Source organism: Gymnoscopelus microlampas (assembly GCF_963454915.1).
Source record: "Gymnoscopelus microlampas genome assembly, chromosome: 15".
NCBI classification, from domain to species: domain Eukaryota; kingdom Metazoa; phylum Chordata; class Actinopteri; order Myctophiformes; family Myctophidae; genus Gymnoscopelus; species Gymnoscopelus microlampas.
The window spans coordinates 36,943,146-37,015,234 of record NC_139952.1 but is presented as its reverse complement, the minus strand read 5'-3'; the positions used below and the strand labels follow the sequence as shown (position 1 = coordinate 37,015,234).

At 41.1% G+C, this 72,089-nt stretch overlaps 1 protein-coding gene across 1 annotated transcript; it reads left to right on the top strand.

The window, feature by feature from the left end:
- Positions 1-28,736: 28,736 nt before the first annotated feature.
- Positions 28,737-66,698, top strand: enpp2l (ectonucleotide pyrophosphatase/phosphodiesterase 2-like). Its single transcript, XM_084080860.1, has 25 exons — positions 28,737-28,998; positions 32,431-32,536; positions 33,474-33,623; positions 34,563-34,688; positions 36,414-36,474; positions 37,509-37,606; positions 38,184-38,263; positions 38,835-38,954; positions 39,754-39,809; positions 41,418-41,483; positions 42,452-42,524; positions 42,960-43,068; positions 43,775-43,900; positions 44,306-44,337; positions 44,817-44,944; positions 45,040-45,118; positions 45,294-45,381; positions 46,547-46,719; positions 47,009-47,069; positions 47,206-47,345; positions 48,711-48,852; positions 49,036-49,113; positions 52,376-52,508; positions 53,871-54,024; positions 63,407-66,698. The coding sequence occupies exons 1-25, from the start codon at positions 28,981-28,983 to the stop codon at positions 63,578-63,580; spliced, it is 2,571 nt and encodes an 856-aa protein (XP_083936986.1). The 5' UTR covers positions 28,737-28,980; the 3' UTR covers positions 63,581-66,698.
- The last annotated feature ends 5,391 nt before the right edge of the window (positions 66,699-72,089 follow it).

Sequence of the window (72,089 nt, the reverse complement as noted above, 5' to 3'; positions counted from 1 at the left end):
ATCCACGGGCTTTGTAGCCAGCATTGTAGAAATATTAGGCCTTACATGTAATTTAAAATTATATATATTTGGCCCCCATTTCTAAATACAAAAAACATTAAAAACTGGTTCCCAGGGTTCTCAGGTGCCAACTGTTTTGGTTACCCATCCATCCATAACTTATCCTAAACATGAGGTTTATAAATTGTGTTACCAGTTGCTGCCAGGAGAGGGCAGTATATGACAAGTGATCACTGGTTTCTCCATAATCCTCTCCATCTGGCTCATAATGAAACTTATTTTACTAAGCAAGTAGCCAGTATCCCCAGTTTGTATGTTTATTTCATCTTTAGGGCCCCTCTGATACCAAATTATATCGTGCAACCTATACGTCATTAATGTATTAAAGATACAATTAAATGCAAGACAACATTTAATATTATTTTTATTAGCCTATGTAGACATATATACCATGTAACATTTAAAACATTTTAAAATAAGAATGACAACAACGGTCTTTGCTAAAACATTGTAGCAGTTTGAAAGTTTGAAACATAAGATTTTGTGATGGTGGCAGCCCTTATACTACAACTTTTTTTTTTAAATAAAATGAACCTTATTTCAACTAAACCAAATGAGTGTTCATTATTATGGTCACCTGCTGTCTGACTGGTCTCTTGTTTGATACAGTATAGCTAGGGATCCACTTCTTTTGGATGCCTCCAATCTGTTTTCAGTTCCCTCCTCTGCATATTCACGGATTTCACATGCAGGAATTGGAATGTAGGGAAGAAAAGATGCAACAGCTATACTCAGCTCCTGCATCAATTATAAATAATGGGACTTCCACAAGTATTTATGTGTCAAGTTGTTGAGCTTCACCCCTTTAGACTGGGTAGGCCTACAAACTGGTTCTTTTCTTTTATATTGTGTTAATTTGACACACATTGCATAGCCCTGCACCAAAGCACATTTTTGGTAGCTTAGCTGGCCAGTTATGGCTATGAATAGACTATTAGCCTGTTAAAATCCTCTGGCGTCTGGCATTTTGTTTTATGGCGGGAGACCAGCGGACCACTCTGCCCTCCACTCCTCTGGACTCACACAAATCTCCTATATTACGTAAATCCCCTTATTAGGTAATAATGCAATTTTGGGTCATGGGTGGGATGGCCGGCCTGGAAGGAACCGTGGTGTCTCCTAACTGTTGGGTTCACTGTCGAAAGTTCACATACACACACACGCACGCACGCACGCATGCACAGAGGGACACCAAACAGTGTTTTGAGCATTATCGTTATCCTAACTAATTATTGTAATAAAATCCTTTATCAAGACATAAATAGGCTAAACCAATGGCGCTGGCCTAAAACGACTGTTCTGTTCCTATTTTGCTCTAGCAAATAAGCATGACTCGCCTGACCTGTTCAGTGGGGGTGGCTGGCGTCGAGTGAAAAACAATGACGTATCTAATATTACTGATTGTCTACTACATCAAATGTTAGGCTACTTAAGGAAAACTAAAAAATCCATACCCATATGTTGAAAATCACTGGTACCTCCTGTTAATCACTCACTGGTCTCAAGTTGCGTTCACACATGACAGGAGTCAGTCGGAGAAGATATTTTGAAAAGTGGCGCGAATCTGTCAGGGGCAGTGTTGCCAGATTTTGTGAGAGAAATAATCAACCACGTCTAGGAAAACAATCCCAAAAGAAGCGAGTAGGCCACATGAACACTTTAAACCTATATACCTATACCTATATATATATATCGGTTATTTGAAAATAGGCGATATGCAAGCTCACAGCATGTCGCAATGCGACGTGTTGTGAGCTTGTAGATCTGCTATTTTCAACATTCTGCTATTTTCAACATTCTAACAACACAAATCTGGTAGGGGGCTCCCTGGCACAAAACATTTTCAGATGGGGTTAGGGAAAAATTACATGAACATATTTGAGAACCTCTGGTTTAAATAATAATTTAAATTAAAAAAAAGCAAGCCCAAAAAAAGCCCCAAAAAACTAAACCCGCAACTACAGTAGCAATATTTACAAGCGACTTGACAGAAAAAGAAGCCCAAAGTCGCTTATAAGAAGCGGACATGGCAACGCTGGTCAGGGGGGTTCTCTGGCTTAAGACGTGACGTTGCGCCCCGCTAGAATAACTTCCGGGTCCAAGTGTTTTAATGTTAATAATAATAATGTTAAATCATAATAATAAATAAATACTTTGTACTTCTATGATATTAGCATTAAGACCCTTATTAACGCTCAATGGTTCATTTCTGAAAAAGGAGGTTATTGTAAAAAGATTTACGGGTTCCAACATGTTGTTTACAATGAAGAGTGGACGGCGCTGGTGCCTTTTGGACCCGGACGTGACATCGGACTACAAAATTACGTCAGACTTAAGAACCGAATTGTCTCTGTGTGATTCATATTTTAACCATAACTCTATGGTGTGATTACTCCGCCTCGCAATAATTATAGCGTCCAGTTCGAACCTCTAGACTCTCTCGGAGGAAGGAAGGAGGAAGTAGTTATTTTTGTTTACCACATGCAGTGTCTATTTTATTTGGAATTTGAATATGTCTGTAATAGACATAGTTATGTATTATTGTACTTTATGAAAAGTTGTTTCAACAATGCAGCAAAATTATAGATAACATCAGAATCAGTTTAACCACTCTAAACCTATATGCATCAGCACATTTTAAAATAGCCGATCTACAAGCTCACAGTGCTATTTTCGCCATGTCATTGTACAAAGAAGTAACCTATAATATAATATAGGGCTTAAGTGGTTGAGTAAAATAAGCTGATGTCATGATGCAAAGCAGAGATGGCCTACTAATGCACTGTTGCATAACTTCAGGCTGCATTTCCCTTTCAATCCCCCCTGTGTCAAATGTGTCTCTACAAGCTTAGAAAGAGCAATAGATTTGGGGGTGAGGGAGTTTACTCTGGAATGTTCCAGAATGCCAGGCAGAAATGCTTGTCACCAACACAAGGGTGAAGGCCCAATGGTGAGAGAGAAATAATTTGAAGAATGAATTCACCTGCATCAAAAAATATTTACCAGTTGAATCCCTTGGAGCATATTTTGAACTGGAGATGCCCTCCTCTCACCTCCATAACTCACTGCTCAGTGAGTTACGGACAGTGGACAGTTATGACAGACATCATGACAATGCCATAGGCTGTCATTAGCTTTCATAACTCATCTCTTATGAATATGTTTCGCTAAAGAATCTCTTTCAAGTGATCCTAATGTTTAAGTGAGCAGACTGCAGAGTCACACTGAATGGACACATTAGGTGATTGATAATAATAATATTTATGATAATTAAGCTCCCATAACCACTGCCCCAAGATGCTCACATTACTCAAACCTATACCCTGTGAACTTCTTTCAAATTATGTTAGGGATTAACAGGCTGCCATGGCATCAGGTAATGTTAATTTAATTCTATTAAACAGTGAAGACATCCAAAACAATGATTTAGAGTAAGACCTCAAAGCATACATACTGCCCTCTGCTGGTATAATTGCACATTGCCATCTCAGTATTAGGAACTTTCAATGGTAATTATCCCTAACCTGGCATTGGCGCTTGATGACAGATGTATCACCTTATTGCTAGTGATCAAGGTAATTGTTAACCTTAATTCCAGTTTAACATTTCTGTTACATTCCAGTGTTGTCCAAAACTTGTATTGATGCTTACATTAAGCAACAGGAACCTACTGCCTTTATTCTGATTCAGCTTTCAAAGCTGGCTTTCATCAAAGCGTGTTTGCTGGTGCTTTCAGCCGAGAAGGTGCATGTAAATCTTCTCTATAGAGGAGACAGTTTTGTGATGCAATAATTTACACAAAAATGTATTCTATATGCTGCCAGTAGGCCAAGGAAGTAAATCCATGAATATTTGTCAAATATTGTGAATGTTTTACTTTTTAGAAGTTTAATTTTATAATGGCACAATGGATGTCGGATTGGGTTGGATTGAATTGTCGATGTCGGATTTGGGTTGAAACTTTGCCCAAATATGAAATTACTCATGTACATCCACTGGGAAGACCCCATCTGGACTTACGAGGCGCACTGTTGGTCCAATCCACACCGAACTTTGCACAAACACTGGTCAGGGGTCTGCCATGAGAATCTCATACCAAGGGCCACATCAGGAGGACCACAGGCGCAGCATTGCTCCAATCCACACCAAACTTGGGACAAACAGTTATGGGGTCTGCCGTCAGAACAATTACACCAGGGGCCACGTGCAGGGGCCCCCGGGGGGCACAGGCACTATTGCTCCAAACTGCTCCAAACTCGGCACAAACCGTGTTCAAGGATTGCTATGAGAATAGGCTCACCAAAAAAAAAAAATGTATGTGTGTCCCTGGAGCTAATCTCAATTTATGGTTTACAACTTAGTACCTTCATGCATGTTTTTTTTTTACACTTTTGAATTTTTTAACTTTGATTTATAATGTCAATGGGGCTCTGATTTAGGTGAAACATATCTGCCCATATCTTGAGTCATATGGTATGTCGTACAGTAAAAGAAAAATATATATAAAAAAATATATATATATTCGTCATAGTCGACTGACTTCACAGGCTGGCCACAAGAAGTTCCACATGTGGATCCACGTGATTCTTCACAGACATTAATCCACAGAACGTCCTCATGTTTCCAACTCAGCGTAAGTGCTATAAAATGATGCCACACAAATGTTAAGCAATTGCTTTAATATGAAACAATCGCTAACAAAATCTCACATGAAGGGCCACAGATTTGTAGAACTTCTCTTTTACGTTAATGGGATTGAAAAAGTTAGAAGTTACAAGTTTCATTTCTCTCGGGAACACTCATGCAAAATTGATTTAAGTCATGGCAGTAAGGCAGTTAGGACATAAGACACTTTCCAAGTGACATTTGTCAACCTAACACAATCATTTCAGTCATTTCAATGAGTCATTTCAATGACTGTTCATAACATGGTATGGAACAAATATGGTCATATTAAAGAAACACAATAACACTATTGCTGGATTCAGTAACATTTACAAACACTTCCCTTCACTTGCATATTGAACCAAACATGCAGCATCATTTCCTTCGGTGTGTAAAATATTTTTTAAAACGTTGATAAAATCTCAAAAGATTTGATCCATATTCTGGGCTTCAATAAAATGGGAATCATAGACAAGGCAGTCACTAAATCATCCTGAACACAGCAGAACTCTACAGAGAACACACTGTAACTCCTTACCCCTGAGGTATACTTATTTGTGCACGGATGTCATGCACTGAAAATAGCCAATCTACAAGCTCACAATGCTTTGCGCTGTGACGTGTTGTGAGCTTGTAGACCGTCTGGACAGCAGCTCAACACAGAATGCAACCATGTATAAATCAGGCATTACTTCAACGTCACAGAGACAATAAGATGTTGTTGTTCCACTGTTCTCCAAACGGCTCCCTTTCTAGGAAACCGCAAATACACAGAGTGGACGGAAAAGCAAACAGGTCAGAGGAGGGGGTCTGCACGTGTAAGCGTGTGTGTGTGTGTGTGTGCGTACATAAGGTGCATGTGGATATACAGTATACTACACAGGCCTGGATTTATGTTCATGCGTGCATACGTGTTGGAAGAGGCAATGAGGTGGCACACAGGTCAAAAGTCCACACTGTAGTAGTCTGGGGGGGGGGGGGGGGGGCAGTACTTTTGAACCCCTGTCAACAACACAAGACACAGCTGACTGAGTCAGAAATTGGATGATGAGAGTGATAAGTTAATGTGGTGGGACTCAGGATGTTCCCCCCCGCCCCCAAAAAAAGGAAAAACAAAACAAAAAACACTTTGTCATTGTAACTTTATGTCCACATTAAATGTTGATGTTGAAAGGTGTCAGTTAAGAAGACAGGCTGGACCAGCAGTCCAGCGGAGAGGAGCAGCCATTTGCACACAGAATCTACATCCTACTGTGTGTACAACAGCTGCTTCTCAGGAAAAATATATAGCTGATGTTTCTGATCCCAAAAAAAAAACTCTGTCCCTTGTACACTCCAACCTCCTGAAACAGAAGTTGTGGCCGATATGGAACAGTAAGGCAATGGGTAGTTTCAGACAAAGACGTGATTGGTCATAGACCAACAACACCTTAGCCTGGAAACCAAACGAATCTGCCACAGCTTAAAAAAAAATAGCCCTGGGCAGATTGGTCTGGCACTCCTCGGTTTGAATTACCTTTCGCTCACCCCGGAGTTGTGGCTGACCAATCAGAGCCCACTATTCAAAGTGGGACATTTTTTTCCTGTGATGTTTGAATCTGTTTGTAACCGCCCCTTGGAAATGAATCTTCCACACCGAAGTTACAAACTAATATCTCCACAGTGATATTAGTCTGGCCATGCCAGGCTAACGAGTCACGACACCTTCCAGCAGCGCTGATAGTCAGTTTTGAATTGGAACTGCATCCAATAGAAAACTCATATAACGTTTGTGGTAACCAGGATGTTGCTGCCAGGATGTATTTACAGTCTGTATCTTCTTAGATTTGTAACCTTGCAATGGTTAACCACAGGATAAAAGAAGGGCTCCTGTATTCTTTCTGACAATGGATAACAAGAGCAATGGGGGTAGTATGAATCACAACGATATGGACGCTATCACTGTTACTACCATCCATTCATCCAGCCACGTATCCGTCCAACCCATGGCAGCCCCTCTTCAATCTTTCTTTTCCTCCATGACCTCCATTGAAATCTTTCTGGGACCATTCAGGATGAGCTGACTGACTGTTTTGTAGTCCATGTCCAGAACGTTCTGATTGTTGACGGACACCACAAACTGACACACCTGGGACAGAGAGAGTGAGGAACACAAATTATGTGAAATCTAATGGTTTGACCCACTTTTCATTACATTCTGAGAATGATACTCCAAAGTCATGATGCCTAATTGCCATTTAGCCTTTGCAGAAGTGCTGCTTTTTACATTTACTTGCTGCACTCTTTTTCCACCGAGAGAAATAACATGAAGTCCTACCATGCTAATGCAGCAACAAAGCAGGATGTTTCGGGATAATGGCAACCAAAAACTATAACATTAGAACATTCAACTTTCATTTGCCATGATTCCTACCTTCATCCCCGCAACAGCAGCAGGCCCGTGGGGCTCCACGGTCTGGATGTGACACGGTCTGTTTCCTCTTACCACGAACCCCCACCCTAACACGTCGCCATCGATCTGTGCAAAGACAAAACGTTTTTTTCCAGTGACAACAGTAGTAGCAGACAATGAGACGTGTGTGTGTTTGTGTGTGTGTTTGCATCTTTTGATCAGAGCTACTGTATGATGAATTGTAAGTTCATAGTTGTGAAATATTGTGGGTACGTACTGTGAAGGTTTTCTTGATGTATGGCCCCCCTGGTTGCTGTAGTTCCTCCTTACTCACTGTTTTCTTCAGGACTGCAAAATGAAACATGCATCATCATGACTGGCAATGTTATTTTGTTGTGATTTATCTCTTCCGCATGCTTGCAGTGATCAAGCTCACAGCACTATAGATTTGCATATAGAGCCTGACCAATATCTTGTCGGACCAAAATAGTTCATGTGTTTTTTTAATAAAAATGTTATTTGTTTAAACATTTTAAATGTTCTCAAATAGAAACTTGAATCAAAGCCAAGTTTTTCAAAGTGATTAGAACATTTTTCACTTTTTGACAAATCATCTGTGAAAACATTGGCAGTCATCATCATCTGTAGTCTAGACTCTAGGACTCTCCAATATCGGGATCGGCATCTGGCCCATAAATCTGTCTGGCTTTAATTGCAAAATTGAGGGAGATGGTTCGCACACTCAGATTCCATGCAGATTGAGTTATTTCCTTACCTGATCTGGGGTTGGACAGCACAGGAGGAGAGGTGGGGGTGGGGAGTACGGCGGGCCCTCTCCTGTTGTACAGTCTCCTAGGACTACTAGCGATCATCAGGTCTTTGGTGATGGGGAGCATATTGGAGGTGACGGTGGGGGATGGATCTCCTCTCCTGCTGTACAGGCTCATACTGTCACAGTTGTTCAGCAATCTGACTCCTTCTATCTGACCTCCTCCTCCTGTGAGTCCTGCTGCCTTCACCACCTCCTTTGATGATGGAGCAACTATAGGGGAAAGAGACACAAGAAAAGTTTGTGAGTGAGAGTGAAAGATCGAGAGAAAGACAGACAGACAAACAGAGGGTATGAAAGCAGTTTGTGAAACTAATTGAATAAGAGACAAAGGGAAGCATATAAATTCTCTCTACTGGGAGCTGAGATACAATGTGCGAACATCCCTTCCTTCTTCTCAAAACTAATTGAATAAAGCACAGGCAACTACAGCCTGGTGGTAGTGATGGGGAGCATACTAGGGCCTTTACTGTTCCTAATATATGTAAACGACATGACATCAGCTTGTGGCTGTAACTTGTCGCTGTTCGCGGATGACTCGGCTCTGCTGGTCTCGGACAGGGACAAGTTACAGGTTGCAAAGCCCTTAGCTCTGAACTCGATAGAATCTGCACCTGGCTCGCTGATAACAAACTGTCATTACACCTGGGAAAAACTGAATCCATTCTCTTTGGGTCTGAATTTAACCTCTGCAAGACTGCAAGGCTGACGGCTTCACAATCAAAGTGGGTGACAATGTTATCACATGGAAAGAGGAAATTACCTACCTAGGATCCATTTTAGAGGCAAATATTTAAAAACAAGGCTCCAGACATCCCAAAACAAACTGGTACGGCTACTTCTAAGCCTTACATCTACGACTCATCTAACCCCTGCTCACTTTGCTAGGTTCGGATGGCTCAGGGTTGAGGATAGAGTACAGCAACTTGCAATGGGCCTGGTCTACAAGAAACACAACACCGATAGGAGTACCTGTCAAAGTACTTTAAAAACGTAAACAAAGTCCACAATCATAACACCAGGTAGCTCCACTGATCACGTTCAACTCAGATTTGGCACTAACAAGGGTTTGAATATGTTCTCCTGCTATGCCATAAACATGTGGAATGTCCTACCAAAAGCTGTGAGTGTAAAACCCCACTCTCCTTCAAAACTGCTCTAAAATAGTACCTACATGTGGCCGCAATTCGAAACTGCCCCCTGTAAACATCAACGCCCCCTCGAACTGTTTACTGTACATATTTTAGTTTTTTCTGTTTTAAAACTGTTTTTATGATGTTTTACATAGTAGTGTATATCTGTCTGTCATTAAATGTCTCTATGAATTGAGTACAAAGGCCAATGGAAACAAGCCATAGGGTTTCTTTGTTTTTAAATCCTCTTAGCTGACAAGTGTAAGGGATGCAAATGCAGACCAACCAGTCTCACCAAACCTTCTATTGTGAAGCTAATGCTCAAGAAAGGAAGGTGAGGGAAATAATTACAATATCTGAGGATGGAGGAGGAGATGGATTGGTTGAAACCACCATCCTCTATCACTTGAGTTCTGAGACCTTGAATCTTTATGGCTAAATATATATAATATAATAGGTTTAGATACAAATAAAAAAATATATTTATAGCCTAAATGTACTCATCAAAAAGGAACTGAACATCCCAATTAACATCCGGCAAACTATTGACTTATGTAACCCATTCCTTGTGGTTTGGTCAAATTAAATGAACAAACACTTGTGTACATTTGTAAAATCTTGGGAGAAATAATCCATGGGTTTACTAGCTGGAACTCAGAATTGAATATGCAGTAGGCTATCTTCCACTGCAGTTAGGTCTTTAAGCGACGCACAACTGGGGGAAGTTAGTGTACGCCTGCCTGGACACATTGTTATTATGATTTCCTGAGACAATCGATTCGAGACACTCACATCGCTTATCCAGATCCACCGCCTGCATGATCGGCTCACAGAGTGACACAAACTCATTCACCTCAGTAAAACAGAAACTGCAATATTGGGGCCAACCGCCCCAATGATAGACTAAACAAATTTAGCCTAGAATTAACCAATTTCACCCTCCCTGCATGACGTTGAAAAATGTCTAAAAGTAAGTAGGACTTAAGTGGTTAAAGTAACTGCCGGTCTACTTGTGTTTACAGTTGTATTATTTAAAAAAAACATGACCTCGCGTCATCATGTTTCTATTTAGTTAGCAGTGCTCTGATCCGTTCTAGAGCCCGCCTACTGTACTGTATCCGGTAATTTGCACGCCCACATACATGTAGGCCTACACACCGTTTCCGAATCCGCTCTAGTAGACACAGACACAGGACAGTAGTACCAGCCAAAATAATTACTCCCAGTCTAAACCATCACAATAACACAGAATCCATTCCGGAACTATAATTAACACTAAGCCGAATGCATCACTTACATTCATAGCATTCAAAGGCCTCGGTCATGGATATCCACTTGGCTAGATTCATGTCCTGCTACTACAAGCCCTTCTCCTCCTGTTTTCAGCTGAGAAGTCCAAAGATTCAGATCCCAATGAGGTCGCCCAGGTAATTGATGAATGAAGGTGATAATTAGATCTCGCCACGAAATTAATACATTTGCTTTGGACCTTCTTCTCTAGCTCACTCCTCGTCGTTTAGCTACAGTATCTACAATGCCCATGATTGCTCTGTGGTTTTTATACTGTAGTGTGTGTGTGTGTGTGTGTGTGTGAGGAATGCTGGTTGAGGACTTTTAATGTGATGGTCTTTATGCAAAAGCCGACTATTGTTCTAACAACACGCAACAGTGGAGGGGGGCCTGGCGACCACTTAACAGGTAATACAGTGAGTGAATGAATGAGAGAGAGATGGGAGTAGTGGAAAATGGTAATACTCCAGTAAAGTAAAAGTACCTCAAAATTGTACTTAAGTTCAGTACTTGAGTACATTCATTTTGTTATGTTATACCACTGGCTGGAAAGTGCTGGAAATTTAAATACTGTGGGAAATGTGTACTTGTGTTATAATTTGGCATTTTCATAAACCATATGGTTTGGAAAAGGTGTTTGAACACATACCACGGCCCCAACATTCAATAATTACAATTATTAGGCCAATGTAGTAAATATGTAGGCTACAACTGTGCAATTTTACCTTTAAGCTTTAGTGAGCTTACCTCTCATGTTAAGTGAAGTCATTCCTATATAATGGTATAAAAATAAACAGATATTGTTGTCTAGATAGGATATATCAGAAGTTGTCCCTTATGTTTTTCCCTAAGATTTTCTTTTTATGTATTCTTTTCTTTAGGACTTTAAAACTCTTGTAGTGTGTGAGCCTGAGTGTCTGGTGAGTACTACTCCAATTTATCCAACAACCCCCCTAGTGTTAATGAGTCAGTTGCACTGAAAGGGTTCATGAGAAGTAATTAAGCCTAATGGCGTCATTTGCGTTGTCATTTAACCCTACCTGGACCGGGTGTATGTGTGAAGCAGTATGATCTGCATCATTGATGGAATGTGGGCTCAGACCTCTCTCTCTACCTTTTAAAAAGTGCTTAAATTCAGGTAATAGAGTGCACCAGATGCGATCAAATTGTATCGGCAAGGAAAAAGAATATTCTTAGCCCTGAAATTCATTAAAAACTTGGTGAACCCTTTGGTCCAATATCCCCCCTCCAGCCCATTCGGCCCCAGCCCAGTCCCCACCCCACCCCCAAAGCAGTAAACCAAGGTGAAGTCTGTGGGTGAAACACTGACAAAATGTTCATCGTAGCCTGAGAACAGATTAGATCTGTTCTCAGGCTACGATGAACATTTTGAAATTCTTTTTATATTTCACGTACAAAAAGAAGTGCCCTACTGTATATCAATGGCTTGCATTGTCTCATCAGAAAAGAAAGACAAAAAAGACAGAGACACAGCTCACCAACTACAATATGTATATGAATTTGTATTGATATTGTTCACTGGTAGCCTCGGAAACCCAGCCTTTTTTTTTGTTCACTGGAGATTGAAAGAGACATTATAGATTGATATACAAGTGACAAATCCAACAAATAAAATCCCTGTCACTACAGTAAAAGTAAGGCTTAAGGAAGGAATGTACGAAACTCCCAAAACATTGTCTCACCTGAGCCCAGGCAGCCCACATTCCATCAATGGTAATGGTAGAGCATCACCAAACCCAGTACTGTTTATTTGTTTTTATAAAAATGTCAACTTCCTGCTGATTTTACTATTTGAAGATCTGCGGATGCAGTCCGGGTTTTCTTCTCAATAAAGATAACAAAATCAACTGGCAGTTAACTTTTTTATTTAAAAAACAAACAGTACTCAGCCTGCTAGTCCAGCCATCCAGCAGATTGGTCAGACAGCCAAAACGTCTGTCAGTCAGTCAGTCAGGCAGTTGTTTTGTGATGTTCTATATTGTCTGAATCAACTTTGTTTGCGTTCGTTTATGTGCTAAAAGAGTGACATTGAGAACTCTTTTACCATACAATGTAGGTCAATTAGAAGCATATTTTGAATGATCAATTTCTAATCAATTATTTTTGATTTATTGTCCACCTTTGGAGTTATATCATGGCAAGGTAAATACACAACCCAAACCTCTACCAAAGTGGTCTTGGCCTTTAAGTAGCAAGTGCCATTGATTTGAAGATTCTCCGTTGCACCTGCATGTAATCCATGTAAATGTAATGTTTGCGACCACATTTGATCTGCAAATATAATGTCCCTTACTTTAAAAGGGACATTGAGGACTTGAGCTCAGCCACAAACCTTGGAGCATTATTTTTGGAAGGTTTTAGCTTGCAGGGGTAATTTTCCTCACCTCATTTGAGGCAGAAGTGAAGAGGTGATAATCCCTGTGTTCAAATGATCTGACCACAGTTACATTTTGTATGGTTTTCTTTGACCGAAGGGTTAAACCTACCCAGCACATACAAAATACGCTCATTCATTATATATTACAAAATATTTCAACTGCCTTCCTAATATCACCACCCATAATAACAGATGTCATGGGTTGTGATATTAGGGCTGAATCATCTGACATTTGCTCCTTTTGCACTAAAACAAAGTATAAATTAGGGTAATCCCTTTTGTTAAAAGCGTAAAAAGATTCAATTTGGAGATACCCGACAGTGATGAATTGTAATGTAAAGCAGTGAGATGTTTTATTACATGCGGCAGAGAACCGTATACACGAAATCCACAGCGGCCTTACCAGCTGTCCGCGGTCCCATCGTTCCTTGCCTCCGGAAAACTGTTCACCTCAGTGAGAGGAGAGCTGTCACAATGGTATCCTGGCAAAGTCTGATGCTTTGCCGTGTCAATTCAGTGTTTTCTGCACTCAGGTAGTCAACTGGTCAGTCAAATCATCAGGTCCACACATAAACCAGTCAGTATGTACAGCATGTCAGTGAAGCTGTCACTGTCAGCTGTCATACAGTACATACAGTATATTGATCAACCAGGTAGCCAGCCACTGAGTCCGCCAGTAGGTCAGTCATTCAGCCAATCAGTCCAGCCATCCAGCAGATTGGTCAGACAGCCAAAACGTCAGCCAGTCAGTCAGGCAGTATCACAGCCCTGCAGCTTCAGTAGAGTACAGTCCACACATTAATATAAACCAAGGCGATGACTTCTGAGACGGCTCCGTCTTCTGGTTAGTTCTACGTGTGTGCAGAGATCTGCAGGTGGGGTACAAAAAGACCCCTGCTGGTGTATGTGAGCTAAATATTAAACCATTAAACAAACAAATGGACTCATAGGGGGAGGGAGTAGGAAGGCAGGGAGGAGAGAAGGGCAGTACTGGTAAATAATTATGTGTAATTTCAAATAATCTTAAGGGTCTGTTCTGTGATAACACTTTGGTGCAGTACAGCATAATGCACTGTATTAATAACAACACTTTAACACTGCTGTGTTGAAAATACAGTTTAGAAGCATCTCACATGTATGTTGTCCCAAGTTAGAAACATTTACTTTTATTTGTTTTTTTGCAAATAACACATTAAGTGTACCTTATGCAAAACTCAGCTTATGAATAGTACAAAGTCTACTAAAATTCTGAAGTCTAATACCCACTCCCCACACCAATGATTCACAATGCAACGAAACCGTTTCAATATGTTGTAGAGAGAAATCACAGTGGCCTGAATTGCCCTGTTGTTGGTCGGTGCAGTTTTGGGATTCTGTTGTCGAATGGTTACACGTTGCAAGTTACAACTCATTGCATTGCGAATCATTGGTGTGGACGGGGCTTAAAAGTCTAATCAAGTCTAAAAATCTGGGCTGCTCCGTACACCCAACTGGAGATTTTGGCCTGAGGCTAGAGGTCAGTAGAGGAAAGGTCATGGAGTCACTCAAACAGTTAGGGTTCATCCTCCGGGATGCATGAAGGTCCACAGCAGATTCCATGGCAATCCAACCAGTACAACACGCTATGTTGTTTGAGACCAAAATGGTGGACGGACCCGCCAACGGACAGAAGAATGGCTGGAGCGACAAACAGACTGTACGACCGCCATTGTCATCCTTAGAGCCCTAGAGCTGCTAGTGGGGCTAAAAACAAGAGTTGGATCTCTGCTCTTTCTAGAGAAGGCTCTCGTGGGATTTGAACCCAAGCCAGCAGGGGTTACATATTAACCACATGACACCTAGCGTCCCCATTGTGGGGCGAACATTCTGTGAAAAAAGCAGATCTACAAGTTCACAATGTGTCGCAATGCGACACGTGAGCCATAGATTGGCTATTCTCGGTGAAGACATTTTTGTGTCGAGGGGAATAAAGGAGCGGACCAAGTCTCCGGTCAACAAAGCATATACTGTAGAGTTTAAGTGTTTTTTAATGGAGGCGTTAATGCTTGTGTCTCAAGCCCTGCGTCTTCTTGGGCCAGAGAACCAGGGGACTTATATATCTGTGAACTAGCATGGTTGCTATGCAGGCTGTATATAGGATGTGACGAGGCGGAGAGGCAAAACACCAGCATCATTAATGGATGGATGGAGAGGGCAGAAGTGGGCCAAAGGCAACAGTAGTGGAGTTTTCCACTGGTCAGCATGGACCAGTAGGCCAGTGAGGGACTGCCAGTGGTGGAAAGTAACTAAGTACATTTACTTAAGTACAATTATGAAGTATTTGTACTTTACTTGAGTATTTCCAATTTACGATACTTTTACTTCTACTCCACTACATCTCAGAGTCAAAAATTGTACTTTTACTCCACTACAATTATTTGAGAACTTTAGTTACTTTTCATATATAAATTATTATATTATGAAACATACTTTAATCACTTTAGCCCTATTTTATACATAGGCTATTTGAAAATAGCAGATCTATAAGCTCACAACGCGTCGCATCGCGACGCGTTGTGAGCTTGTAGATCGTCTATTTTCAAATATTTAGTACTTTTACTTTTGGTACTTAAAGTACATTTTGATGCTAATACTTTTGTACTTTTACTCAAGTACATTTTTAATTTTGGACTTGTACTTGTAACAGAGTATTTTTATATTGCAGTATTGGTACTTTTACTTAAGTAAAGAATTTGAGTACTTTTTCCACCACTGGGGACTGCAGTTGGTATTTGTGTTTATCAAGCGCACTGATAACAATGATGTCTGCATGTGAGATTGTGATATAAACGTATGTGTGACAGAGAAATGCACGACAGGAAGGTAAATATATAAAGGGTTTGTTTTGAAACCTTTGTTCTGTAACTGGTGCCTGCCTTAGGGACTCGACCTGTTTACTCAGACTTTGGACAGCGTGTCTGGGAATGCATCGCCGAAACAATTTGTCACTGTCATTATCACCATCGTCAACAATAACAACAACGTGTTGCTGATGCATTTGGCCGACAAAGATGCATTCCGTCATCGGGTGAAGAATCCATGACATTCCTGAGATCTTACAACATTGGGTTCAGACCGGATCGATCAATGTTGCTGTTTTGTTTTCTGATCAGAGGTGATGTAGTTGTCACATGCCCCCCCCCCCCCCCCCAGATAAACCTGAACCTATGACTAATGTATTGTGGTCTAGTGCCAGGTCATCTGGTTTACTTGATACTAGCAAGGTCAATGAGTAGATCCAACTGTTGTAAAACCAACAGGCAGATCAGTACAGAGGTCACAGGTCTGTTCTGCACACAATTCAATTCATGTCGAATGAAATGTAAAAGTGTCCTTGGAAGCATGGCACTTTAATAAAGGAAAATCATCATCATCATATAGTCACAGATTTACTTTTGAAAAAGTTGACAAGTCGCCACACCCTTTTGATTACCATACAGACAAACATCACCTGGTAAAAGTCAATAAGTTGATACTGTGCAAGCATAGAAAGAAAAGACTGTTGCACAGATACAACAAAATAGTTCTCATTATTATCATTATCTCATTCTCACCATTACTTGCCACCAGTCAGTGCTGAAAACCTGTCTTTTTAGCCCAGTTCTGGACTTTCTTTTTTTTTTGCCTGTTTCTGAAACATTGAGCAGACTGCAAATTAACCCAAGTTAATAGTTATTCTGGGCATGTCATAATAGCTGAACAATCGACGAAAACTGGTGAAGATTAGGCGAAAATGGCAGATCTATGTGTCGCTATTTTTCGCGAAGATATTTGGTTTAGAGGAAAAAAGAAGGGGGCCTAGCCGACTATAACAGACCCTGTGGGACCCCAGTCAATGAAGTATGTAGGGTTTAAGTGGTCAAATATGTTTATTGACAAGCTGGTGAGTTTATAAATGTCATGCATTGTCATGATGCTGCTGCTATTTATTGACCAGGTTCTGTAGGCAGAGCAGCTGAGTCAATATGCTAAACAAACTGTGAGAGTTAAAAATAGATGGGGGTATATATAGATGAAATCCAGCTGTAATAATTAAAGCATTCAAGGTTTCAGTGCTTGTAATTTTCATCTGCCTTCTCTCTTTGTTTCTATTTCTAACTCTAAGTGTCTGTGTGTTTGCCCTTGTCTGTCTGTCTGTCTGTCTGTCTGTCTGTCTGTCTGTCTGTCTGTCTGTCTGTCTGTCTCTATCCAACTCACTCACTCACTCTCTCCCTCACTCACTCACTCACTCACTCACTCACTCACTCACTCACTGAGATCAATGAGATTGATATGTTGACAGTTTCAACCCCTGTTTTTTTATTATTAATATTACATTCAAACACTATTATACAGTATTGAAAGCTATTGGGGCCAAAAGGCATCATGCCCAATGTAAAAATGAACTGACGGCAATATTGATACTTCTATAAAGACAGTGCAATCAAATTGAAGTGATCACTGAGAATGAATATTTATTGCTATTTATCCTGCTATGTAAAGGTCTGGTGAGGCCTGACAAATCCTAGGGAAATACAACCCATATGCTTTTTATACTAGTTGAATGGGTATATTTTTTCCTTTATGTTGGTGGCTGTCTGCGAAATCAGTGACTTGGCTTTATTTTCTAACATGGTGTTCTATTTCATCTCTTACACCACAGCACCCTCTACTGGCCTGACTCAATGTCTGCAACACATTTGAGGTATGTCTACTTTACTGGAGCATTAACAATTTTCAGTACTCTTACGCTTCCACTACATCTCAGAGGCAAATATTGTACTTTTTACTCCACTACAATTATTGTATTGTTAACTTGAGTAACTACTTACTTTGTAGACTTTGATTATTATTACAAAACATACATTACCCACTTCAGCCCTATATTCATTTTGGCCATTTAAAAATAGCCGATCTACAAGCTCACAATGCGTTGTGAGCTTGTAGATCGGCTATTTTCAAAAGATTTCTATACATTTTTTACAAAACTTGTGAAATGGAACATTCTTCATAATGAGTACTTTTACTTTTGTACATTAAGTATATTTTGATACCAATACGTTTGTACTTTTACTCAAGTACATTTTTTATTACAGACTTTTACTTGTAACAGTATATCTACTTTGCAGTATTGATACTTTTACTTAAGTAAACAATGCAACCTGCTTGTATTCCATTTGCTTTCCCCTTTAAGTGCAAGACTCTCCAGGCCAAGGTTATTGATGGTTTCTGTTCTACTCTGACAATGATGTTCTCCCCAGCTTGGAGTGGCCGGCAAGTCAAATCCCAGGTAAAAGTTATCCTGGTAAAAAAAAATGTGGTGTAAGAAGTACTTGCATGTTTTACATAAGTAAAAGTATCAATACTATAATGCAGAAATATACAAGTAAAAGTTTGGTATTAAAAATGTACTTGAGTAAAAGTACAAAAAGTATTGGCATCAAAGTGTACTTAAAGTGTTAAAAGTAAAAGTACTCATTATGCAGAAAGTGCCATTTCAGGTTTCAAAATGTATAAAAATCGTTTGAAAATAGCCGATCTGCAAGCTCACAACGCGACACAGCTATTTTCAAATAACCGAAGTATATACAGTAGGGCTGAAGAGGCTAATGTTTTGTAAGTAACTAGTAACTAAAGTGTAATTAAACATACAATATTTTCCTCTGACATGTAGTGGAGTAGAAGTAAAAGTGTTGAAAATTGGAAATACTCCAGTAAAGTAAAAAATCACACCTGTGTGAAGGTAGCGGCGCCTTTGATATATTTTGTCATAGATATGTGTTTCTACTAGAGAAACAATATTAAATCTCTGTAAATTTATTTCAAGGCTTCCAGTGGCACTAAATAGTGCCATTGGAAGCGAATCACCAAATGCATTCCAAGGTAAGTGGCAAAAACTGATCTGTCATAGCTGATAGAGTGGGTACCTAAAAAATAAACTTTGCGTGTGTATAAATGTGGTACCAGAAAGATATGTATGTGTTATGAAATAATCTATACAATTTATAAGCTGTACCCAGAGTGTTTATGTTCCGGACTTTTACAGTTGATATAAACCATCTAATTTTGTATTCATGATATAATATTGATGTCATGAATAGTTCCCTTGCCTGACCAATCAGAACGTTGACGGGCCTGACCAATCAGAACGTTGACGGAAAAGCCAGGTATAGAGCAGGACCATCGCCGTTAAAAATACATACAAAAAAAGAAGGGGGAAAAGCATGAGAAAATAAAAATATATACAAAAAAAAACATGAGGAAATAAAAAATAAACCTTGACATCATAGTGATGTCATGAATAGTCCCCTTGCCTGACAAATCAGAACCTTGACAGGCCTGACCAATCAGAACCTTGACGGGCCTGACCAATCAGAACCTTGACGGGCCTGACCAATCAGAACCTTGACGGGCCTGACCAATCAGAACGTTGACGGAAAAGCCAGGTATAGAGCAGGACCATCGCCGTTAAAAATACATACAAAAAAAGAAGGGGGAAAAGCATGAGAAAATAAAAATATATACAAAAAAAAACATGAGGAAATAAAAAATAAACCTTGACATCATAGTGATGTCATGAATAGTCCCCTTGCCTGACAAATCAGAACCTTGACGGGCCTGACCAATCAGAACGTTGACGGACCTGACCAATCAGAACGTTGGCGAGCCTGACCAATCAGAACGTTGACGGACCTGACCAATCAGAACGTTGGCGAGCCTGACCAATCAGAACGTTGACGGACCTGACCAATCAGAACGTTGGCGAGCCTGACCAATCAGAACGTTGACGGACCTGACCAATCAGAACGTTGGCGAGCCTGACCAATCAGAACGTTGACGGGCCTGACCAATCAGAACGTTGACGCAAAAGCCAGGTATAGAGGGCTAATATCTAATATCTAATACCTAATATTTAGGTATAGAGCGGCTAGCGCCGCTAAAAATACCTCAAAATTGTAGTACAGTACTTGAGTAAATGAACTTAGTTACTTTCCACCACTGAAAAAAAAGAAAAAGAAAGACGGTGAAATACAAAAATATACTTACAATAGCTATAAATTCAAGTTCCATGCACATTGTAAAGACATATTTATGATGTGTTGATGTAATTTCCCCCTCCCTCAGTTGTAAATACTTATTTTTGTCACTGAAACTTATACACCATGGCCACGGGGGATAGTCAATTCTGATTGGCCAGAAGGTGTTCATTATTTTCAGATAACCACAGACCTTGAACATAAAACATAAAACATATTGATATACGTTTGTGTACAGAATACAGACTGATACAGTTGGTAGGTTAATCATTCATAAAGTCTTTACTATGACTTCTTCCACTAGCTGTAGTATTAAGGTTAGGTTTATTCCACTTGCTGTAGTAGTAAGGTAAAGTTTATTCCACCTGCTGTAAGGTAAAGTTTATTCCACTTGCTGTAGTAGTACGGTAAAGTTTATTCCACTTGCTCTGGTAGTAAGGTAAAGTTTATTCCACTTGCTGTAAGGTAAAGTTTATTCCACTCGCGCTAGTAGTAAGGTAAAGTTTATTCAACTTTCATGTAAGGTAACTTTAATTCCACTTGTTGTACGTAGTAGACTAGTAATATAATGTTTATTATCTCTGCCAGGCCAAAGGCTTGGAGCCGAGATTATGTTTTTGCCCCTTTTCATGTGTGTGTGTGTGTGTGTGTGTGTGTGTGTGTGTGTGTGTGTGTGTGTGCACAACTAATCTCAGAAATGGATCTGCGCCAAAATTCCCGTGCATGCAGCTGTAGGCCAAGGAAGTACCTCTACCCCACATTTTTCGAACCGGCCATATGGTGGCACAAGAACAGCCCACTTTTCGTTTTGGCCTATAACATTTAATCTCCCCTGGATTTCTTGGATCATGACACAACTCCCCATATAAGCCACGCCCCAACTTGCTGTATACTGTAGTAGTACAACATTTACATATGAAGATAGTACAATGCAAAGTTTCTACTTAAAAAGCATATTGCCCAAAGATATGAAGACATAATAACATGTGCTATTTCTGCCTACAGTATATAATACTTACAGAACACTGTAAATACAATTAAATACAATTATGGACACACAATTTTAGTCTTTGCACTTGGGCTTTAGGGTCAAATTCTACTAGCCACCCCTCCTGGCAAAATCCTGAGGGTTGTTTTAACCATGAAAGTGTAAAAATGTACCCTTAAGGTGCGTTCACATCGAGGCAGAGATCACTTGATTCGCGAAGTGAACTTTGATTCTTTTGATATAATTTGAAGTTGGGATATTTCAACTTTAGCAAAGACGAGGAAGAAGAATTCTGCACATTTGCGTCGCCCTGTCCGCCTCATCCATGCTGCTCAATGCAGAATTGCATGACTTGGCCCAAAGACACCCCTGTTCCTCCTAAGCTTTCTACCTGTCCTAAATCTGCTGGTGTTTACTCAGCGTTGTTGTTTGCATTGGTTCTTTGTGTGTGTGTGTGTGCGTGCGTGCGTGCGTGCGTGCGTGCGTGCGTGCGTGCATGTGCGCACATATGCATGTATGTGTGCGCTCAATGTAAACATCAAATACAAAAACATAGGCTACCTAATCGTTTTTCTCAGAAGAAGATGTAGGAAATCAGTTAACTAGCGTCCCTATTATGTGGGAGAACATTAATAGAAAATTGTCTTTCTACAACTCACATCACATTGTGTGCTTGTATGTCGGCTATTTTCGGTGAAGAGATGGTGTAGACTAGAGGGAAAAAAGGAGGGGGCCATGGATAGAGCCCAGGGGGACACCGGTTGGTGAAGTATATTCTGTAGGGTTTAAGTGGTTGAGTAAACAAGTAAAATGATGACTTTCTTCTCAAAAGAAAAAAAAAACAGAATTATTAGATTTTCTCCAACACAGTCATGTTTTTGTAAGTGCTGAGTTCTGTAAGTGCATTATTACTGATCTGTAAACAAAAAAACGAACTCCCTTAAAGACAGGCTTATTATTGGACCAAATGCAGTGTTCTGTAATACACTGTAGGCAAAAATAGTAGATACTATTCGGCAGATCGGCTATTTTTGGCAAAGAAATTGGGTGTAGGGGGAAAAAGAGGGGGCATAGTGAGCCCTGGGGAACTCCTGTCAAACTCCATATCGGGTTTACAGGAAGTGGTTAACAGGAACGTGTGTGTGTGTGTGTGTGTGTGTGTGTGTGTGTGTGTGTGTGTGTGTGTGTGTGTGTGTGTGTGTGTGTGTGTGTGTGTGTGTGTGTGTGTGTGTGTGTGTGTGTGTGTGTGTGTGTGTGTGTGTGTGTGTGTGTGTGTGTGTGTGTGAGCTCAGTGGTGCAAATATTTACAAACTTTGTCCAAAGTGCATTAGTGCTCCGGAATTATTTTGCCCAAAAGTCAGCAGCATTTATTTCAGTGCTTGCCCATGTTGAAGCTCAAGCTCAATCTGCCCGTGGACATAATGGTTCCCTGTAATCAATCGATCAATTGCATTGAAGGGTCACTCCAGAGTCACATTTATCAGGGTCATTGTGTATGGATCCGATGGGCAATGTGTGACATGTTGGGGGTCAGAGGGCTGTCAATTTTAACAGTTCAAACCGAAATAAATCTCTGTATTTCTCAGGGCATGGATACACTGTACGAAGATTGGAACAACCAGGGGCATATAAAGGGCGATTTTCTTTTTATTAACATGCTGGATTTTAACCACTTGAACCCTAGAGTTCCTATTCTGTGCATGTCATGATCTGCAAATATTCCATTTGCAACTTGACACATTTGTGAGCTTGTACTGTCGGTTGGCTCTTTTCGGTGAAGAGATTTGTTTTAGAGGTGAAAATGGAGTGGGCCAGAGGACAGACCCCTGGGGGACCCCAGTCAACAAAGTATATATTTCTTTCAAGTGGTTTTCATAGACGTTCTGTAAAACTGTAGTTCTCAAAGTGGGGTCCGGGGACCCCCAGGGGCCCTTGAAGGGTTTCCAGGCAGTCCCCAGCTAAATTAGTTGTAGGCATTAAATTCAGTTTAACCACTTGAACCCTATTTCATACTTCGGCTGAAAGATAATAATATCATGAACATTTTTGACACATTTTGAATAATAATTAAAATCAAGGAGAGATACCCGCACAGTCGCACACTGCCATTTGCACGTTTCAAGAGAATATTTATTATGTAACAACGTTTCGGTCGTGTAGACCTTCCTCAGGTTTATAATAATAATAATAAAAAAAAATACGTAACACAACTGTTCTCTTTATGGGGGCTCCTCCTGGCACAAACTATTTTCAGATGGGCTCCGCGGCCAAATACATAATTAATTTGGGGGGTCCTTGACACGAAAAAGTTTGAGAACCACTGCTATGAAACAATATCTCACATAATGTATTCCAACAGGCAATGTATTCCTACCTGTGCACACATTCCTACGGAGCAGCTCTATCCACTTGGACCCGGTGCCCAGGTGCACTGAAACTCTAGCCACTGTTTGACTTACCATCAGGATCAGGAAGCTAAGCATAGCCCCAGGTGCCAAGAGGTGCATCGGCCAATCAGCTCACTGTGTGGCCTCTGACATGATAATCTACGCCAGGGGCAGTGAGTGCGTGTGTGCGCGTGCGTGCGTGTGTGCATGTGTGTGGTTGAAGCTGGGAATCATTCTGCTGTGTCATTAGGGCTGTCACGGTTGCAAATTTAAGTTGACGATTAATTGTCACACAAAATAATTCCGATCAACGATTTAATTGTGTTTTTTGGCGTTGGAACATTGGAACATAATACGATTTAAATTTCTGTTTGGTTCTCTGCTTCATAATCACAAATTGGCACAGGAGATATGACAAATAACTTAAATATACAAAGAATGTATTTATTTTTGTTGCAGAAATAGCTGATCAGCTTGTAGATCAGCAGAAATAGCTGATCTACAAGTTTACAACATGTCACTTTGACATGTTGTAAACTTGTAGATCGTCTATTTCTGCTAATTTTTTAAAATGTTCGAAAATGCATGGAAAATCTTCCACATGGAAACGATTATGACGATTTTGCAAAAATAATCGCGATTATGTCAAATAATTGCGATTAGACGATTATGTAATAATTGTGACAGGCCTATTTTTCATTCATTTTAGACACTCTACCATTCTGCAGGCACCACAAACAACCATGAATGAGACTTCATTGTTAACCCCCCCCCCATAAAATATATCAGCCTCTATTTGTATGATGTTTTATGTGAATGCATGTGTGCAGTGAATATGTGTGCATCCAATACGTGTGTGTGCATCCAGTGCATGATTATGTGTGCATATGTGATTCATATACCTATGTGCACTTATTTTGTGTGTGTGTGTGTGTGTGTGTGTGTGTGTGTGTGTGTGTGTGTGTGTGTGTGTGTGTGTGTGTGTGTGTGTGTGTGTGTGTGTGTGTGTGTGTGTGTGTGTGTGTGTGTGTGTGTGTGTGTGTGTGTGTGTGTGTGTGTGTGTGTGTGTGTGTGTGTGTGGTCTCAGTAAACTGAGGATACTACCCCGAGGCTGAGGATGTGCGGATCCATTTCAAAGCAAGGGGGGGGGGGTTCATCCTGGGACCCTGACTTGCTCTGTGTTTACTGATGATAATGGTGTCTTTGAAAAGCCCACACAGCAGGTGTGTTTTGATAGCATCAAGGTGTCCAATGCTCAGTGCTCTGCAATGCTCCACCATGCAGTGGCATCCAGCTGTGAAATGACACCCTCAAACCCAAGGCTTGATCTTTATCTGCACCTTCTAGAGTTAAGACAGCAGAGAAACCAGAGGATGCTTATTATGAACATCACTCTAGTAGTCTACAGCTCTGACCTTTTGTGTTGTTATTTTCAATAGGGAATAACACTGACAATTGGGGAGTTGGCAAAAGTTAATAAGTCTTCAGAAGAACCGAGTATACAGTACAGCAGCCCTTAACCACTATCATCCTGGAGTCCCAAAATGTTTCAAGATGCTTCAAATGAAAAAACAAAAACGTTTTATATATTTTATTTGCTTCATAAATAGTGCACAACAGAATACCAGGCGGCTCACCTGCATCTTTTGAACAGCTCTACGACCCCAGCCTGTTTTTATTTTGCTAGAAGTATTAGTTCACATTTTATTCTCATGGCAACAGCAGTAGCCACAACCACTGCTTTGCACAGGCAACTGATACATTTAAAACAAATTATATCTGTAGGTCAAGGTTGCATTCCTTGGCGAGATCGTGCAGAGTAGATGAGCAAATTAAATCAATTGGAGCCTTCCTTGAAGTAATCATTGAACATTTAGAATAGATTTACTGACATCTAGCTGTTGTCCTCAGTGGGCAGAGGCATCCTTTAATGCTCCCTAAGAAATGCAGAGTCAGTCGATGTCTTTAAAAAGCTGCTAAAAACCAATTTGTTTCGCAAACATGTTTATTTCTATGTATTGTTTTGGCTGCTCTGTCTTGTTAACTTTCTTCTATTTTCTCTATTTTAATGTGATGTTCCTGTTTTATTTTATCTTATTCATTGCACAGCACCTTTGTTTTGAAAGGCGCTTTATAAATACGTTTTACTTACCTAACATTACCTACCTAAAAGTCACATTTACATTATGTTATGCCAACAACAACTTACTGAAGCCCTGTATATTTTTATTACCGTTTTCACTGCTGTATTCAAGATTCAAGAGGGTTTGTTTGTCACTCACAGGTACAAAGCGGTGAAATGTTGTTGGTGTGGCAAGCAGACACAGACTAAAAACACACACACACACACACACACACACACACACACACACACACACACACACACACACACACACACTAGTCGTCATGCCCACAAGCGGCCAGTCTGTCGATGCAGGGACGATGACATCTGGAATTTTCCTTCATAGAGCAGCTTCGCCACTGAACGGTGCATTGTGATTTGTGCAGCTCAGTGGATCACTGATCTCCCTTCTGACTCATCACTGCATCCATGGCAATGCTCCCCCCTACCTCAAAGAACTTCTCAAACCACTCGAAACCATTCTGCTCCAATGCCCCACACCTGTGGAATGCCCTCCCCATTTGAGAGCCCCACAATCTACCGATGCTTTTAAAAATTGATTAATTAATCTACTTTTTACCCCAAGAATGGCCTTATGTTGTTGCCGGGGGAAAAAAAAACTTGCTGTTTTTTTGTTTTTGTCTTGCCGTTGTTATTTTTATGCCATTGTTTTTAAACCCTGTAGCACTTTGTGCTTTGCAAAAATGTAAAGTGCATTATAAATAAAAATGCATTATTAATGCTCCTAATACTGTTTCTGTATTTTACTGATATTAAAGATATTATATTATTTTACTGTACATATAGTCCAAGTGCAGGGGCCTCACACCTGTAGTACTCCTTTCCTAGTCCTAGTATGATGTTACCTACTGATGACCCTTTTTGTAGTGTTTAATATCTTCATCATAACTATTAGTATCTTGTGCTACCCTTCCGTATCTCATTTATTACCTGCCCTCCTTTTCCCCATGTACATTAATATCTTTGCTGGAAATGCCTAATCAAAGATTGGCCATTGGTTAGCCCCAGAATAAGGACGCTAGGGCTCATGTGGTTAAAGTTTCATAATGCATTGAAAGGTAAAGCTGTACTTCATCTACTAATGCCTAACACAGATGCGAGTGATACTGATCTGTAGTGTGAGTGTCTCACGCAAGACCCTCACTCTGCAGAGCAGGCCATGGGGGTGATTTGTACACATAGAGCCTGCAGGTAGGACTTATGTTTTTGTTGTGAATGGGATGTTTTTCTGGGGGGGATGGTAAGCAAGTTAGCATGGAAAACAGTTTGGATCAGTGTTGATTAAGACAGCAAATTTTGATTTAGTTTTAGTCATATTTTAGTCACCTGAGATGTTTACTTTTAGTCTAGTTTTAGGCGACTAAATATAAGATTTCATAAGAAATCATAAGATAAAATGATGGCATCAAAATGATTTTCGCTGCATGCGAAAATAGCCGATCTACAAGCTCACAACCGTTGTGAGCTTGTAGATCAACTATTTTCGGTCTGTGACACCCATGATGTCTTAGTTCTACTGGATCTCTACTCCACTAGTCCCTAGTCCACTAGTCCCATACATTATAGTCTAGTTTTTATTTGTTCACAAAATTGTCAATATATTTAGTCATAGTTTTAGTCATCATCGCTTAGTTTTTATTTTGTTTTTATTTTGTTTTCATAAGTGAAAAAAGGTAGTCAACAGACATTTCGCTATAGTTTTAGTCGACGACATCAACTCTGGTTGGGATGTCTCCAGAATCAGAATCAGAATCAGGTTTATTGTCACATCACAGGTTTACAAGGTAAAAAAGTGGGTGAAATTCGTTTTTGTACAACACTCCCATCGCAACGTTAAATTCCGTAGAAAGAAGAGTGGGGAGAGAGAAAAAGAAGAGGGGTAGGGGGTTAAGTGGGAAGGAGATCAACAGAGAACAATAGAAGGCCAAAAACAAGTTATCTACATATTTACAAAGTACCTGAGATAAGAGACAAACTAAGGTGCCTGAGCATAGCAGCAATGTATGTACAACCGGATTAGAAGGAAACAAGTAATAATCCATACATTGAGGTGCTCTTCTGTGGGTCCTAGAATGGTCAGGCTCAAATTGGCTCCCTCCTGTTCCATTATATGACACTGATCCTGTGTTGGGCTGCCTGCTAGTTGGCCGGGGCTAGAGCTCTGACGAGTAGTTGAAATTCACAAGTTTAAAGTTGTGACTGCAGCAGCTTATGCATCCTATCAAAGTTCATGCATGACAGTACCTGCATACACCCTCCTTGCAAGCAAGGGGTAAAAGCGTGTCAACAAAAATGTGGATGTATGTTCATGAAAACCTTAAACGATAGCTTGATGTTCGTCTTTAGACAGAGTTTCAGAAGTCAGGGCAGCTGGAGGGGTTTTATGTTTTATGTTGTAGTATTTTGTGCTCCAGTCTTTGTTTCCTCTGTGTTCCTGTTGCGCAAGAGGCAAGCCTCTGTCAGGCGGCAGGCCAAGGGAGACAGATGGGGTCCAGTGTTTTTATAATCTTGGTTGTCATCCAGCAATGAAATTCAGGGTGTAACTAAACGGTTTGTTATAAGGGAAAGAGGGTTAAATGGTTCCTGTTGTGTAGTTCTAAGAGTTGACGAAGCTGGGCATTGCTAATAGACTAATTAGTTAGTTTTATTACATAGTGGTGGTTTTAGGAACACCCAGACAGGTACATACACACTGACATAGGCATACAAGGGGTACCCAAAGCACTTCCTGTGCAGTTTTGGACATTGCATTGGGTAACTGACTGTTCTCTTTGCATTGTGACATCAGTAAACAGATCACAGAGATTCAAGCCCACACAGCCAGCCCACGCATGGCCACCATTAAACATATAGGATTTAGGGTGGTTTCTGGGAAATGAGATTTAATCCTGGTAAGAGGATTAGATCATCCTGCTAAATTATATTACCTATGCAGTACACGATATTGTGCAAGTGTATAATTGGATGGATGGATCAGTTCAAGAAAGTTCAGAAAGTTGTGTTAAATCATAAAAGTTATTCCCATTGTAGCCTACATCTCTCTCTCTCTCTCTCTCTCTCTCTCTCTCTCTCTCTCTCTCTCTCTCTCTCTCTCTCTCTGCTTTCTAGTCTACCTCTCTTGTGTAGGCCTAGAAGTGAATGGAGCGACCTTCACACACACAGTGAAACGCTGACAGTGTTGGAACGTCACCCCGACCCCAAGCATTGTACCAGAGAGCACAGCTGTCAGCCTGTCACCATTAGTCCATCCCTGCTGCAGCCAGCGGCGCAAGGCAAACTAGGGGGGGAGAGAAGAGAGAGAGAGAGAGAGAGAGAGAGAGAGAGAGAGAGAGAGAGAGAGAGAGGAGCCAACGGTGACAGCACTGTTGAGCAACAGAGAGAGAGCGAGAGAGAGTTGACCCCCCCTGCGTACTAGAGAGAGAGAGAGAGAGAGAGAGAGAGAAAGAGAAAGGAGAGATAGAGAGTGTTGACCCCCCACCCGCATAGAGAGAGCGAGAGAGAGAGAGAGAGAGGGAGGGAGAGAGTTGACCCCCTCTGCGTCCTTGTCATTGATTCGGACAGACAGCGGCTGCTCGCAGAGGTTTATTACTGGGACAGTGGGAATGCAAAAAGAGGATCATACTGCATAATTTGGAACATCATGCTTCTGGGAATTTTGGTACGGTAAGACAACACAGCGTGGCTGTGTTGTTTATGTTAATTGGGAATTTGGGATATAGTTTTTCATGCATTTCATTGTGTTTTCGGGCAACAATGGCTAGTAAACTAGTTGCTCCTCCTGGTCCAAAAATATTGCACTATTGCAGAATTGATGCGGCCATTATTATTATCGACCTGCGAAGTGAAGGAGCTGCACTTTAGTCTATATGAGGAAAAGTGAGGGAGCTGCACTTTAGTTTTGAACTGTACTTTCCTGTGCTTTCTTTTGTTGCAAACTGCTAATAAAGTATTCAATCGGTCAATCAATATTCAATCAATCAGTCTCCTATGAGAAGAAGACTCTGGATATTTCAAAGACGATAGAGCTCAGTTACTGACATTACACAAGTGGTGTTATACCAAAACATCTATTAATTGCTCTGTCATGTTGTTTCTAAGGCTTTGTGCTTGTGTTGACAACGTCAGCCGGTAGATGGCCTACTGTATGATGATGATGATGATGATGAATGGCCACTTCTGTCAACAGTGACAGATTGTTTACATGAAGGGGTGTAGGTAAACAAAGCTTTACAGTTAATGGTTAGCCCCTGTCCCTTCTCCTCTTTTACAAACTGCTTTCTTTCTCTGCCTCAGACAGCCATATGCCTCTAATTATTTTTGGCACTAATGACTGTAATGATGATTAATTGCCACTTCTGTCAATAGTGACAGATTTATGGGGGTGTATAGGTAAACAGAGCTTTACAGTTAATGGTTAGCCCCTGTCCCTGTGACAAACTGATCTCTCTCTCTCTCTCTCTCTCTCTCTCTCTCTCTCTCTCTCTCTCTCTCTCTCTCTCTCTCTCTGCTATTGATGCCTCTAAAAAGTTTTGGGCTGTAGTGTAGGCCTACTGTTTTGCATGATTATTAATTATGATCATCATTATTTGAGAGAGAGAGAGAGAGAGAGAGAGAGAGAGAGAGAGAAGATATGGCACACAAATAGAAACACTGCAAATAAATAAACGTTTAGTATATGTCAGATATGTGATAGCTCGCAGTAGGCCTGCTGTATGTAGGACTTCACTTTACCCATAATTATGTCACAGCAAAAACGTGTCTCATTGATTGATCTAATTATTGTGATAGTCCAGCTTGTTGTAGCCTATAAATAGTTTGGTGAAGGTACAATTGTGTCCCTGAGTCCCATATCACTCTTTTGTGAGATTATTATTACCTGGTGTTATTGAATCAAGTAACATAACTAATATACGGTAGTTTCAGAATCATATTTAATTATTTTGTGGGTTCAAGTCCAATAACTATATGGGTCAGTGTCCCATTTGTTGTTGTACAACCAGCTTTGGGTTTTACAAATGCTCTTTTATGCCTTCCAATTTATTTTTATGCTGTATGTAAAGCACTTTGAATTGCATTTTTATGTATGAAATGTGGTATACAAATGCATTTCCCTTGCCTTGTGATACCTTTAATCCTAGTCACCTACGGATAGCCCTAGCATGCGAGCAGTTTGTTGTCAAGTCTTTCTTCCCCGGAATACAAATTACCCTGAGCTGAGTCAGGCTGATAAAAACAAGCTTACATATACAGTATTCACATTTTGGTGGGTTCTTTTTTATTTAACTTACAATACACAGTTCTTCAGTGCAACAATCAGTGAGGCGCAGGGTTTTGCTCAAGGAAAGAATGCATGATGTGGAATGGTCCCAGCCCACTAGGCCTCCATACTGTAGCATTTTAATCTAGGCTTTTAGTCCTGAACCAGTGTGAGAAAGCTCTTTTTGCAGTAACCGTGTAATAGCCAATTGTTTGCCAGCCTGTTAACCTTGAGTGACTGTCTTTGTTGGAAGCTATATGCTTTGTGTGTCTATTTAGTACAATCAAAACCTATTGATGCTGGAGAAACCTAAACTTTCGGCGCTCGGGATGGGTGGCACAGTGGTAAAGTGCCTTGCCCACCACCACAGAGATTGTGGGTTCAAATCCATTGTGATACCATATAGACTGTAAAAAGGAAATGGACAAAGTTACGCCCATAGACTCATAGACCGTAAATGAAGCATATTTTTAAACGATTTCAAATCCGCCATATTTCTATATCCGGTCCGAATATGCAAATAAGAAACCGGAAATTAATGAATGGGAGGGAAGCTGGGCGGGGAGGGTGATATTTGTCGCTGCACGACAAATATAAAGCAAAACAAATATAAATCTTAACACATTGTAGCGATATTTTCTTAGGGGAAGACTGCTCATGTTATATCATCCTTAAGAAAGGGCGAGAAAAACAATACTGGCACGTGTATTCAATGTAACCAAATTTTCATGAACAATTATCCGTATTGATACCCAATCCCAAAACAGATGTATTGGTCAAGTTGTACAGTAGTTGTCAGATACTGTAGAATTCCCAACAACTGGCAAAAAGAGGGAAAGAGGGTGTCAAGACTAAGGTCCTGATCAGACACGATGCATATCAGCAGCTGGGGGGAGGGAAGGGGGGTCTTTTTGTGTTGCCATTGTTGTGAGTGAAGCTTTTTGCTCATTGGATGCTTTAGTGTTGTAGGGTGCCTTGGGTTTTGTGCTCTTCGCAGACTCTGAATAGTCTAAAAGCCCTGCCAGTCACCCCTAGAGGCTGTGCTGCTCCTTAAACCCAACCAGACCAAAGTGGTTTGAACTGACTGCCATTCTTAGAGCTCACTCAGCACTTTCACTACTTGGGGGTTATCACTTGAACCCTATTCTGGGCATGTTGTAATTGGCGAATATTCGGCGAGAATAGCAGATTTACAAGCTTACAACACGTTGCTTGTAGATAAACTATTTTCAGCTAAAATATTTGGTGCAAAGGGAGAAAATGAAGGGTCAAACCAGGATCCAACAAAGTATATAGGATTTAATTTGCTAAAAAAAACAAAAAAAAAAACATTATATTTTAGCCTGAGCATGGTGCTATAGAAAGGTCATGGGCTCACTCAAAAGGTTATGATTCATCCCTCCTTCAGACCTGTGTGTCTGTAGCACAACACTTGAAAGTGTTGTGGTACAGTAAAATCATTAATGTTCTCCCTCTGGGGTGCATGAATGCACTCAGCAAGTATAATGGTAATCCATCTATTAGAGTTTGAGGGATTCTTGTAAGAAGGGGAATTTTGGTCTAAGGGTGGCGCTAGGAAAGGCAATGGGCTCACCAATATCAGTCGGCATCATTTTCCCAGCGCAAATTCCATGCCAATCCAGCCAAGAGATATCTTGTTTGATTGAATATTGAATCTTATATGAATATCCTACCGCCATTGCTGTAAAATTATTGCATGTTGGATGGAGTGAACGGAGATGACACAACCCTTCCTATCGCCAACTGGAGTATAAGAGACCATGGAGCAGCAGGCTAATAAAAATGTGTCCATTAATACTGTGTTGTCCTCAGGTAGTGGTGGTGTTGTCCTGCCTGTTAGGTAGTGACGTCAGCAGAGCATATGTCTTCCAAGCCAGCCGACCTGGAGAAGGAGGAGACATCCCACCGCCACCTAAGAGTAAGGGACAGACATTGATGTGGATTACTGCTTTATGAATTAATGGTTTCATTTAACTGAATTTGATTGAACTCCCAAACCCTTTGGTATAGTTTTAAAAGATTGGTGTCATTATCACCTAATCCTCCGATATCTTTCCTTTTACCTTTAATTTATAGTGTTTCCTTTTAAAGCCCTTGCTTTGCTTCACACCTGATGTTCTTTATTAAACCAGGTTGTGCAACAGACGCTTCTCCAAAAAAGATTATGAAAGGAAAGATTGTAACATTATGATCTACAGTCTGACCTTTCCCCACTGTCATACATTAATATGTTAGGCGCACCATCAGTGCACAGAAATAATGTATTCCACACTGTTGTCGGATCCAATTAATCTAGTCCAAATTAGTCCAAACTAGTCTAGGCTAGTAATTAATTACGCATAAAGGCTATGTTGAGACTGTCAGCCTAAATCTGACTTTTGGGCCTGTCCACATTGGAATCAGATTGGTTTTCTATCAAGTCTGAAAAGCTAAAAAGCACATGGTAACATAATTGTGCCAATCAAGTTTAAACCATGTGGTTTGAAATGCGGCTCAAATCTTGACTTCTAAAGATGTGTCTCAGTCTGAAGCCTGATCGCTCGCCAAAAATAGCAGATATACAAACGCATAACCAGTATACCTGAAAAAAGAAACACTTCTTTACACCTGTAAACCTGTGAGGTGACAATAAAGATAAAGCTTAGTTTTTATTTAGCTATCATCAGTGAAAAAAGGCAGTCGACGAACATTTTTCGTCATAGTTTTAGCCGACGAAATCAGCACTGCTGAATACACAAATCAGATCTGATCGCTTGCAAATCACAGAGTGGACAGTCGTTCCTATAAAGATCGTATTTGACTTGCCTGCGGTCTGAACAAAGCCCTAGTTCATTTCCTCTCCACTCCACCACCAGATATCGTTATCACGAGTCCAGTAGGCACCTGTGTGGGGAGGTGTTTTGAACTGGAGGAGGCTGATACTTCCATTTCGTGCAGATGTGACAACCTGTGTAAGACCTACTACAGCTGCTGTGCTGACTTTGACGAGCTCTGCCTAAAAACAGGTCGGTTTATGTCTGTTTCAATGTTTTCATGTATGCAGTTATGTATGTATACTTGATTTTATTGCTGGGGTTATTTTTCTTCCTGCGATGACTACTACTACTAGAACTAATACTACTGCTATTACTACTACTACTACAACTACTACGACTACTTCTATACTAGTATTAACGGGATAGTTCACCCAAAAAGTGACTTATTTTCTATTAATTACACACCCAACGAAGCCTTGAATTCATGGAGATTTTTTTTGTTTTTGTCGCATTCCTAAGCCAATAATTTGATGACCGACGGAAAGATGCTAATGTCTCCGTTAGGAGACTCAAAGTTGACACTTTGAGTCTCCTACCGGAGCGGCCGCCGGTCATCAAATTATTGATTTAGGAATACGCTAAAAACTAAAAAATCTCCATGAATTCACGTCTCTATGGGGTGTGTAATCGATAGAAAAAAAGTCATTTTGTGGGTGAACCATCCCTTCAAAACTACTACTGCTATTCTTACTACTACTAAAACTACTACTGATATTACCACGGCTACTACTGCTACCACCACCGTAATGATATAATTAATACTAATACATTATTAACAATAATATTAGATTTGTAGAAGTGCCTGCCATTCTACATATCGTTGCTGTCGGGTAGAAACCTTGTATTTCCATATTTCACAAGCTCCACAAGCTTGGCAATGTTCTCTATTTTCTTTTTAAAAACGCTTGAATGTGAAAGTGAAGTGGGTCTGTGGGTTTTTATAAATATTGAACCAAAAGTATTAACAAGCGCTTGAGACTAAAATAATAACTACATTGGAACACATTTCCACCTGACACAGCGAAGTCGATATTGTTACTGACTGTGGCCTCCTGTTATTCTGTTATACCCGCTTTATTTGGCCCACTGTGTTGACTGATAACCTGTGGTCCTCTTCCGCTGTGTCAGCGGGGGGGTTTGAGTGCAGTGAGGCCCGCTGTGGGGAGGAGAGGAACGACAACCATGCCTGTCACTGCTCAGAAGACTGCCTGGAAAGAGGGGACTGCTGCACCAACTACAAGTCACTGTGTAAAGGTAGTCTATAACAGTCGTTCTCAACCATTTTCATGTCAAGGTCCATTATTTATTCGGCGTTTGAGCCACGGACCACCATTTAATGAGATTTAGACTCTCAGACCCAAGACTTATAATAGTTTGTTATCGTTGGATACGTTTTTGTCCACCATTCCATGCTGTATTGATGTTGGTACCATAGGAAAGACAACAGGCAAACGTTGATCAAAGTGATAATAATTTAATTAAGTAATGTAGATGTTTAACAATAAGTTAACTCTTGAGAGCGTAAAATGAAACCAAATGGACCCGTAAAGGAGAGTTTAATACGCTCTCAAGAGTTAAAGATCTATAAGGGTCCATTTGGTTACCAACTCTCCATCATTTAGCTGGGGACCACCTGGAACCCCCTCAAAGACCACTGGTGGTCCCTGGACCACTGGTTGAGAACCACTGGTCTAGAAAAAGGTTAATTTATCTGACCGTGTCACATTACAAAAAGGCAAATCTCCGGTTGAATATTCGTCATTTTATTTGTCGGTAAAATGTGCCCTAATCTTAATCACTTTGTGGTAAGCAGTGACAATGACTCGATAAGAAGCACTGTGAGGAAAGACACAAACTAATATAGTAAGTACAGTGAATTAACCTCTTAAACCCTATGACTGAGGTCCCCCAGGTGTCTATACTTGGCCCCTTTCTTTTTTTCCGCTCCACACCACATCTCTTTGCTGCAAATAGCTAAAATACAAGCTTGACACAATGCTCCACAATCTCCGAATGCTATATAGAGTCTGGAACTACACATCCCGAAAGCGGAAAACGGAAGCTGTCATCTATTCGTCATTTCCATTCACAAAAATATATTTAAAATTTGAGTTTTGAATTTCAATTTCTGCTAAGCAGCAAGCTACAGTATATAGGCTTCTATTATTTTGATTCATATTAGGACAAAGTAGCCCGACTGTAAAGACAAAACGGAAGTGGGGAGGAGGTGTCACACCCAGACTGAATGATGCAAGCATTTGAAAATTGTGGGAGGCAACAGTCTAGCTTGCGAGACTAAGACACTAGGGTTAAAATAAATCATTCTACAAAAGTCCCCTATCATGAGTAAAAAGTATTTATAGCAGTAAAAAGCATAATAAAGCACACTATAATGGGAACATAATTAACCACCATATTTTCATTCATTTTAGTACTGTAGATAGATGTGTCTATGTGGTACGGTACAGCATATATATTTTAATGCCAGCTAGGAGAAAGGGAAAACTGAAAATGAGGCAAGATTGAGAGAATGTTAGCCCTGAATTCTCATTTGCTATACCGTCGATGGGTACAGGTAGGTGTTGTTTTAAACCATTTAATTCGGGAAAGCATCTGCGGCAAAAGTAGTTCATATATTATTAGTTAATTAATCATTAGTTCAATCATTTTTACCATTATTTTGTACTTTGGCTATTCAAAAATAGCAGATATACAAGCTCATAGAGCGTCACTTCGTGCTGCGCTATGAGATTGTAGATCTGCTATTTTTGAAAAATCGTGAAAATATGTGCAAATCTTTGAATATATATTTTTTTCAAAGCGAACATTTTAACTCAAATCTTTACTTCTAGGGGTCCCTGGAACAAAAATATTTTGAGATGGGGGTCGGCAGCCAAATACGTATAATTAGAGTTTGAGAACCAAAGATATTGCAACATTTTCTAACGTGTTTTCTCTGCCATCTCTGTTCTGCGTCAGGTGACAGTTCATGGTTGCAGGGTGACTGCGAGGAGATAAAGAGTGCTGAATGCCCTGCAGGGTGAGTTTAAATGCACGCCCTTCAACTACATTTACTTCACACACTTTATGAGTACATGTTAGACCAATACCATGCATTTAGCGTGACCTTTTCTGCTGACCTCGAACCTTTGTGTACACACCACCATGGGAGCTGCTCAGAGGCCAACAAGTAGACGACTGTGGTTGAGCTGTGTGGCAGCTCCCAGGTGTGAACATGTGAGCGTGATGCAAGGCCATTGGTGTGTGGAGGAGAGTGTGTGCTCTGTCAACTTTCCCTGGGTACACTAAAAGTCAAAACATAAGCTACTTTCAGACATGCACTGTATTATGGAAGTTTTCCAGAGTTCAAATGTATGAACGCAACATTCCGGATCAGTAGGATCGGACATGCAACAGATTTTAATGCGGGCAGGACCCTAATGGTCCGATATGGCTCAAACCGCTCTATGTGTGAATGAAACAGCGATTGTCCGGTGAATTTACATTCAGCGTGTGGACGTACTGATGATGCTTTTATTGTCGACGGGTGGAGCCTCCCCTCCTCCCGAGGTGTTTGGAGAGAGAGTTTAATCATTCTGCTTTTTATTTGGGCTTGAGTTGGAAATATTCACCGATCAAACATAAACATCTCTTTACACTAGCAGCTTCCCTCCGCAGTGCACACTTGGCTGTATATACCAATATTCCCTGAAAAATATTGCATTTGATCCTCGCATCTCCCTCAGGCTGTGCCTGTGTTGTATTTACGTGGAGTATTTACCTTAATGTGCGAACGCATCTGAAACGGACATTCTACTGTTGCATGCTACATGTGCGAACAGCCAACACCGGACAATGTCCTGACCTGATTCCCAGGACATTTCCAGTGTTCATAATATGAGAAAGTGGCTTTACTGTGTAATTTTTACCCTGTTGAAATTAGGTGCACTGGTGAAAAATCACTTGTGAAAGCATATTTGGCATATTTGGCTAGTGTATTCTTGTAAGCCTGTCTTCACTGGAAAGGAAGCAGGTGTATTTGTGAATGTGTTGTTCTTATTGTTCATTTATCAGATTTATCCGCCCTCCCCTCATCATGCTGTCAGTGGATGGGTTCAGATCCGGTTACATGAAGAAAGGCAAATCTGTCATTCCTAACATAATGAAACTCAGTGAGTCCTCCTATTACATCCTAATTCACTTTTATGAATGTATATGTATAGTATTACAAATATAGGCATTATAGTAGTCACATGTCCTCTATTACTCCCATTCCCAACACAGAAACATCTTGTAAAGGGTGATTTATACAAAAATATATTCGGTCCACAACACCAGCATGCAACTAAATGCAGCAAACAGAAATATTTCAAGCATCACCTAAATGAGTGCAAAGTACAAAGAATATTACTGTTACAGAGAATAGAGTATCTGACATGGAATCACCTGAATTCTGAACCAAGGGAAAACAGAACCAAGGGAAAACAGAAACAAAGCACAATACAACATCAGTGGCAACACTGACAGCAAAAGGAATTGCAATGAATCGCCAATTTGGTCAGCCACTTGACACGTCACATTCAGTACATCACCCCAACATAGTGATGCACATGCGTATAAACCTCTCGAGTGTATCCGCCTGAACTAGCTCGCAGGCTACACATCATTGAAGTGTTAAATTAACATCAAATCTTGTGCCTGAGAGTAACATAGCACACAATGTACTCATTTACTTTTCTCTACCCATAGAAACATGTGGCACATCGTCACCATACATGCGGCCGGTCTATCCTACCAAGACCTTCCCCAACCTGTACACACTGGCCACAGTAAGTCATCCTGTCTGAATTGCTACTTCAAATTGTAATGCAAAGATTTTGCTTCTATCTGCCTTCTGTGCTGTATGGACACATGAACCCAAGCATCCCTTCTGTGCATGTCGTAACAGGTGAACATTCGGCAGAATTAGTCGTTCTAAAAGCATTTTTTACTTTAAAATACAATTCAATAAGTTGTAATGTAGTAAACGCAGTTAGTTAGGCTGTGTTCAGACTAGCAGTCCAAATCAGATTTTTGGCATATCCAGATTGTATCATGTCTGAACAGCACAAAACCAATTGGAAACTGATTTGCTAACTGGATTTGAACCACATTCATAGGTTGTTTGAAATACAAAGATGTGTCTCAGGCTGGACGCCCGAGCCACTCAAGTTGGTATCAAACTGTCCAAAACGTCACTCGCAAAGGAGTTTTACATAAGCTGTTAAAGTAGCACGTCACCCATTGCAAAGGAGAAGTGCATGACATACTGCACTCGACAGACTACAAACTGTACTACAAATATATACATTCAACTACAAGAGCCAGTAATCTCTCTGTTTTGCTGTACTGTTTGTGTAGGGCCTTTACCCAGAGTCTCACGGTATCGTGGGAAACACCATGTACGACCCGGTGTTTGATGCCACGTTCACCCTGAGAGGCAGAGAGAAGCTGAAGCACCGCTGGTGGTACGGACAGCCTGTGAGTATTTACATTAGTTGTCTTGGCTTTTTATCTTATTGTTTCTGTCCGATATGTTGTTGATGAACTGTTTATTATGCCTCTTCTGTACAGCTCTTTGGTACAACAAAAGTTGTTTTTAAATGTGCTGTACAAATAAACTTGATTTGACTTGATTAGGGGTGTAACAATTACTACTAATCGATTTAATTGATTATTTAAAAACAATATCGATAATCAGTTATAATAAAAAAGTATCTAAATTGACCTTTTTTAAAAAAAATCCTTTAAAAAATGTAGATCTACAACAACACAATTGGCTATTTTCGTTAGTGTGCGACGCTGTTGTACGGCGAAGTGTTAAATAGGTCTTACGTGGTTAATCAGACAAATTAAATTAGTCGATTATAAATAAATAAGGAAGTGCTTCTTGATTATTCGAAAAAGTAATCCATAGAATAATCACTAAGAAAATAATTAATTTCCATGTAATGCACTGGTGTGTGAATTGATAATCAATGGTTTGAAGCCCATGATTGGCTGGCAAACTGCACAGTAAGTAGGAGAGGTTGAGGGCCCCTTGAGCAAGGCATGGATCCCCAGTTGGCAAACGTGGGGTCCATGAAGTGAATGTGTAAACCAAGCAAGCCCTCTTAACCCCCCCCCCCCTCCCTCAACCACTACAGCCGAAGTGCCCTTGAGCAAGGTACACATCCCCAGAGCATAACACAGGAATGCCTAGCTAGCAGAATATTTGGTGTTGGCAACACAATTGTATTTTATTTTGAATTTAAATCTCGTCCATTTCTATTTGCTTTAGATCTGGATCACAGCAGAGAAACAAGGAGTGAAAGCAGGCACCTTCTTCTGGCCTATGTAAGTCACAAACAGAATAGCTGCTATTTGTGTTTTAATGCTATATTTGTGCAAATCTGTGATCGTGAAATCATGAGAACAAGTAATATTGTGACGTAGATGGTATGCATACCTATTACATATGCTACAAAGAGAGATGACATCCCCGGTACTGCTAACACACTTCAAAAGTTCTAATTATAGGCTTAGTACCTAACCTGAATAATTGTATTGCACCTGTATTGAACTTTGCACAGACAATTATGGGAAATAATTCTGTACAGGGATAACAAAATACAAATACACCATGAACTAGCAAAGAATATTGCAGTGCAGATAACACACAACTCACAATTTTAATCCTCACAGGAATAGGGCCCTTATAAAGTCAAGTCTTATACCGATATCCTTGAATGATTTATGCGTGTCTACATAAAGTATGACCTAACAAGCACGAGGGCAAGAGGGGCTGCCACACACACACACACACACACACACACACACACACACACACACACACACACACACACACAGACAAAACCCCCCACGGTTAAACAACAGTGGCTATTGAGGGCTCAAAGCATGGCAGCCGAAGCACCATGTTGTTTGTCTAGTGAGCTGTGGTGATTTGCATAGCCTCGTGTCAACCACAGCCGTCATCTTGTTTAATAAACAATTAGAAGAAAAAAATATCTCTGGATCTCTAAAAATGTCTCTAGATCTCAGCTGTTGGTTCGATACAGGTTTAATTTAATAAAGCAAAGACAATTAATAATGACTGGACATATTTTGATAATGGCAATGATGTCCAAACTACAATAAAGATGACGGTGCGATCTTTATGTGTCCAATCCATAGTGTTCAATCCGGTGTGCCATCAGCTGCAATAAATAACTTAAAAGGGATATTTCGCTTTCAAATAAAATAAACATAAAACATATGTAAAAAATAAATGAAAAAAGTTATGGAAAAATCACTGCCCCCTCACCCTTTTAAAAGAACATTCTAATGCGTGAGGGGACCGTGATTTTTCCATTACTTTTTTGATTTATTTTTTATATATCGTTTTAACGTTTATTTTATTTGAAAGTGACAGATGACAAATGTCAACTATTAACTCACAAAGTTATGTTGTATTCATTAAAATAAGTCCCGGATTGTAAGATAGATAGATAGATGGATAGATAGATGGATACCTTTATTGATCCCGCAGGGGAAAATCAGTCACCCAGAGGCAGAACAGCAGTTAAGAGGTAAAGAGTAAGGAAAGAAAGTACAGTCGTATACAGCAATACAAGGCAAGAAAAAGAAAACAAGAGGCACCGTCAATACAGGACAACAGTATACAATAGTATATACCTATACAACTGTCCTGCACTATGCAGGAAAACAAACACTGCACTTTGCAGGAAAACAAACACAAGGTTACAGTTTCTCACCGTATCCCATCCTGCACTGTATATGCAGGATGCATACACACACAGCATACAGTGCTACATAACAGTTTGTCCTTACACATGGGGTAGAGGACAACCATTTAGCAATCAAGTTTTAACACTATATACTTTCAGTTAGTGGATCTCAGTAAACCCACAAACCAGGCTGTTAACTCTATCTTTCTGTTGCTAGGGTGATTCCCTTGGAGAGGAGGATTTTGACCATTCTCCACTGGCTCCATCTTCCCGACGATGAGAGGTGCGACCCCTGGGTTCAACAGTCACAGACATTCATTTCGGACACATTATAAAGGAGTTTTCACAGAGTATTGTGTCATGGGTGCTTGGGTACGCAGGTTTCCCGGACTCAAAACACTATTTGTTGCATTGAATGAATGGTACGACACTGTTCGATCTGAGGGAACCGGCAGATTGAAGCTGGCTCTGTTCTGAGGAAAAACCTGTCTTGTCCTTTATGCTGGCTGAACGTTTGGTTTTGTTCAATAGGCTGAAGTAAGAAGTGATGATACTGTATGACTGACTTGTGTCAGTACTGTATCTCTGTCAGATAAAAGTTCCTTTTAGAGGTTCGTAGAGTTCAGGGTCAGCAAAGACACCACCAGCTGCAAAAGTGTTTCTGTGGGCCTAGAGTTCCACAGACATTTTGGTTAAGAACTGTTAACAAAAGGCAACAGGAAGGGGTAGGTGGACGGAGTCGGAGCAGTGTGGTTGTACAAAGATCAAACCATGACAGGCAAGAACTGCAGTCTCCAAATTGACACTGGCCCACAGGCTTTTGTTCAGAACAAAACAGAAACAAATAGAACACTTGTCGATACAAAGTAATAAGGGCTCCCGCTGGAGCTACTGAATGGCCATAACTGAAGGGCCGGTCCCTAACTAGGCCAGACTGCTATTCGGCTTGTTGGTAAAACACTGCTTGCTAAATGTGCTGCCTCCCAGCTCTGCCATTCTGTGCTGGTGAGGCATCTCCCAAACAGTTCTTCTCTCTCTGGCTACCACAAACCAACTAGGGTAACAAATAGACCCTTACGGGTCTGTACCTTTGTAGCTCGGCTTTGTTCACACTGGCACCCCAAATCAGATTTTTGGCCTATCCAGAATCCAGAGTGCCTCATATGGTTTTCTCAACTGCCATCCAATACAATGGACTTCCATTATAAGTAAGCTACACCGTCATTCTTTCTTATTCTTTTTTCCCCCCAGGCCTTACGTGTATGCTGTCCACTCAGAACAGCCTGATACGTTTGGACATCGCCTGGGACCATTCAGCAGTGAGGTAAGTTTGTGGTACAGAGAGAGAGAGACAAAGACGGAGCATTAGTATCACGCATGTGTGTGTTTGTAGGTGGGTGCGTGCGTGTGTGCGTGCATGTATGCGTGGGTGCCACAATGTGAGAGAGCTAGAGATAGTGTACAGTGCAGTATGTGTGCAATAAAAAGAGACGAGACTTTAAGAGATTAGGAGTTGCAATAACAAGACTGATCCAAGGTCAGATAAGGAAACGGGAGAGGGTGGGGGATACTTTATTACATATGTAATAACACACACACAGACACACAGACACACACACACACACACACACACACACACACACACACACACACACACACACACACACACACACACACACACACACACACACACACACACACACACACAGTCAGCAGTAGTTGGCTCACGTGTATGTGGATGTTGCTGTCCTTGTCCTAGCTGGATAACCCACTGAAGGAGATAGACAACGTCATCGGGCAGCTGATGAACGGCCTGAAGCAGATGAACCTCCATCGCTGTGTAAACGTCCTCGTCGTTGGAGACCACGGTGGGGTTCCTACACAGCTGTTAAAGCAGGGGTCTTCAACGTTTTTCAGGCCAAGGAACCCTTAGCCGAGAGAGAGAGAGATAAAGCAGGGACCCCCCACACACTGTATAAAATTGTGTTGCAGATTCAACATTTTCATAGACTTATTTGATAGCACTGTCATCAGGGTTGTGTAAATTAATAGATTTTTGTTTGTTTGTTTACACGTGATCTTTTTGGATTCATGTTAATGTGTATTTTCAGACATTTAACCACTTAAACCTTGGTTTATGTAAAAAAAATAATTTAAAAAATCCTATCACACAAAGATTTGGCGGCCCCCCTGCAGTATGTCTGAGGACCCCCTAGGGGTCCCGGACCCCCGTTGAAGACCCATGTGTTAAAGGGACCAGTTTAGGGACGCTAAAAGGACACCCAGACATTGAAGATACAGCAATTTTTACACTGTCAGAGACTCAGAGTTAACCACGTAACCAGAATGTTTTTATAAATGTTTTATACTAGGGTGATAGGTGTTTCGTGTCAGGGCTGCTGACAGTTTTTACAGAGGCCTTGCCTTGCCTAAATATATCTATTTTCAGTATGTTTCTAATCGTTTCTGGGTCTCCATTATTTTCTTTTTTTCCGCCTATAACGACATGCCCAAAAGTGGGACACCCAAGTGTGGTGGATTTCATGGTGTGCCGTGTTTGCTTGTGTCTCCCAGGCATGGAGGAGGCAGGCTGTGACAGGACTCAGTTCCTCAGCAGCTATCCGCTCAACCTGGACGAGATCAAGCTGTTCCCTGGGTCCCTGGGCCGGATACGACCGCAGGACCCCAGCTCAACCACATGTAAGCCTGCTGAGGTGGCTCTGTTTGTGGACACACAGTCAGCATCTGTTGCTCTGCTGATACTTTGATTTGAACTATGCATGTACACAGTAAAATCCTAAGTGTTTTTATATGCTTTAAGAGCTAAATTGACAGGATTTCACACTGTCCAGTAGGCAGATTATCGGCTCTAAATTTGTAAAACAAAACAATGTAGCAGCGTTGCTTGGAACATCCTTCCTCTTGAATAAGCAGTGTTGGTACAGCTTATGGATATCATTTCAAATGTGCCACAGAGCAGGCCTTGGTGCTATTTTTGCTGACTGCAGCAATTTTAAAACGCTGACCATGCAATATCAGCATTTCTTAAGAAACAGGATCTCGCAAAGAACATCATATTCATAATATTATGTTTCCCTTTTCCAGATGACCCAAAAGTCGTGGTTGCCAACCTTACTGTAAGTGCTGAAGATAAACACGAACGCACGCACACGCACATGCGCACACGCGCACACACACATGCACACAGGCACACACGCACACACACACTGTACCCGTACATTAAACAGAGCAAGCTTGAGAGATGATAACTAGAAGCCACACAAGTGTCACTGGATAACAGTGATGCCGAAAATCTGTTATCTTTGGCAAGCGATGCCGTTGTATGACAAAGTGGAAACTAGGCCATACAGGCAAACATAGACACACACATACTGTACTATTACAGTACATGCACACAATGTTTTACAGTTCTATGTTTGTTCAGTGCTGTGTGTGTGTGTGTGTGTGTGTGTGTGTGTGTGTGTGTGTGTGTGTGTGTGTGTGTGTGTGTGTGTGTGTGTGTGTGTGTGTGTGTGTGTGTGTGTGTGCGCGTGCGCGTGCGGGTGTGCGTGAGGCCAGCTCATTAACCCCCTGCTGTCTGCTGTTGTCGCTTCAGTGTAAATTGCCGACGCAGCACTTTAAGCCGTATCTGAAGCAACACCTGCCCAAGAGGCTCCACTACGCCAACAACCGCAGGATAGAGGACGTGCACCTGCTCATGGACAGGAAGTGGCACATCGCAAAGTAATTTGCTATTCACCTTCATTTACATTCATTCATCAGAGTGTGTGTTTGTTTTGTATAAAATAAGCCCATACCGTGTATTTGATCCGTTTCAGAAAAATGCCAGAGAAGAAGAGAACAGGGTGTGGTTTCTTTGGTGACCACGGGTTCGACAACAAGATCACCAGCATGAGGGTATTCTATTCTATTCTATTATATTCTATTCTATTCTATTCCCTAATCTAGTCACTGTTCTATTCCATCTACACTACACCAGATTACACTATACCATGTATATATATAAATCGTTTTTCAGCAGCAACATCTTAATGGTTTATTCATGATGTACCTTTACCTTTCCCTCACCCAGACAATCTTCATGGGTCATGGGCCATCCTTCAAGTTCCAGAAACAAGTACCAGCCTTTGAAAACATAGAATTATACAACGTCATGTGTGGTAAGTATGTTCAAAATGACTGAACTACTTTTTTTCCCTCTAACGCCCAAGCCATGGTTTCTTCTCTAGGAGTACAACCCAAGTTGAATTGAATGAGCGTATTTCTGTTTTTGATATCCTCCCTCTGGTCATACATTTTTATGGCCGGTGGCCGGGATATGTTTTATCCCTGCTTGTGGTCAGACTGAATTAAATACTTGCATTTCCTTTGTAGACGGATATGTTATGTTTGATATAATCACAATTTTCTTTTATTCAACAATAGCAGAAATAGAACCTCTACAAGCTAAGAAGTATATAGGGCTTAAGTGGTTAATAACCCCCCCCCCCCCCTTCTGTTTTGTTTTAACCACTTAAACCCCAGCATCCATATTGTGGAGAAAGCTTTCGCAGAAAATAGCAGATCACAACGCGTTGCAACAAGCTTTACTTGTCGATCGGCTATTTTCAGCGAAAGATTTCCCCACAATAACAGAAAACAGAAAATACACGAGTATAGAGCCCTGAGGGACTCCCCTCACCCATATAGGGTTTTAAGTGGTTAAGCCCTGGTAGTTACAGGACATCCAGTGTGACCCCATGTGGGGGAGGCCTCTGATTCTGGCCCCCTCAGAAGCCACACCTTCTGTGTTTCCTTCTGTGTAAATGAATAGTATCAAATGTCCTTGTGTACCAGTGTTAATTTTGACAGCAAATTTTGATTTAGTTTAGTTGTAGTCTTCTGAATACAATTTAATTTAGTTTTAGTCATATTTTAGTCATCTGAAAAGTTTTCGTTTTTAGTCGTAGTTTTAGTCGACTAAATATCATAAGATTTTAGTCGACTAAATCTACAGTTGATTTTGTCAGCACAAATGTATTTTGGCAGGCCTTGATGGCGTCGTGATGGCTGATTTTACACTTGGTTGCATGCTGAGCTTGTAGATCTGCTATTTTCAGAGCACAACCAAACATAAAATGACTTTTAGTTCTACTGGATTTCTTCATTTTAGTCTAGTTTTATTTGTTGACGAAATTGTCAATATATTTAGTCTTAGATTTAGTCATCATAGCTTAGTTTTTATTTAGTTTTTATTCAGTTTTCGTCAGTGAACAAAGGTAGTCGACGAAGATCTTTCGTCATAGTTCTAGTCTACAAAATGAACACTGTTGTGTACCCTGTCAGATCTGTTAGGCCTAAAACCAGCCCCTAACAACGGGACGTACGGCAGTCTGAACGACATGTTGAGGGAGCCGCCGCACCAGCCCGCCATGCCAGAGGAAGTCACGGCACCGTCACCCGCGTCTGACGCAGAGGCCACCGGGACCTTTGACCTGGGCTGTAGCTGTGATGATGAAGTCAGTGGTTGAAAAAGACACGCAATGCACGCACGCACATACACACGCACACATACGTATGTGTTAGTGTTTGTACCAACGTGTTCTTAGTTAATATCAAGCTCATCATTTTCAGTATTTTTGTATCAGTTAAAGCTGTAAGAGTTATGTCCTTCCCGGGATTATCAGGTTAATTCCGCACATTTCGTCTCCTCCTAAAATAATCTTCAGTTTGAATGTGTCTTTGAAAGGTGAATGACAACATACGATGTCTGATGTTACCTGTGATCAATGTGTTTCATTGTTGTAGAATAAAGTGGAGGGGATCATTGAAGTGTTCAGCCCTGCTCCAGACGGAGTCTATGCTTTCAGTAGGTTTGGAGCTTTCATGGATAATATAATGTACATTAAAAACATGCAGAAATGCGCCTTTCAAGTCTTGCCATTACGATAATACATGGTCAGCTAGCGATGGTGTCAGTCTGAAAAACCTGTTTGCTCTCCCAGACACCACCCACCTGCCGTTTGGTAGGCCAGCAGTGCTGTATGAGACCCAGTACAGCCTGCTACACCATGTGGATTTTATTAGTGGATATAGCAAAGAACTGGCCATGCCTCTCTGGACAGCATTCACACTATCTAAACAGGTAAATACACGCACACAGCCCCACGCACACGCACCTTTATATTATATATTTTGAGTAGATATTAGTTGTAAATGTTTCTAGAATTTTGCTGTTCAAGAAAAAACTCCTCGTATCACACACAAACTTGCCTACACAAACACACACACAATTACTGCGCGTGTGCGCAATAATCAGTGTCTAATTTGACAACATCTCATGACATAGGCCACATTTGGGGGCAATTTTATCCCCAAATGTGGCCTATGTGAGGAACACGTGTGCATGTGTTTGCAATAGGCCAGTCCATGCTTTACACGGCCTTACCAGATGGTTCTGCGTGCAGGAACATGCACACAAACATCCAAACACAAACAACACAAGGTCAGTAACACCAATAAATGCACTTACCTCGCCCCGCAGGCTGTTTATCAGACGCTAACATAAACAGATTGTGCAATACTTTCCAGTTTAATAAGGCACAGCTGCACATATAATTTGCGCACAGAGGACAGGACACACACACATATACTACATGCACACACCCCACAAACACGTATGCATGTTCTTGTACATTTTAGGCAGGCCATTGTGGACATCAGTCGTGTGTACCGTTGGTTGTGGTACAGCCTCTAACCAACACACATTGTGCATTGTGTGTGTATATACCACCCCTTTACTAGTACACAAAATGTGTCCTGTAGTGTATAAGTATACACACATGGGTGACCGCATGCACACAAACACTCACTTTTGTTCACACACACACACACACTCACTCACACATACCTTACCTTTAGTTGTACACAGGGATCATCAATGTGTCGGTACACAGACGAATGTGTCCGTGGCTAGACTTAGTTTTTATTTTGATCTTAAGACTCAATTACTGAATGTCTCAGTCTCCAGGTTTTCCTCAGGATATGCATGTCATTTCTTTACTATGACACTATTTATGACACATTATGAGTCCACTGGTACAGTGGTTCTCTGACTTTTTATTTTCAAGGACCTCCATAACTCAGAGTGCACATTTGGTTCCATTTGTGCACTCTGAGTTGTAAAGGTTTGTGTTTCTGGTAATAAAATGTTCCACTAATTTTTATGTCCATGGCAAAGATGAGAATTTTGACAAAAATGTCCAACACTAGCCAGCATGACGATGACCCATGGTTTTACAGCATGGTCAACACGCACGCACGCACGCGCGCTCGCACACACACACACACACACACACACACACACACACACACACACACACACACACACACACACACACACACACACACACACACACACACACACACACACACACAGACACACACACACGCGCGCAGTGTGCCACTGGTTCTCTCTTTCTCGTCACTGGTCTCTCTGTCCATGTCTCAGGAGGATTTGACTCCCATACCGGAGGTGTCAGCAAGCAGTGAGTGCATCAGAGCGGACCCCAGAGTGTCTCCAGACCACAGCCAGACATGTACGGCCTACAGCCTGCACCCCACACTCACGCATGGCTTCTTCTATCCACCAGGTGGGTTGCTGTTGTTGTCACAACTGTGAAATGTGGGCTATGGTTTCACCTACATGAAGCTAACCCTAGTCATAGGTCAACATACACATGAAAAAACTTTTTTTTTTTTTTTTGAAAAAATCATAGTACAACTTTTTTGTTTCTTATTTTTGTGTAAAAATGTGTGACTCTTTCCATTAATAGAGCTGGCCACCTCACCGGAGTCCAAATATGATGCGTCCCTCATCACCAACACTGTCCCCATGTACCCTGCCTTCAAAAGTAAGCGACTCTCTTCCTTGCTCATCTTCTTTGCAGTGAAGGATAGCTTGCTATCGATGTAGCGCATAGCCATGTAGGCGCTGTCTAAACACACCTCTGCTTTCTTTCCTGGTCACTGCACCGGTACTCTTTTCTTACTGCGCTGTTTTTGTTATTGTTGTAAGGCATTGCTAATGAAGGTTTGCAAGGGAACAAGGACACATTCACAACATATCCTTGCCCTCCAGCCCTCCTAGTCCAGCCCCGGTTTATAGCTTCTCCCGGCAAGAAGTTAGTGAGGACAAAGATTTCGAAGAGTTTATTAATGTTGTTCCCAATAAACCAGTCGGTTTGGATTGCTTGGACCCTATTGTCCAAGTTGGGAGAGGGATTGAGCAATGAGTTTTGCTGCCTTGTAAAAGGCAGCAAAACTCATTGCTCATTCCCCTCTCCCAACTTTTGAATCTGTCCTTCCCGTCAGCAGAGGTGTCCTCTTCCTGGAAGGCAGCCTCAGTACATCCACTGTTTAAGGGGGAGCTCAAGTGGACCCCAACTCCTATCATACGATATTTACAGTATATTGCACATTATAGTGTTGGAGAAGCTAGTTTGTGAACAGCCTCACATGTTTTCTGGATGTATTTGAGTTTTGGAGTCTGGTTTCTGTGCAGATTATGGATATGTAACTGTGACTCTTTAAGTACTTAATGAATGCCCTTGATTTCAAACAATGCTGTGCGGCCATATTCATTGATCTTGCTAAAGCAGGTAGCACAAACGCACTACTTTTGGGAACGCTTCTTGGTCTCACAAAACAACTAGACTAGAACAACCTGGAAATTGAGACTTTTATTTACATTCTTGTGTGCAAGAACACTATTAACACATTGACTGCCATCGGCTAATCTCAGAACGTCCATCGTAGTGCCAAGCAATTTCTTACCTTTTTTGTTTTTTTGATTCCGTCATAGGCCCCGCTAAATCCGTTTAAAATCCGCGTTCATTTGGTTCGACACAAACACGGGACCCGACCGAACAAAACGCTGAAAACCGTGCGGCGATCCGACACTGCATTCTGGAGAACGAGAGGAAAACGCTAAAATGGTGGATGCGGTGAGAAAAACAACAAGCCAGAGATAATGGCGTCCAAAGTTGACCGCTAGACAGGAAACGGAGGCGGGAGAAAAACCGGAAACAGTATTATTTCGTTTCCGGTCCGCCCACTTCGAGACCGGAAGTGCAAAAAAAATCCGGAATCTGCACCTGCACGATTTAACATGGGAAAACTACGGGACTACGGGCTACGGGAACGGCAGTTAACGGTTGGATTTAACGGCCCGTAGGACTACGGGCCTGGCAGTGGATGTGTTAAGAGTAATTTGATGTGGTAACCTAACCGCAATGCTCGCCCCAAAACACACTCGCCCCAATTGTTTTCTCGGACCGCTCGCCCCCAGCGGTTCTTCTATTCATTTTACTGAGGTTTAGGTTAGGAATATGTTTAGGGTTAGGCATAGTTTTACTGAGGTTAAGTTTAGGAATAAGGTTAGGTTTAGGCATAGTTTTACTGAGGTTACGTTTAGGAATACCTGATGGCGATTGTTCGGAGGTCACCGGATATGACCCGGGGGGAGCGTGTTTTGAGGTGAGCGTTCTTGTATTCTTTGGTGCACATCATGCTGTTCGCATGATGTACCCTGCCCTCCTCCTTGCAATATGTGCTGCTATGTGTGATGTCGCTACTGTCATATGTGCTGGCATATGTCACATGTGACACTGTACTGTATTGTTTATTGCTGTTTGCCTTGTTGTCTGTTATGTACTGTAATCTGTGCTGTTTATTGTGTTGCAATTTGCTTGTTCATGTGGTTTGTTGCCTCCTCCTGTCTGTCTATTTGTCTGTCTGTTTTTAAATGTTCTTTCTTTCGCCCTCAACCCCTGTCCCCACAGGAGGTATTTTGCGTCTTTTCAGGCTCATGTTCTAAACTAACTTGCTTGAACAAAATAAAGGATGATGATGATGATGATGGTGATGATGGTGACATTGAACTGTACAGTAAAGCAACTGGCGCTAAGTTGCTGGGAGGAAAGTGGGACTACAAAGTGAGAATGTAGATGGAGCGTAGTACTGGTCTGGAAGAGAGAAAGGGAGAGGAGAGCAAAGCAGTCTGATGAGGTCAGGTCTAAGAGAAAGGACAGCCTGACACCCATTGTCTCTGGAGAGACAAGCAGCTTATCAGCACAGGACACACTCTCCCTCTCTCTCTCTCTCTCTCTCTCTCTCTCTCTCTCTTTCTCTCATAAACACACACACACACACACACACACACACACACAATCTCTCTCTTTCTGTTCTGTAAACACACATGATCACGTGCACACAGAGGAGTCCCTTTTCAATGCTTTTATCTCTCTCTGCCTTGCACCCTTGTCTAAACCTCGCATAGTGACGCACACATTTGCGTGTGGAGGTGGATTTGTTCACCTTTATTTACAGTATGTATGTGGACATTAATACATTGTTAATGTGTGTGTGTGTGTGTGTGTGTGTGTGTGTGTGTGTGTGTGTGTGTGTGTGTGTGTGTGTGTGTGTGTGTGTGTGTGTGTGTGTGTGTGTGTGTGTGTGTGTGTGTGTGTGTGTGTGTGTGTGTGTGTGTGGGGCCAAACAATTAGCAAGGTACTGCTCAATATCAGCTATTATAGGAAGCCGCTCAATTTGGAGGAGGCGTTGTTTCCTTTACCCATGATTGTTGTCTGCTGTGTTTGACAAGTATGCCAACATTATTGTATGTAACAATGTTCTGCCTTATATGCACTTTGTGTGGCTGTTTTCCCATTATCTAACTGCACTGGCAGTGTTTATGTCCTTTGTACAAGGCATTCTTGTACTTCTGTTTATGTGGACATAAATAAATATTCCAAATGTGCAAAGTGCCACATAACCATTGGGGTTATTGCACTGACAAGCTACGTGTTGATTGAGGTTTATTCCTCCCTCCCTCCCCTCTCTCTCTCTGATCAAGCTCTGGTCTGATGTCACACACATAACCGTTGACTAGCAATGCCGATATGTGCTGACGTCCTCTCCTCCTGTCCTTTTCTGAGTGCTCGATCGGCTCTTTTCTCCTTTTTCAGTCATGGTTCCCATTGGTCCTATAGAAGCACCTTCAGTCTACCTTTTTAACGTTTTATCTCCTGGTTTATCTTGCTGGTTTCTGTGTTTTTCTCTGCAAGATATACAGTAGGTATATTTACCTATATCTTTCTCTCAATTTCTGTGCAGGAATTTGGGTCTACCTCCAGTCGACGCTTTTGAGACGTTACGCTGAGGAGAGTAACGGCGTCAGCGTGCTGGTCGGCCCCGTGTTTGATAGCAATTATGATGGCCTCAGAGACACTACAGAGCAGATACAAAGGTAAGGGGGCTGCACTTGTATCCATACTGCCCTCCGGTGGCTGAGCACTCACATTGCAGCTCTCGTGCCTAGAGCAGTGGTTCTCAAAATGTTTTGTGTCAAGGACCCCCATATTGATACGTATTTAGCCGTGGACCCCCATCTGAAGATATTTTGTGCCAGGGACCCCTAGAAGAGAAGAAAAAAAGCTAAAATAACACTTTCAAGATTTTTCTAAAATGTTCTAAAATAGCAGATGTACAAGCTTGTATATCTACTTTCTTTTTGGAATAGCCAACCAATGGATAAAGGTGTTAAAATGATTGTGATGCTGTATTAGCACATTTTGCTGGGGACCCCCTGGAACCCCCCATGGACCCCACTTTTCAAACCACTGGCCTAAAGCAGTGGTAGGCAAACAGGTGGCCCACGGGCCAGAACTGGCCCGCCAGTGATAATATCTGTCCCGACAAATGATTTTGTTAATTATTTACATGCAATACCTGACAGTCCCACGTATAGGCTATAATGTACAAATAGGAAATCTACCCGCTTTTTATACATTTATCCATGGTGAGAGTGAATGACAGACAGGCAGTTTCACATGCCTTCAAAATACACTGTTTCTCTCTCTGTATCTCTGTATCTAAGAAGAGACCGTGAGCATGGCTCGCAATAAAGTTTCCTTTTTTAAAACTTAATGAACTAAATGTCCTGTAAGTGCAACATTCAAGGATGTATAGCCTTCTCAAAATGATTACACATGAATTTCCAGTATCTGCACATATACGTAATGTTTATACCTAACTATAACCTTTGATGACACACACACACACACACACACACACACACACACACACACACACACACACACACACACACACACACACAGTTCTGTCAGTATGCAGTTATACCGCACAAATCTTTATTTATTAACTTTTAGAGCAATATAGTTATAGGTTGTGTGTTCATAAGGACATCCTTCATCACCAGACAATAAAAAAGAAAAAAATATAATTTCCGTTTGAACTCAATTTTATTTGACTTTCTGCCTAAGTCATCTAGGTGATGACTAGGAGTATTTCCAATTTTCTGTACTTTTACTTCTACTCCACTACATCTCAGAGGCAAATATTATACTTTTACTCCACTGCAATTATTTGAAAACTTTAGTTACTAGTTACTTTGTAGATTTTGCTTATTATTACAAAACATACATTAACCGTCCTATATACATTTTGGGATTTCGAAAATAGCCGATCTACAAGCTAACAATGCGTCGCATCTGAGCTTGTAGATCTGCTATTTTATAAATATTTTTATACATTTTTGCATTTGAAAACTTGTGAAGCGTGACATTCTGCATAATCTTGTGCCCTCTAGTTCCTCAGGAGACTCACCTCCCGTACCCACCCACTACTACACAGTGGTGAGCAGCTGCCAGGAGCTGAACCAGACCGTGGAAGAGTGTGACGGTCCTCTCAATGTCTTCTCCTTCCTCATCCCTCATCGAGAGACCAACCACGAGAGCTGCAATGTAAGTGCTCAGCCACCGGGGGGCAGTATGGCTACAAGTGTTGAGTGGACTCTGCATGTGTAGTTGAATGAAACTGTGCCCAGTTCATCTGGGGATGGAGGTTCAGGAGGCATTAGAGCTCTGACAATATTGTGGTGCTCCAAGAATCATCATAAGATCATAAGTAATAGGACAAGAAAAATCACACCCAGTGTGAAGTGAGCTGTGATATTTATGAGTTATTAATTTCATCATGCATCTCGCTCCAATCACAGCACGTCCTGCGAAGTGACGTGCTTACATTTTTAGCGGCGCTAGCCGCGGATCCTGCTCTATACCTGACTTTGTCCGTGTGCGTACGTCAACGTTCTGATTGGTCAGGTGCGTCAACAAAGTGATGGTCAAGCTTCACGTGACACGTGACACATTATGAACACATATCGATGACAAAATGTATCAAAGGCGCCGCTACCTTCACACAGGGTGTGATTTTTTACATTATTATTAATTTCATCATGCGTCTCGCTAGCCAATCACAGCGCGTCTGCGAAGTTTGAAGTTAATTTCATCGTGTGTCTCGCTAGCCAATCACAGCACGTCCTGCAGAGCTGGCCGTGTTTTCCACAGCATGGCGTCACAGCGAAAGACCCATTTTCTCGACGGAAAGAAAAACTTTCGCCATGGATGCGTCCTAAACCCTCTTATAGGAGTGGTTGCACCGCTCAAAAACATTTGGGGGCAGAGGTTCTTCTTTGGCCTACTCTACTGGGGTAACAGTGAAATATAAAGGGATAGTTCACCCAAATAATTACTTATTTTTCTACTCACCCCATGGAGACCTGAATGAATGGATATTTTTTTTGTTTTTGTCCCATTCCTAAGCCAATAATTTGAATACGAGCAGTGGTTTCCGGTAGGAGACACAAAGAGTCTCCTTTGTGTCTCCTACGAACCCACTGCTCTACAACAAATTATTGGCTTAGGAATGCGACAAAAACAAAAAAATATCTATGAATTCAAGTCTCCATGGGGTGAGTAATCGTTTGAAAAAAGGTTATTTAGGGGGATGAACCATCACAAGTATGGATAATATGACAGGGAGAATGTGATGATTCGGCAGTTGAACAGTTCAGAGGCTCTTGTGAGTCATTGTGAGAACAGTTTTTCTGAGCGGTTCATGTGGGTGAATGAATCAGGTCGTGAATCAATGACAAAGCAAATCAGATAAATGCAGATTCATGTTATGGATGAGAGCCCAGTGTGAGTCAATTAAGACCTACTTAGTCACCAACGATATGCCGTTCTCTAAGGCAGTGGTTCACAAACTGGGGGTCGTGGTCCCCAAATTATTTTGGGGGGTCCCCAGATGATTAGCATAATGTGCAACATGTTGTTGATGTTTTCTCACTCAACAATAAACAAGACATACAGTATAAGTGTATACAGGGTATCTGCACATTTCTAAAGTTACAATTTAAGGACCTTTAAGACATTTTTAATACCAAATTGTCAAATATATATAAGAAAGAGGCAAACATTGTGAAAATAGCCGATCTACAAGTAGTTCGGCTATTTTCACAATATTTATCTGTGGAACCGAGTCAAACTAAATGTAACTCCTACAATTCCAAGTGCTTGTCAGGTTGGGGGGTCCCCAGTTCAAATATCATTATTGTGGGGGGTCGTGGGTAAGCAGATACTGTGAAAGCATAACTTATCTTCGCCATCTGCGTACACCTGGTCTTTTTTTTAAGGATAATTTTTTTGTCTTACTAATACTATATGGCTCCAACATACTGCATGGGGAGGGGGGCTTTGCCACAGCCCTGCGCAGGCCAGCACTTGATCTACAAGCTCACAACTTGTCGGGCTGCGATGCATTGTGAACTTGTAGATCAGCTATTTTTAGGCTATTTTTTTGTATAAATCATACCTAAATCATGCCACTGCGTCTTTAGCACCCTTAAGATCTGGTGTTGATACTAGTGTTGGGATCCTTTAGGTTTTTAACGATTCTGGTTCATTAACGATTCCTCTTAACTGTCCAATTCCTAACGGCTCCCTTTACCGATTCCTATAGGGGGTTCCAAATGGACCCTTACAGGTCTGTAACTCTTGAGAGTGTGCAAATGGAACCAAATGGACCCGTAATCCATTTGTACACACTCAGAGTTATGGTGGTCCTTGAAATATTTTAACCACTGGTATTGTAATTGTGTAGCAGACGTGAAGTCCACATACTGACAGTGTGATAAAAACCAGGCTTCAGAAACGGTTCCAATTCCAAATGTGATATCCCATGCTTTTCCATTGAATTTCTGTGCAATATTCTGTACAGGAAAAAAAAACAAAAAAACAGCTCAACCGCATGCGTTTCCCCGCTGACTTGTGATTGTGGTCAGTGTCTCCATGTGGCATCCATCCAGTCATAACTAATGCCTAAAGCCTGAGTTATACTTAATAGTTGCGCACCGGGAAATAGCCGATCTACAAGCTCACATCGCGTCGCAGCACGACACGCTGTGAGCTTGTAGATCAGCGATTGTAGGTACGCGACACCCGTGCACCAACAAAGTATATATCAGGCTTACCAGTAAGCATGAGGCTGCAGTATGACTGGACAGTTTCTGTCAGACATGCTGCATTTTCCCAGGTACTTCCCCCACATGTTTACCTTTTGTTTTGGGCTTTTTGGTAAGTCACCAGGATCTTCCTGTTTCCTTGTTCTGGAAAGGAAACAACCTGCTGTTCAGTTTACAGTTTTCAGTTTCAGTGTGTCGGTAACGATTAGAAAGATTTAAAAACAACAACACCATGGCAGTGGTTCTCAACCTGTGGGTCGGGACCCCAAGGGGGGTCCCCACATGATTTTTCTTTTTTGGGGGGGGGGGTCAAATAATTATTGTCAAATAATATAAGAAAGAGGCAAAATCTTTGGAAATAGCCGATCTACAAGCTCGGCTATTTTCAAATTGAATCTTGACCATCAGGTCAAAATTCGTGTCAGATCCTGTGTCTAGCTGAAACATGACCTTTGACACCATCTAAATGTCTCAATAGAAGAGCAGGGAGACCCAATTATATTAGTTATATTGTAGTATATACTCTAACTCTACCATACACATTGGACAAAATTACATTTTATTCATAAAATAAAAAGTGGTTAAACAACCAATGATCAAAATGTTTTGATCATTGGTCATTGGTAAGGTTTTTTGGACAGATTCTAAACACTTAGTTTACTGTTCTGGAGGACAGGTGTACAGTGTAACTGTAGAGGGTAAGGTTGGAGTCGAGGTTGAAGTGAAGTTACAAGTTCATGTTGGGACAGGCTTAAGTACATAATCAACTTTACAACTGGGAAAGACCCTAACAGCTGGATCAGATGAGATGGGATCTCCCCCCCTGATAACACAACTTATTACATGTAAAATATCACCTTCCCTCTCTAAAAACATACTGAAAGAAAGCATTGTTGTTGTTCTTCCTCCCTGCTTTGAAGGAATCTTGTGGTGCTGAATACTTTCCAGGAAACAGACTGAAAGATTATTATTATTATCCCCTTCAGGGTGTCTGACTGCCTATTAGTCTGTCTGCAACCTAATAGGGAAGTGCCTGCCCCGCATGGAATGTCATTAAACGTTCAGGAAATGCAAAGGTCCCTAGATTACTAGATCGGGATTTGGGGGTAATTGAGTCAAGCTCAAAGTTCTCGAAAAAGGTCAAAATCTTTTCTTTTCTTTTCCAATCCTTTGTACGTGCAGTCAGTGTACACGTTGTACCAGTCTGTTTGTCTGTCGGTCTGTGTTCCTTTTATGGTCTAAAAAATTATATGTTTGGCCTAAAAAATCTGTATTAGTCTACTTTGTGTAGGTACATACACAATATATTATATTCATAATAGGCATACTAGGGTTCATGTGGTTAATTAAAGGAGAGTTCACATAAATGCTAATAAACAGCTTACATTTGGGTGAAGTCTGCTTTTTAACTCCTACATATGCCAATGATCTGTTGGTAGACCCACTGAATTTATTAATAGGATTAAAGAAGAATGAAGTGCTTGAAAAATTGTTTATCTGCCGTTTGAGCACAAAAACTATTTAGGTTTCAACACTCACTTAACGTGAGTGTTGTGTTGTGCATCGCATGGGTTTTGATTGCAGTCAGTGTCCGTACATTGTGAACCTATTAAGGCGCATTTTAAACCCAATGGTGCGCTCCGTAAATAGTGAGGAAACGTTTGCGTTCTGCGCTAAAAGCTGATTTTGGCTGGTCTAAACACGAAGCGCTAATTGCATTTAGCCCTGGGCATAAGATAGCAATAAACTGTGATTGTGCCAGACCACACCTTGTTCACACCCATCAGCGCTAAATAGGCGCATGCTCATTTGATACTCATTTGATACTCATTTTGAGACAACTGGGGCGCAAAGCGTATAAAGGATTCCTGCGCCGTTCGGAAGATAGGATTAACACGTGTGCTCCCTCTAGCGTTGCATATTGAATTCAATTCAATTCAATTCAATTTTATTAAAGTGTCAAATCACAACAAGTTGTCTCAAGACACTTTACATGTAGAGAAGAGACCCGACAATCCCACCCTGAACAAGCAATTTTTGCGACAGTGGCAACGAAAAACTCCCTCTTAACTGGAAGAAACGTCAGGCAGGCCCTAGGCTCTAGGGTGGCGGCCTTCTGCCTCGACCGTGTCGGGGGAAAGAGGAGAGAGAGAGAGAGAGAGAGAGAGAGACAGAGACAGAGACAGAGACAGAGAGAGAGAGAGAGATACAGTGCAGGTAGTAACAGTAACAATAGTAGCACATATAATAGTGTAATATATGATATATATGATAGTATAATATAGTACAGCAATAATGTGTATGTAGTATATAATGGTATAATATAAGAATATTAAGATAATATACAGTATATATAGTATAGTGGTATAGTGCAGTGTAGTAGAAATCCACGGTCGTGCTCCATGGAAAGGCCCGGTCCGCAGTCACAGTCTTGAGCCGCAGCTGGGGGTCCGTATTGACAGTCCATGGACCTGCGACGTGGGAAATAAAAGAAACTCCGGGGAGCGGGTCCCCGGTTGTAGAATTAGGGCCCTGAGTGTTCATTTAACCCCCAAATTGAACTAATTGGTCACTTACATGTTCATTTGGTTCCATTTGTTCACTCTTCGAGTTAAATCAACATTCGGGAACATACACTTTGTTGTGGGAATGGGCTGTGAGTGGTGCATGGAAACTCAGCTGTCTTAATTTATCACATGTCGTCATGCCTCTCAATCACAGTGCCCTGTCACGCCAATGAAAAAGCAGAAATGCAAACCAAAACAACTTTATTTCAAAACGAAGCATGGCGAGACACGAGAAACAGGCTCATGAGACCAGTAAGGATAAACATACAGTATCATTGCTGGGCAGAGGTCGGTGTCACATCTATGACTCAGCTACCTCAAGATTGTGTGGTCATCTCTGCCATACGATTGTGTCCCTTGGTATGAATAATAGATTGTCTACTGAAAAAACTAAACAAAACAAAAACGGTACAGTAAGGTATGACATGCTCTCATGTGCACAACTCACAGTACAGATTAGGTTTCACCCCTAGAGTCAATGAACTGTAAATTCTTTATCTACTGCCTGACTACTGCTTGTTGTGTCTATCTATTTGAAAGAATTCAGATAGCCTGGTTAACCACTAAATGCTGCATTTACATGGATATACTGTACTGTAGGCAAGCGGTAGATGGCAAACTGGATATTATTTTAGTGGATGAGAGCAGGACAGTAAAATTAGATCAGGCAGGCATAAAATACATACCAGTAACTACTGTTACCGGCAACGGATGGCCTCCACAAGGGAGTCTACAACCGGATGTTAGCTCCACCACACAAGGAGAAATCTAAAAAAAATCTGAAGAAAAACTATGGAACATGAATCGATAACAAAAAGCTAATAATTTTGGTGCAACAACACCCGGAATCATATACCTTGAAAAACAAGAAATGCTGACATTTTGCTGCACTGCGTCCATTACTGTTGGACTGTTTGTTTTTCCTGTGCCATCCAGAAGGTGGTGTCCGTCTGCCGTCTACCACATGAATCCATGCAAATGCAGCATAAACCCTGGCCTATATACTTGACCGGGGTCACAACAGAGCTATTTTCACAGAATGTGCCAGTGTCGTTAAATGTCAATACAGTACATTTACTTCCACATTGTTGCTGTAGCATTCTACGGCAAAACATGTCACGAACATAATAAAGCTGTTGCTCTAACTTTGTTTTTGCAGTGAGGACTGAGTAACTGATTAATGGCCGTAATTGGGCCATTATACTTTCATCTAAGGGTGTTTTTTGTACTACTTGAGCAGTCTACTCCAAGTATTTCTCTTTGATCAACTTAAATGTAAATAAATAGCCAAGAAAGAAAGAGGGACAAAAGAATAGGGAGGCACAGGAGGAAGGATCTTGCAAGATGTGATTGGAGGCCAGTAGTGCCTATGCTACATCAGTGGACACCCATTTCCTAACAGTCCTCAGCTCAGGAAACTATTATGACAGTCAAAGAACATCAAGATTTCCTGGGGCTAATTTCATATCCTCTCTAAGATGAAGCTGCAGACTGGAATGAATGTTATCATCTGCTTTATTAATTAATAGCAGACAGGAGAAGGGAGATGGCATGCAACCCAGTTCATGAGCCTGAACAGAGTCACTTTTTCAAAATTCCATCTATTATGTGAAGTCATACAAGGCGCTCTGGATGCATTTCACGAGTGTTGGAGCTGTAAAACTGTGAAAAGTTGTGTAACTTAAATAAGCCATAAAAACTGGAGTTTTAGGATGGGCTTAAAGTGGGTCACAGTCAGAATTTATCCAATTCAGCCATCCTGCCTTCATTACACACTGAAAGCCGGATGGTTGAAATGTTTGGTCTGTAATGACATAATGGACTATTAAATAACAAGTATACAGATCCATTCTGAGTGAGACCACTATTTTTTACCACTCCTGCATAAAATGTTTTTTTGTCTCTCTAAGAAATTTACTTAACTTGATTTTGATCCAAATGTCCTTTCCTCCACTGTACATTGCTGGATTATAGCTCTCTCACTGCCTGCCTGTTGCTGTCAGTCACCACATAACATAGTTTAATCTGATCACAATAGAGAGGGACATGTATTCGTAATAATTTACAGTATGGAAGGTAAAGCTACAGTGTGTGCGTTCATGTGTGCATGTGTCAGTGTGTGTGCGCACGCGCGTGGGCGCGTGTGTGTGTGTGAGAGAGAGAGAGAGAGTGGTGAATAAGCATGAAAGAGCAAGATAAAAGACCCTAACCTTTGACCCTGTTACTTATCTCTCTCTTTCAGTGTTATTAGCTGTAATGTTTATACCGCTGTCAACTGGTCCTGCCACAAGTAAAGTTCTGATTGGCTAATGGCTCAGTAAAAAGGTGTTATGATGTTTCTTTGACCACATCTAAAAGACATTTAAGTAGGGTTAGGGGCGGGAAGAGGGAGAGGGAGTGGAAAAAGAACAGGAAAAAGAAGAAGGCTGTGGTGACAATCCGTCTTCAGTCTGACTGAGGCCAACCAACCACTCTATAATTATTCTAATTTATATGAATTATCTTTGATTAAAACTGTACCAGGCACAGCAAAACCTTCAACCCTTCAAACAAAACAAATATTAACAAAATACCATTTCACTTTTAATTTGAAGTAATTTTGACAAAGCTATAGCCGAAAAACAAACTTGACCTTTTCTTGACGTTTTACCTTGACCGTGACCCAATTCATTAATGCAATCAGGTAATGTAGGGACCATTGCCCACATTTCCTCAACTTTTCATTTCATTCCGTAGGGCTGTTTAACAAACCAACCACTTTTATTTTTTTTACAAACCTGATGAATACTTTCATCATGTCATAATATGATAGATGATGGTTGCCCTAGAATCCGCCCTTTCTCAAACCATATGCAGACGATTATTGGCCCTGGAGTGAAATCTCGTCATTGGCAGCTCAATGAGTTATTTCTTTTTTTTTTTTATATATATTTTTTTTTTCATTTTAATTTTTACAAAGTAAACATACAACCCCCCCAGATCCCTCCCCCCTCCCCACATACAAACCCACATACAGAAAGGATAACACAGATAAAATAATCAAAACATAATCAAAAATAAAGGTACACACAAAAAAAAGAAGCATCAAGAAGAGACAAATCTGTTGTAAAAACATTAAGCAGCTTTGAGAAGTAATAGAACTAGACCGAGATAGCTGTAGATAACAAATAACCTATACCATCTCTGATACAGGTTGAGGTAAGGGCAATGTTTCAATATAGTCCAAATAAGGTTGCCAAATCCTCAAAAAGGAGTCAAACCCATTTCTTAAACTATAAGTAATCTTCTCAAGAGGGACACAACTGTTCATTTCTGAGAACCATCTCGCAATACAGAGGGGGGAGTCAGACTTCCATGTTATTGCAATACACTTTCTAGCCACTTGAAGTGCCACCTCTATAAATTTAATTTTGTGTTTTCTTAGTTTTGCACTGATAGCAGTGAAGTTGCCTAAGAGGCAAATTTCAGGATCTAACGGGAAGGGAGCCTCTATAATTTTAGCCAGTGTGTCACAGAAATCATACCAGAATGTTTTAACTTTTATACATTGCCATGTACAATGCAAAAAGGAGCCTTCTTCTGTACCACACCTAAAACATAAATCTGATATCTCAGAATTATAGCTATGCAACTTTTGAGGTGTTTAATAAAGCTGATGGAGAAAATTATAATGAGTCAGTCTATATCTAGAATTAATAGTAGCAGAGAGGCTAGCACTACACAAATCAGACCACAAACCTTCATAAATAGTAATATTTAAATTAGACTCCCATCTCTCTCTAGATTTGTGTAAGCCTACTCTCGGGCATTGACTCAGCAACAAAAAGTACATGTTGGAAATGAATCTGTATGAACATGGGCCATTGTGTAACCAATTTTCCACATCAGTAAACACCGGTAAAGTCAAGTCGGTCCCAGAGTCCTTCTGAGATAATCCCTCAGTTGCAAAAAACAGAAAAAATGCCTGTTTGATGATCTGTTTGTTGAAGTCATATTTCCCCCTCAACTGTTCAAAAGTCATGAGCTGTCCATCTTTATAACAGTGTTCCAGGAGTTTTATTCCATTGTCATGCCATGACTCCAGAATTCTATTGCCCACAAACATGGGTAGAAGCCCATTTTTCTTCAGTGGAGTTCTAGGAGATAATTTATACGTTGTGCGGCGGTGTTGCTTGCCGAAAATGGCTTACAGCGCGTTGCGACACCCCAAAGTACAAATCAGGCTTTACCGCTTGTCTCTCTTTGTCCCCGCAGAGTCCTGAGGACGAGTCTCAGTGGGTGGAGGACAGACTGCAGCATCACACGGCCAGGGTCAGAGACATAGAGATCCTGACGGGACTTGACCTGTACCGGGCCACCAACCTCACCTACACCGACGTCCTGTCCCTCAAAACCTACCTGCACACATTTGAGAACGATGACTTGTAGAGACATGGATAGATTCATATAAATATAGATATATAAATATATATATATATATATTTATATATATACAGTCATTTACGTGTACTCCTGGACTCGTATGTTTATGTACTTGCACACAACCATCTGAAAACATCACACAGGTATTTGCACACATAAGTACACAGATATATACATACAGTACATGTGTGGCATACACATACACAATTGTGTGCACACAGCACACGTCACATTCATAGTACCGTAAAGTGCGTGCGCGCACACACATACACACACAGACAGACACACACACACACACACACACCCACACACACACACATACAAACGCATGTTGAAACCCCTTTCCCGTGCTGTTTCCACAACTTTCTCTTCTCTTTCCTGGCTGATCTTCTAGTTGTATATTTTTATATATATATATTAAAATAAATCATATTTATTATGTATCAGAATAACAATAGCGCCACCCAGTGTTGCAGTACTGATCCAAAGAAATGCACATTTCCCTGTGCCGCTGTGACAGAAAGTGCGAGTGGTATACGCAGTTGTGTGGTACTCACCGCAGAGCTGGTGGGAATGCGTCCCTTCTTGTGCTCGTACAGTTAGCGTTACCGTCCCCCCATGTCTCCCCGTCCCTCTTTCCCAGACCCCTCCCACTCGCTCCCGCACAACACAAAACACAACGATATAGCGCTGAATTCACCAATTCAATGAGGTACGAAGCTCGAAGCTCTTTTGGTAAATTTAGTCACGTAGTGGTAATATTTATTCACTTATTAGTGTTTTAGCTGAAGCTGTGTAACTCAGCATTATATAAACAAAACTGTGACAGCAAGCTTTCACTTTGACCTCTTTATTGATAATAAACACAACATTGGTGGTATCCAATATAGGCTATATCATTGTATTATGTTTATATCATACAACGCAATAAAGCCAGCGGCTTTTTTCCATTGCGCTTGTTATTTTGCGCTTGTTTTTGAGCGTTGTGTTATTCCGCCATTCAGCGCCTTGTCATTCCTTTGTTTTTCTCCTTCTGTGTGTGGCGTCTATCCTATGAGAAGCATCGGGGCTGTGAGTGGGGAAAGAGGTGACGGGGAGACAGGGGGGGGATGGTAACACGAACTGTACGAGCGAATGAAGCGACGCGGCGGGAATACTGTGACACCCCCCCTGACAAACACACACACACACACACACACACACACACACACACGCATTCATGCCATGTGCAACTTTAAAAAGTGCTCATTGGAAGTGTGTTCATTTCCATCACCAGAGTACGGTCAGCATTTTTGGTGGAGAAATGTTGACTTATAAGCAGCATGTTTTGGGTGATGGCGTCCGTCAGCAGTCTAGCATAATACAGTACTAATGTTGCTATTGTCTGCAGCATCATTCTTCTGCATTCCGGTTGTGTTCCATAGCAAATTAATCAGCTAGCTTTAATTGACTATCGGACAGCGCAGTGCGGTGACATCGTTGCCATTAATGTGAATATAGAGTCGGTCCATTTGAATTATAGGCTTGCAGACGTTATCTTATTATATGCTCAACATAAATATGTGTACACCCTCGACCACACTACTTGAAATGTAATTTCAGGTTTTTGCCTCTATTCCCCTATATCCCTGTGGGCTGGTACGGCTTTATTGAGAAGGGAGTGTCTGTTTTCTGCACAGGGAAAAGATTCTGAGTGCCTTATGGGGTTTTAAGGTAGACAGCCACAATCTCAAGTCTTCTCATGCACACAGCATATTATATAATAATCTGTGTGACGTTATAAGGAGAAGCAGGAACACATACAGTACAGTACAGTAGCAGTCTCGACAGGAGAAGCCACTTATACATTTTACACTATTTTGTAGATAGCTATGATAGACTTCAGCCAGGGTAACCTGCCATTTGTGAATGCAGTGAGTGTAGAAAATATTCAGACTGCTGTCCATGAAATACATCAACCAGTAGAGATGCACCGATACCGATTACGATACCCATTGCTTGCGTATCCAATAATAATTGTTAAAGTGCATCTACAAGTTAGTAAAATAATAATGTAAATAGTACAGTAAGAGTACAAAACAGTAGTGCAACATCAACTGAAGCATTAAAAATATTATAACATAATTGATGACTGTAAATGACATATCATCATGTGATAAATGACATGGTATTGGAATGGCATAGACTGGCATACTCGCCGATACCAGTATTTTAGGCGGTATCGGCAGCTTCCGATACTGGTATCGGTATCGGGAAACAACTCTACCAACCAGGTTGATCCAGTTGCAAACTGTGAGCATGTATTACTGTAGGTTCACTGTTTAAATCCACTTAATTCAGTCATGAATGACATGTGTATGTAAGGGTAGGAGACAGGTTCAAGATGGATCGACGCATTTCAAACGTGCAAAAGAGGGATGCAGCTTGAATTTAGGAAAGTGGTCATAATATTTACAACACGCAGTATGTACTATTCCATGGCCCTTTACAATGTTTTCTCATTGGGTCAGTGGTTTATATTGTGCACAAAACTTGACATTTTCATCTAGCACCCTTGTTTAAAGCCAAACATACACTGAACTATTTTTTTGAAGCACTGGTTTGGGATCTAAAGTTGCCTCGTGACAATAAAATGGGTCCTCGGATCATTTAGGAGAAATCATAGCCATATCTCCTGACATATAGTAGTTATATTACTAGAACCTAACCATTTCCCTTCAATATAAGACAAACATTATTCTTATTCTAAGCATGTACAGTACACTACGCCCAAAACAAGTTAATCTATTTTCTAGTTGGAGCAAAACATTCACCTGTAAAAATCAATTTAGGTTTGTGAAGAGTTCAAAATGTTGCCCACATGTAGTAGCCAATTGTTACTAGGCAGAGTTGTGTAGTGTATTCTTGGCTTAGGTCAAAATCACAGTCATTTACTCCCCAGGCGTCAATACAAAAGTGATCGCATGGAGTCTCAGAGTTATTAACAAGTCTTCCGTTGTTCTTTTTTATGGGTGCCATGCCATGTAGATTGTCTTGATGAGTTTTCATGTATTTGCTCGGGAACATTTGTTTTCCATCCTTAACTGTGCATTAACTTGTGATCTCAATAAATTCTTATAATGTTGCAGGGGGTATTTTGTCATTTGTGTGTAAAGCACATCTTTACTGAAACTTAAAAGTGAATAAAATATTATTTTGTCCAATCTCTATGGTAGAGTATGTTAAGCAAGGGATCATTTATTTCTCACAATTGACCAGCTCGCCGCCGATTATCCGATTTATTACACTCCTACTTAATAAAGAAATTAATAAATTGACCCAAAAGTAAGAACACAAAGGATTTCCTTGCAAGTAGGCTATTCCATAAGTTTATGCCAGGTCACGGTGCGTCCAGTCTAACAACGGAAAACAACAGGAAGGGTTTTCGGTTACTGCATTGTCTATTTCTCGCTTCAAATGTTTTCAAAAACATTCTTGAGAGCAATGTTTAGCTTTAAATGACATGTAGTGCACACCGGCCTACTCGGGAAAGATGCCAGTCAGAAACTATTCAAGATGGGAATGCACGTCAAAGACATTTGGTGCAGAAAGAAACAAAATTAGAGGGCAATGGATAGACCCCTGTGGAGAACCCGGTATATAGGGTTTAAGTGGTTAAAGTGCCCTTGATCCCTGTGTTAGACATACTGCAGCATAATGTCTTGGAGAAAATGTTGTGCTCACTTGAATGAGAATTGTGCAGTTTCTCACAACAATCTTTACCTGCACATGGGTGAATACTAGGCTATAGACAGACAATACAAGTGGATTATTGAGACAGTGTTCATTGCTCTCACTATAGGAAGTGATTAGTTGGTAATGGTGAAAATGTATCTCATAATGATGTTTGCGATGACGAGTAGCCTTTTCCATTATGGTAAGCTTATGTGTGCATGGTTGACCCGCACCCCCCTCCTCCTGAGAATAAATATGGGGGAGTAAGGGAGTAAGGGAGTGTGCGTGTCCGTGTGCGTGTGCGTGTGCGTGTGTGTGTGTGCACATCCCTTCAAATGTGTTTTAGATGATGCGTGTGTTTACCCAAAGTGATAACAAACCCAAGAGCACTGAAAATAGATCACAACCTGTGACGCAACACCTGCTCTCCTGCGTGCTATCAATGACGTTCATAGCTGACCGTATCCTAACACTCAGCTGTGTCTATAAAGACTACCAATGAACATTAAACTATTGTAAAGGTTATAGTCATTAGAATGATACCAGTATCAAATGGAAACAGATAAATGGATTCATGTGTGTTTGTTTCACTGTTCTTAAGATCAGTGGGTGTTTGTCTGTTATTGTCACAATCCTTTAACCACATGCACCCTGTAGCATCTGTCTCTATTCCGATGGGGAAATAGTTGCGACACATTGTGTGTAGATCGGCTATTTTCGTAGAGCAAAAAACGGATTGGGTCTAGGATAGAGCCCTCACAAATCCGATCGAATAAGTATAGGATCTAAGTGATTTTTTACACAAAAAAAATATTTATTTGAGGATTATAGGCTTTCCCTACTGGCAGCGTGGAAAAGAAAATGTTACCTTTGTCAAATCTTTCAGTCTCCAGATTTCACAGAAGGGTGTCCACTGTCTTGAGAGAGAAACTCAATCTGACTCGGACTGGAAAAGAAGCTGAAGATAAGATATGTCTTTTTCTCTGCAACTCTACCTCTAGGTTCTCATTCCCTCCAACGTAAAGGCAGACAGTGTCTGTCTGTCTGTCTGTCTGTGTTATGTGGGGAAGGTCACATAATTGAAAATCTTGATAATTGGTCTGTGACCAATGCACCTAATATAACAATACAAGGAACCAATAGTAAGGACAAGAATTAGTACCATATATTATCACATACCCAGCCTTGGGTGTGAGTATTGGCACAATCATGAAGGCCTTTATAGTTGTCAATATTTATTAAGATAACACTTCATATTACTTTAACTTATTAAGTGAAATTATTTCCTTGTCGTGCTGGTAATGATTATATCTGTTCAAAAACACAGACATAATTCACCCATTGTCTATTTTAGCAAACTCCCATGACATTGAGCTTTGAAACAAGACACTCAAGTTGTCTGGACAAACTATGCATCCAATTAATCAATTACATAACAGCACATCATCAATAGCCTTTAGTTCCAAGATGTGAAGTAGGTCAGGTCTGCTGCACAATTGCACATATTTTACACTGTGTCCACACCTACACATTTCTCTGGTTCATTAGGGTCAGATGAATGAATCCAAACTGCTTTTATTTAAATGGAAAATAAAACAGCAGAGAAATCACTCAAAGTGGCAGTAAACAAACTGCAACTATGACAACTACTGCATTTGACCTGCCCTCCACAGTTGCGAGTATACTCGGGACCACAAAAAGTATTGGCACAGTTCACTGGCAATCATGAAATGCTACCTTGCCGATAGCATTAGAAATGCTCCGGCTGGAAGGCAAACTGCCTTATCCCATATTGTTGAAGTGCAAGGGGGCGGGGGGGCAGGTGGGGAGAGAGTCAGCGCACTGAAGTCAAGGCACAGACTACTGTGTTGTTGACGGACAACGGATGCACGCTTATGAGACACAACAAAAATAAAACCTGGCAAAACAGTTGCGTGCATTAGATGAAGGAAACATTCAGTCTAAATGTGAAATGTGAAAATATGAAGTGAAGTCGGACTGAATAATGACTTCACTGTAGCCCATAGTAGCCTTTTCATAAATGATATTTGTACTTAGGCTGTCCTGAAAGTTTATAATATTTAGAGAAATTAAAAGTTTCAAATACAAAAGTAGTAGTAGTAGGCGAGAATTAGCAAACTGGACATTTAGACTGAATGTTTCCTTTATCCTCATCTTGCGCTAATGCACGCAACTGTTTTGCCAGGTTTTATTTTTGTTGTTTCTCATAAGCGTGCATCCGTTGTCCGTCAACAACACAGTTGTCTGTGCCTTGACTTCAGATTGTGACTCCCACCCCCTTGCGCTTCAACGATATGGGATAAGGCAGTTTGCGGCTGGAAGGCGGTATCTATATTTGGCGTGTTTGTGTTTGTGACGTCAGACCACAGCTTGGTCAGCCTATCTATATAAGTTGATGTAGATGCATTTAGACGTTCACTTCTTCCAAGGACAGCCTAAACACAGCAAGAGACTCAGAGCGTAAGAGACCAATAGACACTGACTGGCAGCTAGACAGAACAGACAGATAGAGAGAATGCGTGTACCTACTAGGATGACACTTCTAGCTTGCTGCACCTCCATCCTGCTGTATGTACTGTATGTGCTGATGGTGGGCCCGCCATGGTACCAGGTGCTCTCTGCCACCCTCATCTTCTGCCTCAGTCTGATCTACCTGGAATCCTCCAGATCCCAGGTAAAAGAGACAGAGGCAGTGAAAGTGGGTGGGCAGACGAAAAGTGGCACCAAAGACAAGAAGGCCAAGAAAATCACCACTGAGAAGAACGATATCACCCTGCCTGAGGAGACAGAGACAGAGACAGAGGCAGAGGCAGAGGCAGAGGCAGTAGCAGTGGGTGAGCTTTATGTATCAGAGAAAGAGGGCAGGGATCAGGATGGGGACGGATCCGAGCAGAAGCCCTTCAAGACCAACCTGAAGGCTCTGTTTGTTGCAAAGGAAACTAACCCAACCATCTATGTGGACTCACAGAAGGAAGGGGAACGCTGGGCAGTGATTTCTAAGAACCAAATGAAGAATGCTAAGAAAGCCTGGAATCGCCAGCAGTTGATGACTGCAGCCAAAGACACGAAGGAGGCCGAGGACAACGAGAGTAGAGAAAAGGACTTGCAAGAGGCCAAGGAAATCACTATTGAGAAGGATACCATCCTGCCTGAGCCAAATACGGTTAAGATGCAGCACATGGTTACTGGTTTCCAGGCACGCTTGAGCGCGACCGAATCCCTGGTCGGAGACAACTTTACCAAAATGGCCGCAGCGGAAAGAACAATCAAGTACCTCCAAGAGCAGAACACCACCAAGCTGGCAAATAAAACTATCAATTACCTCCAAGAGCAGAACGCCACCAAGCTGGCCACGGCGGAACAAACTATCAAGTACCTGCAAGATCAAAATGCCAACATGAATGACCGGGTTGATGAGCTGGAAAACCGCTCTCGGAGAGCTAACCTTATGCTGGTGAATGTTCCAGAGGACAGTGAGGATGGCCAAAGTACAACTAGGTTTGTGTCCAACCTGCTAATAGACATTATGGGCAGAGAGGTCTTTGATAAAGCTCCAGAATTGGACAGGGCACATCGATCTGTTAACCAAAAACCCCAAGCGGGAAAACCCCCTCGCCCCTTTGTGGTGAGCTTTCACTGGCTCCAGGAGAAAGAAAAGGCACTGCGATGGGCCCTGACACATGAGATGAGGTACAGGGGATGCAAACTGAGGATTTATCCGGACTTGTGTGTGGGAACGGCCAAGAAGCGTGCTGCATTCAAACCTGTTAAGCAACTGCTATACGAGAGAGGCATACAATTCAAACTGCTTTACCCTGCGCGACTGAAAGTCATGTTTAAAAATGAGACGTTCACGTTCGCCACACCTGAGGAAGCCCACAAGTTTTATGATAGCCTTTCAGACATTTCCAGACAACATTCAGATGAACTACATAACTTTAACTTTAACAACCCACACAGTAGGTTCTTTAACTGATGTCGTCTTACATATTTAAGTGTTGCTATCAGGTTTAAACTTCTATGATGTCTAATCTGGCGACTGCGGATTGGAGTAGACTGTTCCTTTGTTTGAAAGCTCATAGCCTGCATACTGTATCATGACAACTGACATCACTTGTCTGATGTAGGATATTCCCTGTTTAACTCATGTGGATGATCTACTTACTCATTTAGTTACGCAAAATTCACATAGGACCAAAAGGGGCTTTTGACTTTTTTGTTTTTAAAAACAAAAACAAAAAATGTAATTATTATCGGAGCTGATCAACCTATGTTAAATTAATGGTTGTCAAACTCGGCTACGAATAGTAATTCATTATTAATGCATTGAATGTGCACATTAAAATTGTGCAGATAATCATTCCAGTCGTCAGCACTGTATGGGGGAATGAGGAAAGCAAACGAACAATTGGGATTCAAATGACGAATAGGATGCAGTGCTTCATCGTGGTTTGGAAGAGGAATCTGATTGTGTCCGAGTTTTTATTTGTAGGCCTACTGTACACACAATACAGTTGAAACTGTACAGTAGAGTTTTAATCACTCTCCATATGGATAAATGCTACGTTTTTTTTTCTCTTGCCTTTCCTCCCTTTCTTTTCCTCAACCACATGTTGCACAACAAATGTCTCGCACAAGGGTTCCCAAACATTTCCATTCCAAGGATGCCCAAATAGCTATAATATGGCAGCTGTGGCCCCCCCTATTGCTTTAAAAAAGTAAAAATCGAAAAGTAGCCTAAATAGATCTACAAGCTCACAGCGATCTGCTATTTTTGCAA

Coding starts and splice junctions, on each gene's coding strand:
- enpp2l (XM_084080860.1), top strand. Junction 37,607..38,183: donor TCCTAACATAATGAAACTCA/GTGAGTCCTCCT, acceptor CTCTACCCATAG/AAACATGTGGCACATCGTCA. Junction 44,945..45,039: donor AGGAAGTGGCACATCGCAAA/GTAATTTGCTAT, acceptor GATCCGTTTCAG/AAAAATGCCAGAGAAGAAGA.